Source organism: Rutidosis leptorrhynchoides, chromosome 3 (assembly GCF_046630445.1).
Source record: "Rutidosis leptorrhynchoides isolate AG116_Rl617_1_P2 chromosome 3, CSIRO_AGI_Rlap_v1, whole genome shotgun sequence".
NCBI classification, from domain to species: Eukaryota; Viridiplantae; Streptophyta; class Magnoliopsida; order Asterales; family Asteraceae; genus Rutidosis; species Rutidosis leptorrhynchoides.
In genome coordinates, this window is record NC_092335.1 from 94,840,320 (window position 1) to 94,912,408 (window position 72,089).

The following is a 72,089-nucleotide window of genomic DNA, read 5'->3' on the forward strand; positions in this document are numbered from 1 at the left end:
TGACCTGCTCTACACCCGCCTGCAGCAAACCCAACTCCACCTCTTTGCGCAGTGCAACATCGTATAGGCTGGAGGATCGACGGGCTTGGTCCGCAAACATCCCAAAGAATACCAGCCCGTTCTGGACAAAGGCGTTGAGCGCCTGGTTAAACGGCAGCGCGACCAGTTGCTCGCGGAACTCTGCTGGGAAGATTTGCTGCAAGAATGCAGATTGCTCCGCAGCATTTTCTGCGGAGGACTGGCAAAGTTGGCGGAGGTTGGCAACACGGAAGCTGCCTTGCGGAGGAGGTAATGTAGACTCAGACTCGACGGGGATCGCCTTGTCTTTGGATGTGGCAGTGGCCTGCAGCTCGGGGTTGACCCGCGGTGTTGTTGGCTGCGTCTCCTCCACATGCTCTGCAAAATACTCAGATTAGTACGCAGATTTTTCTACGCGGTATACATGCGAAAAAATAAACGCTCACCATTAATGGGGGGAGGTAGGTCTGCGGACCGCGGCTCGATGGCAACAAAATTGTCGTTGCGCATATCCTCCAGCTGCTTAGGAGTCTTCTTCTTCTTCTTCTGAGCCTCGGACGTCCCAGCCGCCTTGCGTTTATTGCCTGACTCCGCCGGCGATTCATCCACATGTTCGCTAGCAGCTGCCTGCTCTAGCTGTTTGTCCACATCCTGCTTGCGGAAAGATATCCCAGCAATCTCCTCCGCGGTAAGCACCTTCTTCATCTTCATCTCTGCAAACAATAAACGCCTGCGTTAGAAAATATACAAAAATTTATGTAAGTACGCGTTTATGCTATTCCTACCCTTTCCATCGGGGCCAACTATGGCCGGCCGCACATCCTCCCAAGGCCAATACGCGGAGATCTTCCCCAACCGCAGCATAACATTACCATACGAACGGTGCACCAGTTGTGCGTTGACGCACTGCTTCAACAACTTTTTCTCCTCGTCATCCAACGCTGGCATCTTGTTCACATCTTTTTCTACCTTCTCGCACCAAATAAGCGTCTGCGGGAAGCCAGTGCCTACTACGGTCTGGTCGACGAAGAAAAAAGTTTCTTTCCAACTTCCCGCATTCGATTTCGGGGTTTTTGTGAAATTTTGGCGTGCGAAGAAGGTGAACCAAGATTTATGGTGGTTGGCTAAGCGGAATAGGTGGCAAAAAACCTTCACCAATGGTACTGTGTTGAGTGCAACACACCACATCTCGAATAGAACGATTTTGCCTATCGCATACGGGTGCAATTGCCCTAGCCCTACTTTGAAATGATCTAGTACGCCTAAAAAGAAGTCGGTGGGTGGAACCCTAAAATTACCATGCTTAAAAGCATGTTCGTAGATCGCCACCTTATTCTCTGGTGGCTGATGGGCTCGCTGGCTAGGCAGTGGTGGTACCGGATTGTAACCCGCAAGAGGGGGGTATTGCTTAACTAAGTGGTCGATGTTTTTCTGGCCTATGTTGGACTCTACATTCTCTACGAAAGTTTCATTAGCTTTGGTCATTTTTAGATGAATGGAGAACGACTGACCTTTAAATGACGATCGAAATATGACGGAGTTGATCGGAATTGATAGGATTTGAAGGCGAGAGCGTATTTGGGAAGCTTGACAACGGAAAAGTGAAAATGTGTGTGATTTGGGGCTATTTATAGGCAAGATTGGGGGAGCGTGGGTTGGAATGGTGTTATCGTGGCCATACACGTGTAATGCAATCGACGGGTAGAATTTGCTGATCGCGCGTGGTGTCAGTTAAGAATGATTACAAACACGCGCGTGGTTCGCACGCGCCTGCGGCATTGTTACTTTATGTCTTGTCAGCCGAATGGGCTTCTGCGATTGTGACAGGCATCGAGGCGCACGCGAGGACATTAAATGCTCGTCGTCCTTTTGTTTTCTCTTTTTCGCTTAATAGTTTGATATCATATGACTTGCGTCATATAACATCAAACTGGGGGGACTTAATGATACCGCAGACCGCATGCGCATGTAACATACACACGGGCATGCGCTATGGTGCGCATGCGGGGTGCTCTCATGCGTCATGCGGCATGCGGATCCGTATCTGGTCCCTTTACGGCGGTTGAGCAAATATCTTTTCCATAATTATATCCGTGATTCGGGGGAGATGGTTATGGAAACGATTATCACTATCCTATGACGATTCTAGAATTAGGGTTTGCCTATAAATACAAACCCTAATCGTCGTTAGCAACACACCACGTTACGTAGCCATCTTCTACCACACATCCTACGTAACTTACATCCTCTATCATCTTCTAAAGGTTAACAGGTGAGTTCTTTATTAACTGGTACCTACAACCTTGCTTGGGGCCTTCTGATCGACGGACGTCATCGAAGGTGGACTTAATCACTTGGCCACCCCGCCGACATCATCATGTCGGCCAGGGTTATTCACGGTAGCCGGACCGGAGAGCCACGTTCTAAGATCCTTAAACCCCTCCTTTACGTTGAGCAAGCATGTTAAGAACCCTCGGTTAAAATATGCTTGATCAGAGGTTGAAATAAGAGATTATAATGCCGAATAATTAATCAAAAAATTGGAGAGAAAATTGGAGAGAAAAGGTTATAGTAATTGTCAACGAAAGTTTCTGGAGGAGACATATGATATAACCTTACGGCCATATAAAATCAGAACAATCATTGAAAGATGAGAAAAATCTTTATAACAAAGTTGAAATTTCAATTGAAAACATTGAAAATGCCAAAGCAAATGTAGAAAATATTGTGTATGAGTGTATCAAATGTTTAGATAGAGACGTGAAATTAAAACTAGAGCAACAACGCATCATCATTCACATCAGCGCATCATCTCAAAAACAACGTAAGATACACTAATTCACCATTTCTTACTGATTTGATTTTGAGTGTAATGATTCTTACTTTAATAATATAAAGAAATCTATTAATTGATTTTGATTTTGTTAATTCAAATTTTGGATATAAACAAAAAAGCACCACATCATTATCATTGACGTAATTCAACATCAACGAAAAAACTACTATGTAAGATACACTAATTTTTCAATTTTCTCACTGATTTGATTTTGACTTTAATTGAATCTTGATTTAGTTTTAATTAAAATTTAAATAATGTTGATTCTTGATTCTGTATAAACACATCATTTCTGGATATTGTTTATTCTTGATTTACTATTGGCAACTAATAGTATTATGTGTTATAAATTAAACGATCAAATAAACTGTACGATATGATCGATTGAAGTGTAAGATATGTAGCACAATTACGCTAATTTATAATTTTCTCACTGATTTGATTTTGACTTTACTGATATAAAGAAAAAGAAATGTATTATAGATATGTAACTTTTATATAAATTTTAGATTCTTATAATTGATTATGTATTGACTCTAGATTTTTATAAAGTTGATTCTTAAATTGTATTTAATTATTTAAATGTCAATTTTTATATTTTTTGTTGTTGATAGATTCTTGATTTTGTGAAATCATATTGAATGTATGGAATCAGTGATCACATTAAAGAATTGCATTATGTTTATTTAAATGTAAAATTACAAATTATGTTAATGGATTCTTGATTTAGTTTTAATTAAAATTAAAATTTGGATAATGTTGATTCTTGATTCTGTATAATCACATCCTTTTTGTGATATCGTCGATTCTTAGCCACTAAAAAATGAGGAGCTTATTATTGACAACTATTAGTATTATTTATTATAGAATATTAAAGGATTGATTAAACCGTATGATACTGTAGGGGTAATTAGATATTCGATACTTTATATGTAGATTCTCAGTACAAATTTTTGTTGATAGTTTATTGATTTTGTGACATTAACTAAATTGAATGTATATTTTTCAGATAAAATGTCAACCCCATTTAAATTTGACATTGGGGAAATTAATATGTGTACATCGATGGAAACAATAAAAAAAAGAGTCAAAACCCCACAAGCAAAAACAACACTTGAATTAGCTACAAAATGAGCATGATAAACTCGTAACAAAGAAGGTTGAAGTATATACTGAACTCAAAAAAGCTAGCGATGAAATTTCCAGCTCAAATGAACAAATTAAAAAACTATGTCTCAAGGCGTCGAGGCAAGAAAGACTTCGAAAGCTGAAATTAAAAGGTTAGAAATGGAGAATGAATCCCTACAGAAGTTGAATGATGGACTCAGTGTTAGTAACGTGAAGCTAAACAATCAAAACAACGAATTGAGGTCAACAATCAATACAATGAAATTTGAGGCAATGAAACAAAGAAGGGAAGAATTGGTACTCAACGTGCAGTCTGATATTTTCAGTGTGATTGTAAGGGAAACAGAAGATCAATTGAACGAAATGTTAAATGAACAAACTGAAGATTGGAAACAGATAAACTAGTCGCTGCTAGAGTAGCTCAAGAATAATAAGTTGGAAACTGTGGAGCAAAAAAATGAAAAAGAAAAACCGGAAAGAGAGAAAGTGGAATGGGAGAAAGAAAAGAACAAGTTTGAAGAAGAGAAAACAAAGCAACCTGGTCAAATTGAAAAACTAGAGAAAGCTAAGAATGAAGCTTTGCGTGAAGTGAAAGAAAAAAAAAACCTTGATGAGGATGAGCATCGAGCTGGATTGGATGGTATTAGAAATCAACTTCAAACAACTAAATCCGAATTGGATGACCTTTGGACAGAGCTTGAGAAAACTAAATCAAAAAATGATATGCTAAGTACTCAAAAGGAGGGGCTTCAAATAAGAGTAACATCCCTCAGATCCTTATTTCGTCCATTGACAACAAAAATTGAAGAACAAGCATCATTGATAAGATATCATGAAGAGGGGCTAGATTGGTTGAGATGGTACTATGCTAATAATCCATTAGCCAAGCTAGAACGGTTAAGAAACTACTATGCTAATAATCCACCAGGCGAGCTTGAATGGTTAAGATGGTGGTACAATGCTAAAAAAAATCCACATGGACAAGGCGAAGAATAAATAAGAAAAAGTAGAAATCAAAACTTTGAAGACTTATTCAATTCTATTGTTTCATTTGTTTGTAATCAACTATGACAACTTGAATTTTTTATTTTTGGTTAAGATTTCTGAAAATACGAGTAGTCTAATTTGATTGTGTATAATCATATACTTGGTAAATGAAACATTTATAACCAAATGTCCAAGAACAAACATAGGTGGTTAAGATAGACCGGTTATTTATTTATTAATAAAATCAATATTCATATTAATATTAGATCTTCCTTTTAATATGTTCTTATTAAACTTTATGTTAGTTAATAGTTTACCATGATTTGACCGTTACAACAGACCAGAATCACCATATCACCAAACATTTATTACTCCTTCAACTGTTTTATATGTTCACAGTACTATTTTGGAACGTCCAATTTAAATTGTCAACTTTGTATATTAACAAATCAAAAGTGATTATAGTAGAATTCAAACCTGATATCGCATCTTGCCTTTTAATATATCCATGCTATACTTTATAAGTTAGTAGTTTACCATGATTTGGTCGTTACCACATATCACCTATCATTAGGGGTGTTCAAAATATCTGAATCCGAAATCCGAATCCAAAAATATCCGAAAAATCGGATATCCGAAAATTCGAATATCCGAAAATCGGATATCCGATTTTTCGGATTCGGATATCAGATGGAGTTTTGAAATTTTTTTCGGATATTCGGATATCAGAATATCCAAAATTTTCGATACAATATGAAAATTATCCGAAAAATATCCGACATATTCAAAAATATCCGAATATCCGAAAAATATTCGAAATATCCGAAAATTATCTGAAAGATTCGAAAAAATGGAAAATATTCGAAGTTCTTCAAAAATATCGGATATTCGGATAAGCCGATATCCGAATCCGAAAATCGGATGTCCGAAATTTCGAATTCGGATTTCGGATAGGGCATTTCACTATTCGAATTTCGAAAATCCGAAAAAGATCACCCCTACCTATCACCATATCCCCAAGCATTTATTACTCTCTCAACCGTTCCATATGTACAAAATACTATTTTGGAACCTTTTGTTCAAATGTCAATTTTGTATTTTAACCACTTAAAAGTGGTTATAGTGGAATTCAAAGCTGATATCGCATCTTGCTGAATTCATTTTGAAGGTTGTCGTTAAAGTTTATTCTTTAATCAAACTTTTTTATTCTTCATAACACTTAACAATGGTAGGGAAGATATTGATAAGGTGAGAAGAGAGTAAATTGGGATAAGTTTATATGATGTTATACTTGTTTAAAGAAATCTTCTGAAATCATATACACCAAGGTTATGAGTGCAATTTTCACAAATGGGAAGAAGAAGAACTCGTCAGTATTTTTAAAAAATAGAAGCAGAACCAAGTCAAGATATACGAATAAACATTTTTTTCCACCAGAGATATTTCTATTTTCGAAGGAACTCGAATTCCATTTCTTTTCCATTTTCATTCAAGAGTTCTTTTGTGTTTTAACGTTGCTTTGAGCTCGAAAAAATGGACAAATTCTTTTCTTTGGTACACATACAAAATTCGTAAAATACTTCTTAAATCACTAAAAAAAATTTCATTCAACACTAAAATACTTCGTTTACCATTTTACCCTTACTAACCAAAATCATAATTATCTATTTAGACCATCTTTAATCATGGCGGGCAAAAATGACGTGTTGATGGGTAGAGGTGGGGTGTTTGACGAACGTGCTCGTAAACTGGGAAATAATGGGGTGTTGTGTTTAGTGGCGTATTGAGTGATGTGTTAAAATATGATTGGAAGTTGGTTGAAATAGTAGATAAAAAATAAAATAAAAAAGGAATTGAACCAATCAAAGACAAGGAAATATGATGCACGTCGTGTTGGTTCATGTGCTAGTATCCAGCACGCCTAGTCCATGTGCTACCAGGACGCCTCACAAGAGACATGTTGGAGGCGTGTTGAGTCAAAATGGAAGTGAACACGCTGCGTTAAAGATGGTCTTAGTTACCAACAATTAAAACCCATACTCAACAATTTTAGCTCACTTGTTAACTAAAATACTTTTCATATTTTACGAATAAATTATAACTTAATTCAGCTAAAATGTATGATAAATCATTGTTAAAATATTTAACATCAAATAATCACGAGGTTCTCACTTCCGTGGAGTGGGTCAGTGGGAATTAGTGACGTTGCAGTGACATCACAAAGGGAACCAGTAAACCCCTCGGTGACGTAAAAACCCTAGCTCAATTACAGACTGTGAACTCTCGATAAATAATTGGCTGATCAATCAGCCATGGCGGATCCGATTGGAGCGGTCACATCACCTCAACCTCTGGCCACTGGTATTTTTTTTTTTTATCTCTATATGTTGTATCTATCTATTAGAGTGTATATAATGTGGATTACATACGATCATTCATGCTGCTTCTGATCGCTCTTATTAGGATACGAACTGTTATTAATTTGAAATTAAAGAGATATGCATAACGAATTAACTGATGTATATGTAAATATTCATGAGAGTGTTTTATACTTCTGTATCATTATTAATTAAGTGAATTTGTGGTAAGCAAGCACTATACAATTTCTTAAAAGTAGTGAGTAACCAGTGGAATCAAAGAGATAGAACCACATGATTCAAATGTGTGTTTTCGACTTATACAGGTCCAAATAAGTTCATAGGCAAATTAGCAAGTTGATGCTCAAATTAAGTGTGCTTCCTGGATCATTTGTGGTTTCTAATTTTCTGTTAGATATACTGCAATGTTGTTACTTGTTTTAGGTTTGAAACCAAACATATATAAGAGTCTCATGAATCAACATGCTCAAAAAATATGGAAACAACTGCCCGTATATCAAACTCTTAATGAAGGTTCTGAACATTCACCAAAGTTCAGATGTACTGTGTGGGTTGGTGGTATGAGCTATACATCCCCAAGCACGTTTCAGCGTCGTAAGATGGCTGAGATGGATGCTTCTCGGGTGGCATTATTTGGTTCATTGCAAAATTTAAAGAATGAAGCATCGCGTCTTGTATCTGAGGTTTGGTGCATATGTCGTACTTGATTACAACTTTAAAGTTTATAAATCTCCTTTTAAGGTAGTGTTTCTTATTAAATCTTATAATTGTTCAGGATAAATCTATGTGCAAGTCTATTCTGGTTGAATATGCTCATAGGATGAATATACAGAATCCAACCTATCATACCATTCAACTGGATACACGTCCCGTTTTCCGTTCTTCTTTGGTTTTCGATGGTGTTTCTTGTACAGGAGAGAACTGCAAAAGCAAGAAAGAATCTGAAAGATCAGCAGCACTTGATGTTATTCTGAAAGTTTTAGGTACATTGACTATATTCTGGATTTTGAAATCATTTGCCAGTAAGTTGATTCTAACATTCGTCTCAAGTTTTTGTGTATTGAGCTGAAATTTGCTGATTTATGTGCAGATTCTGATTCAGGAATCATAATATCAGAGATAATCAAGCGTAGATACAAACATTATGCCATATTTAAGAAGTTACAAAATGCCCAAAATGTCACCAATGAGGTGGTAGTGCCAACTGGAACTGAAAATGGTGTCACTTTGATTAAGACTAAAGTTGAGGAAGGAACAAAAGTGTCTCATTTAGAGAGTTGCTCAGATGAAGATACTACTATCCATGCAACACACTTGTTTGCGGATTCAACTCAAAGACCGAGTCAAGAAGTAACAACTCAGTCACTCACTCCAGCGGCTACAGTTTTGCAACATACTACATTTGCTGGGATCCACGTTTTACCTTCTTCAAACGTAGTTAAGGTGGAAAACGTAGAGGCGTTTTCTGCAACGATTCAAGAACACACTCCAGCTATTTCAGAGACTGTAGTTTTGCCACAGACTCCATCTGTTGGGACCCACGTTTTACCTTCTTCTTCAAATGTAGATAAGGTTGAAAACTCAGAGGTGTTATCTGTAACAACTGCTATTCCAACTGTAGCACAAGCCACTTTTGTGGTTCCAATTTCTGGCAAGAAACGAAATCGTCGTAAACAGAAGATAAAGGCACAAAAGAAAATGCGCGCTGAAGATCAGTAAGTATCATCATCATCATCATCATCATAATTATCAAGTTGAGTATGAAATACAAATGAGATATATTTAAGATGACATATTAATACAATTTACTTTTTAGTTCTTACTTCATTCTCCTATTTCAGGTTGTCAACGCACGCTGTACCTCCGAGCTAAGTTCTTATACTTGTGACACAATAAGAAGCAAAAAGTCGATGCTCTTAAGGTGAGCAAACTATTTTCAATATGAAGTTTCTAGTCTGTGATTAATCATGTTCCTTTGTCTCAGAAATAGTCAACGTTTGACATGTTGTATTAAACCAATCATAAATCTCAACAATTGCAAAATAAAGAAATGTCAATCAGGTTGGTGCATGTAATAACACTTCAGTTGGCTGAAATTTACAAACTTGAAAGACTTCATTGGCTACTGAAGTGTCATCTATACTGTTCATTGTTGATAAATAAATATGAAGCTGATATGCTATTATGCTTATTGATTGATAGGATCTTTTGGCATGTATAACTAGAGGTTGCAAGATGTTTGGTCGGAAGATTTTGTTAGTCGAGAGGTTCAGGTTGAATTTGACCGGGCTAGCTGGTTGTGACTTGCAAACATTTTGTAACCCAAATTATAGATTTTATGAAAAAGTTAAATGTATTGATTATCTTTGATCAGACTAATAGTATGATACTCAATAATAGACAAATAGTATGATACTCAGTAATAGACAAGTAGTATGATACTCAATATCTTTGAATATATTTAGTTAAGTACAATTTTCACCATAGTTCCCTAAACAGTTGAGAAGAATACAATTATATTTATCACCCCAACTAGTGTTATTTATTTATTTATTTTTGAACAGCAGTTTGGGATCATCCGTGTAACGACCCGACCAAAACCGTTATTGACGGCGTCGTTAACTTAGGTCCCGTTGCGTGGTCGTAGTCCCTATATGAGACTCGTTTGACCAAAATTATGTCGCATTCATTTGAGAGGTACAAGACTTGCAAAGTTCAGTTTACCAAAAGGATCGACAACAAGTTTAAGTTTACAAAAGTCATAAAGTATAAATGAAATAACTTGCGACATAATTAGTTTAAAAACACAGTTGCTATAAATAGCGTAAGTATGTAAACAATATGTTTGAATCCAAAGGTGCTATCACTAGCGTATGTATGTATGTATCTTGACTCCAAGCAAATAATCAGAGTGTATGCATGTATGCTTGACCCCAAGCAAGTATGAGTGAACGCGGAAGCATATATCAAATAGCCAAGTATGAACCTGAGAAACATATAGAAAACTGTCAACGAAAAACGTTGGTGAAATCATAGGTGTTTGTAAACGTTGTTTTTGAACCACAAGATTTAGTATTCCCATAGTTGATTATCAAAATCGTTTGCATTCCAAAAGTATTGTTCGCGAGCACCCAATTATCAAGACTTAACGTTTCCTTCCATAGAACCCCATCACAATAGTGTTAGAACATACACTGTTTCTCGAAAATATATTTCATCCGTAGACGGTAGCGAACCGTCCGTAATGAGGGTTTGTCAAACCCGTATGGCCACACAATATAAGTTCTCGCTTACACCCTGCAAGTGTAACTAATGATAATCGAATTGAGGATTTTTGTTCTAACTCGCTGTGGAATGTTTGTTTCATCGTACTTGTGTTCAAAGTATAAAAGTATGTAGTATAAAACTGTAACAAAGTATATGTTTCTCAGCCCACAATTTAAAAGCATAAAAAGTTGTTGAAAAGGTGGGACTATGATCTCACCTCGAGTGCACGAGTATAAATGTACTTCACAAAGTAAACGTGTGCATGAAAGTTGCTTAGCCTTGACCTAAACAAGTAAGTTATATCAATTGACCGGTTACGACACAAGGTCGGGCGAAATGTGTTCAATTAGTCCTATGGCTCGTTACGACTCGAATAGTATAGCATGTGAATCACGTTGTCAAGTTTCATGCAAGAATCACGTATAAAAGCATGTTAGAACGTTTGCATAAAAGTTTGGTTAAGTTTGACTAAAAGTCAAACTTGGTCAAAGTCAACGAAAAAGTCAACACGTTCGGGTCGGGTCCCGGACTATTTTTCTATGCTAGTTATTCATATACAAGTATATTAGAACAAGTTTCATGTGAATCGAAGGTCGATAGCTAGTCAAACATTTCACGTGAAATGGGTCCAAGAGGTCAGAATCTGGCCAGGTGATTCTGCGCGCCGCGCGGGGATGTGGCGCGCCGCGCCACTACCTGGGCAGAGAATTCTGGTCAGTTTTTCCAAGTGTGCACGAACCAAAACCTTTTCTAACACAACACTTGACCCGCAAACCCTTATAACGCCTATCATACATCGTTGGAAAGGTATTTTGACGAGGAATGCAACTAAGTACATATTATCAATCAAAACATGCATTTAAAATAATCAAATTCTCGTCAAATGTTCAATGAACGTTCATAATCAAAGTTTCAAGTTTGTAAAACGCATTTCATGATTCGGGCAACCAATTTACACATATGATATGCCGTTTTGAAGGTAATGAAGCATACATTACTACTAAACACTAACAATTAACATTTCATGGCATTCAAGCATCAAACGTCCATTTTAAGAGCTATCAAACCCTAGCCAAGAATCACAAAATCAATAATCATGTTAGTGATGTTTTTCCAAATCAACCTACACACCAAATTGAAGCTAGTGATACTAGTAACACAATTAAAACATGAACTTTAACAATTTAACAACATTAACTCATCCAAAATCAAATATTAAGCACACCCATTTCAATTGTTCTTACTAGTTACTCAAAACAACAAATCGAGCAAACAAAACATATATTCATGTTACACACGAGCCATAGACACTAACTAACACAATTTCAAGTCAAAAACACGAATTTAGAGAAATTTAGTGTTTTAGAAATGTTACCCAAACTTGATGAATTTGGTATCAAAATGTAGAGGATGAAGAGAGGATCACGAATATGTAATTTGTTTTGAAGTTTGCTTCCCGATCCGAATTTAGATGATGAATGATTGAATTGGGTGTTTGTGTGTGTGTTCTTGCTAGAGAGAAAGAGAGAGAGATGGAGGTGATTGAATGGTGGTGATTGGGGTGGACTAGTTGACCTAGTCAACTAGTTTGCCCCGTGTCAATTTTAGTCCCTCGAGTTTAGAAGCGGGTGCGGGATTTTACCGAACGGATATTTTGAAAACGCTCGAGTAAATGAGTGATGTCAAAACTAAATAGCGGGAATATAATGAACGTTACTCACGGAAACTATTAATTTAAATACGAAAGATTATGTTTTAAAAAAAAAGACGGTGTTAAAATTAAATTTAACGGAAAAACGCGGGATGTTACATTATCCACACCTCAAAATAAATTTCGTCCCGAAATTTAGTTGGAAGTAGTAGTTGTTGAATCTTACTCGAGATCTTGCGTTGTAAATTCTACGAATAAGTGAAGGTACGTCCTTGAGCATTTCAACGAACTTGAAGGTCGGGGTCGTATGTTGTTTGAAGGTTTTTGTTTCACGATTCATGGTTTCAACCGGTTCTCCTAGGAAGTGAAGTTTTATCGTCGATAGTAAGCTCATCAAAGAAGATAACAAGTTCTTGTTTCGCAAAACACGTCTTTAAGTTGATTCATCGAATGTAGGATAAACGGAGACTCAAAATGAGTCGGAAAATCTAAACGGCTAGCAACGGGTCCAAAACGCCCCAAGATTTCAAAAAGGATCGAAATATAGCGGATTTAGCTTCCTACGTTTCCCGAAACGGATTGCACCTTTCCAAGGTGCGACTCTTAACGTGACGCGGTTTCCCATGGAATTCGAAAGGTTTACGTGTAACATCGGCATAGTTCCTGGTGATTACGAGTCGCGTTGGGTCTTGCTTGAATATGAATAAATCCTCTCGATTGCTCATGAATAAGCTCGGCCCCGGTGAATTGATCATCGTTTACTTGGTTTCGACAAAAAGGAGGATGACGTTTCCGGTCACATGTGGTTTCAAAAGGTGTGACGTTAAAACTCGAATGAAAATCATTGTAGTACGAGGATTAAGCTAAAGGAAAATACTTTTCTCAAGTAAATTTGAAGTTAGTAATACAACTCGTATTATGGATTCTAAGGTTTAAATCGTACATTTGCTTTGTTCGTCGGTTTATGGTTGATGCGTGGTACTCATGTTTAAACGTGGTCCCAAGGCTTTTCGAAAAGCACTCCGAAATCTAGAAGTGAAACGAGGATTTCGATCCGAAATGAGGTACAGTTCTGTAAGGTATATTCGAACAAGTTTGTTAGGACTTGAAAATGTTTGTTAGAACAAGTTTCTGTTTCTCGAGAATTTCACGCCGCGAAAGATTTATAGGTTTCCGAAAATGTTCGTTAGGACTATTCACCCTCGTGGCGAATACTAGTAACGTGAAGAGTCTCTCCCTCCATTGAGAATTTAGATAAAATATTTTCCTTAAACGGAAGTACGAGTGTAATACGAGAGAAATTTCCGCCTCGATGTGGGCATATCAAGCATATTGTAGTTCTTCGATGAAACCGTGCGAAGACGAGAGAGTATACGCGTATAACATATGTTTAAAGTTGAAAGAATTTTCCATTCATTCGGAAGCATAAATATGGTTCGACAATAATCGAAGATGTGTCCCAGGTATGGTTGTTATCAATATTCTCGGAGTTTTCGGATATCCAAACAAGAAAAGTGAAGTCATGTACATGGCACATGGTGGTGTTTAGGTTGATCGAGTCTAACCACCATCACGCGTCACTAGAACTTTGGTATGTCTTACCGTAATATAACCACGTTGATCGAGTGTCGTTATATTACGCTAACTCATACCTCCATCCCCACATCACTCTATAGATTCAAGTTCGTGTAATCGTGAAGTTTAAAATAAACAAAGTGTAACGACGTCTCTAACGTGACTCGTATTGAATCGAAAGAATTAGTGCTACTATAAAGAAGCGTTCCCCGAGGGAAGTGTATAAATGATTGTTCACGTCAATGTGGTTCGAGTCAGACAATAAGGTATTCAGGTATGAAAAGAGTAACGAGTCATGATAACGAGTAGCACGCAACCGTAGTGATAAATGTTGATGACGATACTCACCTAGAGTAGTGATGGTAGTAACACCAAAAAGTAGATAGTAAGAAACACCAGTGGGAAACCGATAGTAAGTTGAAACGGTGGCAAATAACAATCCGGGAGACAGAGTTCCCGAACAAGTGTGACTAATGAAGTCGTCGTCATCCATACGTGTATGAATCATGAATTTACGTGTGTTACCAAAAAGTGGCGGAATACGAGTTCGTAAGATGAAAACTTGGTACCATTAAGAAGTTTGCCTAAGAATGATTCAAGTATAATGCACAAGTAGTCAAGTAAGTGCTATCTATAGCAAATGTATGTCAGAATGCAATGGTTAACTATCCGGTTGTAGTCTAGATTCACTAATGCGTCCTAACGACTCTGTCAGACACACTAATGCATATCCTAGTTCCCTACAACCAACGCTCTGATACCACTTGTAACGACCCGACCAAAACCGTTATTGACGGCGCCGTTAACTTAGGTCCCGTTGCGTGGTCGTAGTCCCTATATGAGACTCGTTTGACCAAAATTATGTCGCATTCATTTGAGAGGTACAAGACTTGCAAAGTTCAGTTTACCAAAAGGATCGACAACAAGTTTAAGTTTACAAAAGTCATAAAGTATAAATGAAATAACTTGCGACATAATTAGTTTAAAAACACAGTTGCTATAAATAGCGTAAGTATGTAAACAATATGTTTGAATCCAAAGGTGCTATCACTAGCGTATGTATGTATGTATCTTGACTCCAAGCAAATAATCAGAGTGTATGCATGTATGCTTGACCCCAAGCAAGTATGAGTGAACGCGGAAGCATATATCAAATAGCCAAGTATGAACCTGAGAAACATATAGAAAACTGTCAACGAAAAACGTTGGTGAAATCATAGGTGTTTGTAAACGTTGTTTTTGAACCACAAGATTTAGTATTCCCATAGTTGATTATCAAAATCGTTTGCATTCCAAAAGTATTGTTCGCGAGCACCCAATTATCAAAACTTAACGTTTCCTTCCATAGAACCCCATCACAATAGTGTTAGAACATACACTGTTTCTCGAAAATATATTTCATCCGTAGACGGTAGCGAACCGTCCGTAATGAGGGTTTGTCAAACCCGTATGGCCACACAATATAAGTTCTCGCTTACACCCTGCAAGTGTAACTAATGATAATCGAATTGAGGATTTTTGTTCTAACTCGCTGTGGAATGTTTGTTTCATCGTACTTGTGTTCAAAGTATAAAAGTATGTAGTATAAAACTGTAACAAAGTATATGTTTCTCAGCCCACAATTTAAAAGCATAAAAAGTTGTTGAAAAGGTGGGACTATGATCTCACCTCGAGTGCACGAGTATAAATGTACTTCACAAAGTAAACGTGTGCATGAAAGTTGCTTAGCCTTGACCTAAACAAGTAAGTTATATCAATTGACCGGTTACGACACAAGGTCGGGCGAAATGTGTTCAATTAGTCCTATGGCTCGTTACGACTCGAATAGTATAGCATGTGAATCACGTTGTCAAGTTTCATGCAAGAATCACGTATAAAAGCATGTTAGAACGTTTGCATAAAAGTTTGGTTAAGTTTGACTAAAAGTCAAACTTGGTCAAAGTCAACGAAAAAGTCAACACGTTCGGGTCGGGTCCCGGACTATTTTTCTATGCTAGTTATTCATATACAAGTATATTAGAACAAGTTTCATGTGAATCGAAGGTCGATAGCTAGTCAAACATTTCACGTGAAATGGGTCCAAGAGGTCAGAATCTGGCCAGGTGATTCTGCGCGCCGCGCGGGGATGTGAAGCGCCGCGCCACTACCTGGGCAGAGAATTCTGGTCAGTTTTTCCAAGTGTGCACGAACCAAAACCTTTTCTAACACAACACTTGACCCGCAAACCCTTATAACGCCTATCATACATCGTTGGAAAGGTATTTTGACGAGGAATGCAACTAAGTACATATTATCAATCAAAACATGCATTTAAAATAATCAAATTCTCGTCAAATGTTCAATGAACGTTCATAATCAAAGTTTCAAGTTTGTAAAACGCATTTCATGATTCGGGCAACCAATTTACACATATGATATGCCGTTTTGAAGGTAATGAAGCATACATTACTACTAAACACTAACAATTAACATTTCATGGCATTCAAGCATCAAAAGTCCATTTTAAGAGCTATCAAACCCTAGCCAAGAATCACAAAATCAATAATCATGTTAGTGATGTTTTTCCAAATCAACCTACACACCAAATTGAAGCTAGTGATACTAGTAACACAATTAAAACATGAACTTTAACAATTTAACAACATTAACTCATCCAAAATCAAATATTAAGCACACCCATTTCAATTGTTCTTACTAGTTACTCAAAACAACAAATCGAGCAAACAAAACATATATTCATGTTACACACGAGCCATAGACACTAACTAACACAATTTCAAGTCAAAAACACGAATTTAGAGAAATTTAGTGTTTTAGAAATGTTACCCAAACTTGATGAATTTGGTATCAAAATGTAGAGGATGAAGAGAGGATCACGAATATGTAATTTGTTTTGAAGTTTGCTTCCCGATCCGAATTTAGATGATGAATGATTGAATTGGGTGTTTGTGTGTGTGTTCTTGCTAGAGAGAAAGAGAGAGAGATGGAGGTGATTGAATGGTGGTGATTGGGGTGGACTAGTTGACCTAGTCAACTAGTTTGCCCCGTGTCAATTTTAGTCCCTCGAGTTTAGAAGCGGGTGCGGGATTTTACCGAACGGATATTTTGAAAACGCTCGAGTAAATGAGTGATGTCAAAATTAAATAGCGGGAATATAATGAACGTTACTCACGGAAACTATTAATTTAAATACGAAAGATTATGTTTTAAAAAAAAAGACGGTGTTAAAATTAAATTTAACGGAAAAACGCGGGATGTTACAATCCGGGGGACTAAACCACCCACGCGTTCATCTCCCGCAGTTGCCATAACCTACCCCCAATTGCTGCCCAGGAGGAAACCCGGCCCAATCCGAGGGCATGGGCGGTAAAACCACCCTCCCCCACTGCCCCCGCAACGCGATGTGTGGAATGCACCCTTGGGTGGAATTCAAGGGTTATGGGGCAACCTTGTGTGCAATGTTGTACCCCACAGGAGTCGAACTCATGACCTCTCGCTAAGAGAGGCAGACCACTACCACATGAGTTACAACACAAGGTTGTCCTAGCTAGTGTTATATGTATGTTTTCTTACTAATACTTTGCTATTGTTCTTGCATTCCCATATCGTTTGGGGGGTAAAGGGGAGGGGGGTTGTACTTGGCTGTGCCCTTGGATCGGTTTCAAGGTTTTCTCCCGGGCAGCGATGGGGGCGGGGTTATTATCGCTGCATCGGCATAGTCGAAACGGGAGATGATCGCAACGGGTGATTTAGTCCCCTTCGGGTGATCCCAATCGCTGTTCAAAAAAAAAAAAAAGAATAATGTTAAGATCCGAATCTGATTCTTTGTGAAATGGGGTTGTCGATTTGTGCAGAATATTACACGAAGTTTAGTCCTGCGGGTGCTTATGATTGACCTCTATAGCTTTTAACTAGGCACTATTAATCTTGTTGACCTTTTTTGTAGGAAGGAGTTGCGGAATCTATTTTTAGCTTTTTGGAATGTAACTATCACTAGGTAAAAATTATTGTGTGTTGCTAATGCCAACATGAATCGTGTTCTTTTGATCCTCTAGTTGTCATCATGTCATGGATGTGGTAATTTGTACTCCGTAATGATTAACATAAAAGATGGTAAAACATTGTCTCGAGTATTTACCTAAAAATTGTAGTATTAAATTGGGCTGTTCTTTACTTGCAGGGTCAAATGGGTTAACTTACTAAACTTAAACTAAAAGAATTAAACGGGTCATAAGTAATTTACTATGAAATATATGTAAACTGTTAAACAAATGTTTAATTGTTTCACTATGAAGTTAGATTATTATAGCATTGTTCTACAGATGTTAACAACTAGGTTGGTATTTCATGTTTTAGTTAACCGTTTAAACATTCTATACATGACACATTTAATGACAAGCCCTTTAACATCCAAGCTAAGAGACATCTAATTTTTCATTTTTGAAAGTTAGTATTACTTTTCAAGTACGTATAGTTTTAAGATTAAAAGATTAAGTTGGATTTATGGATTACATACAGTTTCAAGATCAAAAGTTTAAGTTCGATGCGTTGTACAGTTTTAAGATTAAAAGTTTAAGTTAGATATGTTGGACATTTGACACTACCAATGTGATGATACTCCAAAATATCTAATTGTTTCAACGACATCTAACAAGAAGTCAGGATGGCCGAGTGGTCTAAGGCGCCAGACTCAAGTTCTGGTCTTCGAGAGAGGGCGTGGGTTCAAATCCCACTTCTGACACTTATTTATCTGTTTCTTCTCCATTTTGTTAAAAATATCTGTTTCTTCTCCATTTTGTTAAAAATATCTGTTTGCACTTTGCTTGAGTTTTTAACAATCCACTTCTGACATTGTTCGTATTTTTCTTCTCATTTTGGTAAAAAACAAATGTTTGCTCCTTGACTTTGCTCGAGGGTTTGACACTCACCTCTATTAGGTTCATATTTTTGTTTCATATCCAAATCAAAGACAGATTACAAGATATCAAAGACATTAAAAGGAAACAAGATATCACATTTATTTTACTTTATTAATGATACCAAAATATTCTTTTTTTGAAAAGCAACATGACTACATGAGCATTATTTTGCTCGAGGACTTGAGGTTTTGACACCTCTATTAGGTTCATATTCTTGTTTCATATCCAAATCAAAGACATTATAAATTTGATCTTAGAAGAACTAACAACATAGATGGAACTGTGCAAAGCATCTTACTACTTCTATGAATTCCGTCAACGATAACTATCATGTGCAAGTTTTTATGTCTGATAATGTTAACTAAACTGCTTTCTATTGCTATTTTCGTGTAGGAAACTGTTGTGGATCCAAATTTTCCTGCTACTAAAATATCCCAATTTGATAACCCAAACCTTTACTCTAAAAATCATCATTTATGTCGATTTAAATTCCTGCCCATGTAAAGACAAATTTAAGTAATTTAAGTATGTTATTGAATACAATAGCATGAAACACATAGTCAACAATTATCAAAATTTTAGCTACAACATGAAAATTAACAATAGAAATTAAGAAACTCGTTTATCCCATCAAAATTGCCTTTTAATACCTGATCGATAATACAATCATCAAATGACATGAACTAATATAGCAACAAGACTATTACCGACTTTTCATGACTATTCATCATCTTCAGTTTTCCTTCTCTTCTTCTTTTTGTGCGCCACTAAATCACCATTTTCATCACTTTCAACCTCTGTGTTTTTCCTTTTATTCTTTTTCTTCTTTTCTTCACTCTTTTCTTTAACACTCTCATTACCTTCTTCAACCTTAACCTCGATTTTGTCCTTTCGCTCAATCCCCAAATTACCATCAATTTTCTTCCTTTTCTTCTCTTTTTTTCCTACTTTATCATCTTCGCTCTTTACCACATCTTTTTCCAGAACTTTGCGCTCATATTCTTCATGATTTCTATGACTTATATCAGATTTGACTGAAGCTTCTTCCTTTGGAATGTTGTTCTTATATTTGTGGTGCTTTTTAAAGTAAACAAGCTCATTAAAATCCATTGAAGCACGGCGTAGGTAAGCCCTAACTGCCTGAGAAGCTCCATTATCGGAGTTGACAAATTTTGACAAAATGTTAGCCGCTTTAGAGAGACTAACAGGTTTTGCAGAGACAATCATTCCAGTAACTGTCTTCATCTACATCCAAAGAAAACATTCACACATACGTTAGCGAATCCTAAAATTCAATGCACAACCAGATCATAATGAATAAAACTGACAAAAACCACAAACAAGAAAATCCTCAAATTAGCCCTACGTTTGTCGATACTAGTTAAGCAATTGATATACTAAAGGCCATATACATGACATGTATTTTTGATAAAACACGAAATTAAACGAGATAGAGAATTCGAGCTCCATTTTTCCATTCTCAGTACGAATCAAACACCAACAGTTCACTTGATTTTATTTACAGTTTACGACAATCTTAGCTATAATAATTTCTTTAAACAGCAAAAGGATACAACTTTCTTGAACTTTATTGATTTAATGGCAATATAAACAAGGTATAGCAGTCTTCCACTCTTTTTTCGAGCAAACCAGAAAGAATCTTACCGTATTTCCATTAAGAGTACCAATCAAACATGTACCAATTCACTTTGTTTTATCTATAGTTTACACCATTCTTAACAGTTTTCTTTAAAAAGATAAAGGTTTCATCTTTGAATGATTCAAAAGCAATATACACAAACTATGGCAGAATTTTACACTTTTGTGAGCAAATTTGAATTTAAATTGCCAAAAAAAAAAAAAAAAAAAAAAAAAAAAAAAAAAAAGACGGCCAATAAACCCTAATTTATGAAATTGCTAGCGCCGGAACTAAACAACTACATATGTAAATACAATAAGACAAATAGAAAAACCTGAAGATGAAATCGAATTCAACGAACAAATGAAGATAAATCGATACAGCTGAAAAGCTTCGACGGTTGTTGACTTGGCTCGCCGCTGGCTCAGTTTGTGTTATGGTGCCGGTTTTATGTTTCGACCCGTTAGCCCGGATCTATTTATTATATAAATCAACCCGTTGGGTCGTAAATAACAAATTCCGTACAGATGAACTTGGGCCGAACCATTTGAGTGCCCAAGGCCATAAACCTTTGTTTCTTCATTATGTTTCGTAAATGACATATTTTCACACACTACCAGATTTTTATTTTTTCTTTGGTTCACACACTACCAAATTACTTGTATGAATGAATCCTTTTGTCCTTTTTCAACTCAAATACTGAAAGTCGGGTTGTGTCAAACGATTACAAATTTCGTCCGCTACAAAATGATGTACTTTACTACATTGTTATACTAAGCTAACTCCGATTGTATCAACTAGGATTGCAAATTATAATTATAATAATAATAATATAAAACTGTACTTATAATTAAAAATAAAGTACTTACTATATCACTTTAAGTTTATAAAAATAGTTCAATATATAACTACTAATCATAGTAAACTTATGGAAGTTCTTTATGTAATTTACTTTTACTTATACAATGAATTTTAATTCTATTGCTACATGTTTCAAAGTTGCCACATTTACATTTACAGTACTATCTATTGTTGTATCAGGTGCACGCATGATGCACTGGCTATCGTTTGAGGTATCGCAGCTTCATAATTCGTTTATGCAGGCATCCAACATGTAGTCATTAGCTTGGACGTAAACATCTTTTCTGGATATCTGAAGCTCTAACAGTAATCTGCATCCAGATATATATTTTGGTTAAATTAAGATATTCAAAATCATGATCAAATTAGAAATAGATACTGTGCATACATGAATCTGAAATGTATAATGGGTACACTAGTGTCTGGATCTGCAATATCTGCATTCAGGCACTAGTGTACCATCAGGCCAGGGTCTAGAACCTGTGCCTTTTGTAGAGGCAGGCAGCGAACCACAGCTTCATAAAACCTGCAATTACAGTCCTATCATTTTTCCAGTTGACGATGGACAATTCAGGAGAAAAAACAATAAAACCAAAAGGAAACATGTGTTGGCCTAGTGCCATTGGAAGTGGCAAATTCAACTAAATCAGTTCGGATAGTGTGTTAACTCTAACAAATCAAGCGGATCAAATTGCCAAATATTTAACTACAATCATTATAAGCGCAAAGAAACCTTCTGATGAGAACTCTAGTTCAATATAGAAATACTATACTTTTAGTAATCGACCCATGTACTTGCAAACGGTTCAATTTGAACAATTTATCAAATTGCCTAATAGATAACAAGTCAGATTATTCAAAGGTCACCAAGCATAATGTGAGTGCATAAAACTTCCTGATTACTTATTACAAAATATAAACTTAATACTGAAGTCCTATACTTTCAGATCGAATATGACACAATAATGATGAATACTCGCTAATGTCAGGCATATTTTAAGAAGTACCTGAATTCAGAGTGGTAGAATATTACAGTACTATCCAGATCCATCACACTCACTGTATCACTTGATTATTGATCTTTATATGAAAAATATGTGCAATTTTAGACCAATCCTCACCTACATCTTTCTCACACCTTGCCTTCACTAATTCACAATCCCTAATAATTAGTGATTTGAGTTTTCCAAGATTTTGTACGCCATCCGGTAAGCAACTCAAATTCGGGCAACCCCAGATTTGCAGTTCCTCTAAAGCCGTTAAACCACTAACCACGTCATCAGGAAGACACGTCATCTCTTTGAATCCCCCAATTTCAAAAAAAGTAACAGTCATTAGCTTCCCAAATGACCTAAAAATCTTCTCGTTACTTCCAATTATTCGCAACGACTTCAAATTCGGAATATACGGCAATTCAATTAAATTGGCGCAGTCACCGATAACTAATTTCTCCAAACAAGGAAATAAATCTTCATTACCGCACTCATTGTCATCATCTACGTGTTTAAGAGCATGCATTCCTTTCAATTCGAGAACCTTAAGGAACGGTAGCTTCGCAATAAACGGTAAATTCTCGATTCTTTTGCAACCGTCAAACGCAATACTAACCAGATTAACCAAACTCGCAACCCAATTTGGAGAATGTAACCCTTGATAGTCAGATATCGTTAACGTCTTCAAATTTAAATGAGGTTCAAGAGCTTCTAAAATCTCTTCTGAATTGTTTGCAGGTACGTTATCGTTGCTGTCATTCTTACAACTCCATGATAGATTTAAACAATTTATATTCGGTTTCTTTTTCAAGTTAGCACTAACGGCCTGAGACGAATGTTTAACGTTCGTTAGTCCCTTTATGCTTAACTCTCCTCCTAAAAGATTCAACTCTTGAAGCTCGTTTATTCGGTGCCCCTCCCCTTGACCCACATGAAACGTACTTAATCTTCTTAGGTGTCGTAACTGACCCATTCCAAGTGGCATGTGATCAAGAGAACAACACCCGTGTATATTCAAATGCCGAAGATTTCTCATGTAACGAATACCTTCGGGTAACTCACAAAGGTTTTCACAAAATGTGAGTTTCAAAGTTTGTAGATTTTGGAGTTGAACGATGGACTTAGGTAACACTACTATTTTCGAACGAGAGATGTTAAGATACCTAAGAAATTTCAAATTTCCAACTGATTCTGGTAAATCTGTTAAGGTACCCGAACACGCCCCTAAATGTAATACTCTAAGATACCTCTGTTCAAAGATATAATCAGGGGTGGGAGTTATCGAAACTCCCCCTAACGTAACTAACGACCTTAACGATTTAGCTTTCGCCATTACCTCATTCGACAAAGATAAAATGTTATTAGAAGATAAATGAAGGACTTCTTCTGGAAATTTCAGCATTTCACCAGACATAATACTTGAACATTCGTATTTCATAACGGATTGCGCAAGAGCGTGGATTTCATCGTGCATTTTACAAGTTGTTACACCTTCAAAGATGCATTCTTTAACATCTTGCAAGAACGACCTCCAAACTAACGAATCGAAAATCTCTTCGCCTAAATCATACAAATCAGCCTCTCCTTTTGACGGAACAAAACCATAAGCCACCCAAAGCTCGACTAACAATTGTTTATCCATTTCATGACCTTTTGGAAAAATTGAACACAAAGCAAAACATTGTCTCATATGCGAAGGCAAGTTATCATAGCTTAACTTCAAAGAAGGTAATATAAAACCAAAACTACCCTCGTCGGTTAACTCCCAAACTTCACTTTTAACCACGGTTAACCACTCACTCACACTACTTTTAACACACATTGAACTTCCTAAAACCTTCAATGCTAAAGGCAAACCCTCACATTTCTTCACAATCGCCTTCCCAATAGTCTCGAACTCTACACTATCAAACTCCTTTTCAACAAAAGCATAACGTTTAAATAACAACCACGAATCGTTATCCGATAAGCAACCTAACGGATATACTAATGTAGGATCCGTAGCAATCATATTTGCAACATTCACACTACGAGTATTCACCAAAACCGCACTCCCTCTACACCCGCACCTCAATGATTCCATAAATTCATCCCATTCCCCTTTATTCAAATTTCCAACATCATCCAAAACCATAAGAAATCTTCTCCTTTTTAACCTATCTCGAAGCCTTCGTTGCAACGCTCCCAATTCCATATCCGTTAAATCACACGAATCGTCATCTATACTCTTCAAAACATCTCTAACCAACCTCACAATGCTAAACTCATCCGACACACACAACCATATCTTCAAATCATACAACTTTTCAACTCTCAAATCCTTATAAACCATTCGAGCAAGCGTCGTTTTACCTAATCCCCCCACACCCCAAACCGCATAAACACGAACAAAATCATCACTTACATTATCCAAATACACCAAATCATTACAAATCTTATCAACAATCATTTCCTTAACCTCATCTCTTCCTAAAATCGATTCCACCGATTCAATCTCAGATTCAATCGATCCATTTGCCCTAATTGACCTAATTTCCCCAAATTCAACATCAGCAACAGTTTCAAATTCACTAACACCTTCAATTAATTCAAAATTGATTCGTTCAGCTGCAACAGAATCCAACACTTGTCTAATTTCCTTAACTTTTTGTACCATTTGAATACGAAACTGTAACGGATTACTAGCTGAAAAAAACGTACTTACATTATTTTTGATTCCTCTTTCAACATGAAGTCTTCGAAGTAAAGCTTCAGTGGATACTTCTTCTAGCACATTTTCGACTTGAAACGATGCAGCTCTGAGCTTTCGTAACCAATTTTGTAAGTCTTTGTTTTTACGTTGTTTGATTTCAGCGTCTGCAAGTACGGATTGTATTTGTGTGAAGATGGTGCGAAGTGAACGGAGGTGAGATTTGAGGCCCCACAAAACTGCGAAATCTTGTGTTGCGAGTGATGTGGATCGTTCCATTACTTGATTGATTACTGATGATACTATTGGATCTCCCATAGTTTTGATGAAACTGAATTAAGGATTACAGACTTTGACTGATTGTTGACTGACTTTTATTTTTACTTTTTTGGAGAGAGAGAGATTGAGGAATGAAGGAGTGAAGATGAAAACCAGTATATGCACCTCTCTCAGATGAGAGTGAAATTAACGACTAAAAATAATCACCAAAAGGCAACGTAGTTTTTTATTGCTATTTTCTAATTTTAAATAAAAGAAAAAATTTCATTCCTCGTCCTGAACTTTACATCAATTTTGACTCCTGACTTCCTATTCTTTTTTTTTTTGTGCATTCCTCGTCCCTAAATTATCAAAAAAGTACATCTCTCGTCCCCCGTCTACTTTCTGTTAATTTCAGCCGTTTGTTCAGTCATGTGCAAATCATGTGAGGGTAAAAAGGTCATTTTGTCTTAAATGTATTTAGTTATTAAAGGTTCACCCATTTTGGGTTGTATGGAAAAGGAGGACAAGGAGAATAAATTGTGGGACTCACCTGCCAAACTTCACAAATGTTACACTCCATCCACCCGTAACTGTTGCTGTTTCTTCTTCATAAATACATACATACATATATATGTGTATATATATATGTATGTATATATATATATACATATATATATATATGTATATATGTATATGTATATATTTTTTTTTATGTTTTCTCATGAGTTTTCGAGCGCCAAGAACAGAGGGTGGCCGGAGATGGGTGGCTAGCGGCGGTTGGTGGTGGTGTTAATGGAAAACACCTCAAACTCCATGAATCTTCATGAAAAGTTGCAAATAGCTGCAATATCAATCATTAAACACATCTCCATTCTTAGATTTTGTAGAAACACAACCAAAATTGATGAACAATTCGATTTTAGTTTCAATTTTTTTGAAAATAAAATATGCAGATCTACTCACGAACAAATTACACAATCAAGATCTGAAACTAAATTGAAACAAATAAAAACCCTTTTCTATGTCGATTTGTATCAAAAGTAGAAGCAGGAATTCAGATTCGTCCATTTTCCGGGTTCACAACGTTTTCCCGTAAGCTTTGTTTGTAAAATTCGTGCAACACAGATCTGTTTTCCCTTCAACATCTTCGTGCAATCTCCGTGAAGAGGACACTAGAACCGCCGCCGGTGCAGGTTCTCCGTGAAGAGGACACTAGAACATCTTCATGGGTTGATTTTGAAGTTGGAGATGAAGATGAAGATGAATCAGGGTCTGCTTTCTTCATGAAAAAAATCCATGAAAGCAGATCTGAAATTTGGGTTTATTTTGTAGTATATAATTATAATTATTACAATGATAAAATAAAAAGAGGAAATAGGGGTTTGAATTTGTGTAGATTTGAGGAAAAATCAAAAGAAATATGTAAAATGATGAAACTACCCTCACATGCTTAGCACATGACTTCATTTAACGAAAAAATTGACAAAAAGTATACGGGGGGACGAGGGATGTACTCTTTTGATAGTTTAGGGACGATGAATGCACAAAAAAAAGAAAAAGGACAGGGAGTCAAAATCGATGTAAAGTTCAGGGACGAGGAATGAAATTTTGTCTAGATAGAAATAGAAATAAAAGACTCATTCTCACACACCACTTTTTAATCAATTTACATCTACATCACAATTAGAATAATAATATAATAATCTGGAGGTATAAGCAAGGTTGCAAAATTCGCTATACGGAAATTAATTGGTCGGGACTTTGGAATGATTAATCGGCAATTCGGGGATCAATCGGAGATTAATCGATCCGATTAATCGGATTGTAGTATATACATTTAAAATTAAATTTTAAAAATTATATGTGTAACTATAAAAAAAAACCAAAAATATAAAAATAATTTTTAACATAACTGTCTAAAATTGTTCATTTTGCTTCAAAACTATAAACTTTTAGTTTAAATTCATGTTAAAATGTTGACCATTTTTGACTTTGACTGACTTTGATTACCAAATTTGATTTTGATTCATCAATTGACGTTGACCATTTAATTAAACGAATTTTTAGAAATCGGAACGGATTGCTCCTAAAAATGGTTAATCGGGGATTAATCGCCGAGTAATCGGGTTACAACACTGGGTATAAGTGTGAGTTTATGAAATAAAAGTGTACATTAATCAAAAAGTGTACATGCTCTATAAAATTTTTATTTAAAATTCATGTGATAACTCTATAAAATTTTCAGTGTGTATCACACATAAAAGTTTAGTATCATATATTTAATAAAGAAAAATAATAAGGTGCTCTTTGTTTTCTAAAATGTTTTATTTTAAGATCTACAGACTATATTTGTAAAGAATCTGTGACTTAAAAGTTTGTATGTTGAATACTGAAAATTGTTTATTTTTATGTCTGCAAAATAACTTGTTGATTATGTTTGCCGTATTTAGAAACATTTTTTAAAGTCTGCGAGTTGACAGACAGAATAACACATTATTTAACAGCATGCAATAAAATTGTAATCCAGACGTGCATTCATAAGACATAATAAGATATGTAGACCGAAAAATAGATGACACATAAATCAATATCATATTGAAGATAATAAAATAAAAACAATTTTAATATTTTTACAATTTTGGTGTGTATCACACATAAAAGTTTAGTATCATATATTTAAAACCAAGAATAATAAATCAATCTCATATCTCATATTGAAGATAATAAAATAGTTTTAAGATTTTTACAATAAGATATTAAGATATTACGATATACTAGTAATATAAAGCTTGATACTACGTAGTTAAAAAGATCGGTTTCTGTTGTTACTACCATAGATATAGAATATAGATATTAGATATAGATAATTGAATTTGATGTTTAAATTTAACAAATTGGAATTTTAGTCTAGAAGTAAGTGTTACCAAAGCGATTATCAAAATTTTTTAGCTAGGGAGTAACATATTGAAAACACATGGGTAGCTAAGTTATCTATCAAATCGTATAATCCAAAAACAGACTAATTAGTACTCTGTACCACTTTGATTATTTTTAAAGATATAGAAAAATAAAATCAAGGTAAGGTCTCATTATCTTGATTAGCAATTACATTTACAAACACATGAATTTGCAATTAACATGTAACATAAGTACAACTCATCACACTCACACATGTGATGTATAACTAGTTTTATCATGAGAAAATTGCAAAGGTTCACTAATGAAAATAAAGTATTCTGCTTTGATCTTTTGGACCAATCAAAACAAACCCAAAAACACTAATTCAAATATTATAATTTCAATGCATTATTTGCTTTGATAATGGTCCTTTTGGGCCCGGACCAAATACCGAACCCGCTAATCAGTCTTGAGCTGGTCTTTAAGCAAGTATATTAACAAGTGTAAGGGTGCGTTTGTTTGCCTCTTAATGGAATGATTCAGTGCTGAATGTTGAATCATTCAGCATTCAGTGCGTTTGTTTCTGACATCTGAATGACATATGATGCTGAATGGTTCAGAATTCAGTGTTGAACCATTCAGAGATGAAACACTCTCTTAACCATTAAGAGCCTAAATTTTCTCCTCAAATCCTATCATGAACACTTAACTAACAAGTATATTGAATATTTTATTCATGTTACACTTTGATAAGGTAATTTTATTCAGTTTATATCGTTCATTCTAAATGATTATCAAACAGCTTATTTTCATTCAGAATAAACGTTATTCACCGGCTTTGAATCATTCAGATTCTGAACCATTCAACGCTAAATCATTCAGTTTTATCAAACGCACCCTAAATAAACTAATATCCGGTGTATTTTCACAACTTTACATTTCATACTTTATTACCTTTTTATTTACTGTTGATTGCTTTTTTTTTTAATATATATATAATTTATACAAAGAATATTGAAAGAATTATGTTTATATATAATCATATACACTAGTAAATTTATTATTTATTACTTGAATTAAACATAAAAAAAATACCGATAAATTTAATAAGTAAAAACAGTATAAAAAGTATTTATATTTCAAAAGTAATTAACTCATTTTATAAATTTAATAAATATTTATAGACTTGAAAGGTAATAATTTCCGACACGTGTCCATATCCATGCACCACGTCAACATAACACCACACTCGCATCACGACACGTAGCATGCAGCTGCCACCTTAATCCATTATAGAACTAGTCAAAATCAAAATCAAAATAACCCTATAAAATCCGGTCATTATATCTTCGGCAAACAATAACAAGTCAACAACTACTAGAAAGTCAAACAACTCCCGAATTGATCAGTTGTACGTCAGAGTAGAAACGGATAAAGCGAGCAGGCACTAAAAATGGTAGGTGGATTCCCGATATGCGTGCAGTGTGGAACAAAGAGCAACCCGTGCCGTTGCAAGGTGGTGGGTCCGACAGTCGGGTTCATAGCATTTGCGGCAGCTGCCTTAGTGGAGTGGCCGGTGGGTGCGATGGTTTATTGCTTCCGACACGTGAAAGGCCGACGTATTATGGCGCACCCTGCCACTGTTGTTTACCCTAAAGTCAATAGAGCCATTCCTATATAAAACTCATTTTCACGTATAATCTAATGTAACGTTTAATTAGAAGTTGGGCACAAAGAGAGTTTTGCTCTAAACATCTTTGTTTTGTAAGTTTAATTTTTTGTTGTTGTTTACGTAATGAAAAGGAGTACTTATTTTATGTTACTTGTAAAATTCGCACTTATGATACGGAGTATTAGAGTATTAGATATTACTGTAGATAGTACGTACCTACCCCGGAAAACATGAATTAAAAATAGAAAGTGTTGCAAATGGTTCAACTCACTTCAATAGTACTACGTACATTAACAAGACCCTATGGTCTATTTGACAAAACTCTTGATCTAGACTTACACATACCTAAGCACAAGTATACAACTATTCCCTCCATTCCAATTCTATTGTTGCCATAAAAAAAACCTACAACTCAAATAAAATTTAAAAAAAAAATAAATGTCACATGTATTTTTTTATTTACTTTTTTCAGTCTTAATTCTTACTTTCAACAATTGATTTTCTTAATGTTTTTAAATGATAGTAGTGGTGTACATAATGCTTTTTCTTTGTTACTTTAATTTCCACTCACTCCCCTTTTAATTTCGATTACTATTACTATTATTGTAACATTATGCACCCATAAATTATACGATACTATTGTATTAATGATATGTTTTTGTTTGATAGTTTTTATAATGACCCTATCTAACCCGACCCGGCCCGACATATTCAATTTTTTGTTTAAGTAAGTTGTGGGAAAAGAATTTAGGACCCCATTGAATTACGATATGATATGTTTTTGTTTGATGGTGTTTATAATGACCCTATCTAACCCGACCCGACATATTCAATTTTTCGTTTAAGTAAGTTGTGGGAAAAAAATTTAGGACCCCATTGAATTACGATCCTAGATTCGCCACGGCCCATCATGGCCCATAATAAGAACCATTAACTAGATTCTACCCATTTTCTCTTTTAAATTTTCTTGCTCCTACTTAAATTATTATCAATAATTGAATACTAAGATGGGAATAAACAGTCTTCTCATCAATATTCCGAAGCAATGTTTATGGTAAGTAGATGATTGTAAATATGCCTACGTCGTTGCTTAGGTGAAAATTTAAGCACAGTATTCCGAAAACATCGACATTGAAAAATGAATGTTGCACAATGCAGCATATACTTGAGCTGTAGACAAATTTGTATCAGTCGTTCTAGGCAACTTAATTTAAAAACATTCAAACCGAGTAGAGCTAATTGTTTTCTCTTACAAAACACCAATAATAATCAATAACACATTGACATGTACATGTTGCCATATAGAGTACGTATTTAAAGTTATCCCATTGAAACCGTGCAAATAGATATAGCCCTTTTTATGAAGTTTTTAAAGGACTTTGTTTTAAATGCACTGTTCCTTTTTCTTCCCTTAAATAGTAAGATAAGATAGCGTACAAATTGGTAAATAAGGCTTAGGTCTATTTTCTCTTTGTTTAAAAAAATAATTTTTGTACAAAATAAAAGGGAATCATATCCAGTCCACAATACCATATTAAAAATGATATGCACAGATTCTGTCATTCTGTATGCAATTCTTATTAAACTGATACGAGAATATGAATAGAAATATACAACCACAATGTCCTATTGATGCTTTCTTTCTCAAAACATATAAAGATGAGCATACACATTCTCAGTTACAAACTCACAATCTCTTAAAAAAAAGTGTGTTCTTGAACACCATAATTTCCTATTGATGCTTTCACAAAAGCGAAAACTGACATTCAACAAACAAAAAATGAAAATATATGTTGTCTCGTCACTTATATTCAGGCAACTTTATCATTATTTTCAACACTTATACTATATGTTACCTCATCATTCAAGATATAAAATGAAAATAAAACACAATCATAATCCTACTAGATACATTTCCTAAAAAAAAAAAAAAAAAAAAAAAAAAAAAGGATCTTGCAAGTCTTAAGATCTCACTCCAATTAAATCCGACGAGTTCCATATACAAACTTCCAAATTCAGCTCCCCACACGAATTTAGATACCCAAACGGAACAAGCAGAAAATCCGAAGGAGGAATCCCGTCAACTCTGCCAGGTAAACTTTGTACGCAAGACCTTAATCTTAACGCGTTGCTCCCTCTTTCTGCTACGATATAATACAGAAAACGCTCATTAGATGAACTCGGACCAATACAAGTAACTATAACTGTGTGTCCTATGTTTTCAGTCCCTTTATTAAGTAAAAAAAGTAGCCCATCTTCTTCTGCTTGTAGCACAAGAAACGTTTCGTCCATGCCTAGTGACACGTGTACTGGGCAATTGTACTGAAAACGTCGTCCCGAGTCCCAGTGTTTTGTGGTGAAATGATCGGGTAGATGTTGAAAAAGACCCGTGAAGTTACAACTTGGAATTGGGCATGTGGTATGATTTTGATCATATGTGATGTCATCGTTATGGTCTATAATGTTTGAATAATCCAATGTGTTACCGAAACCATAACCTTCGGTCTTGGTTGATAAGGAACTTTCGTTTTTGTAAGTAATCGCCATGTTGCCCTGCATCAACAATATATTGAAACGTAATAAATATGTGGGTTAATGTGTGTAATAATCACATGAAATAAACACTTAACGCATTAACCCAAATAAACTTGGCTAATCACAAGAAACTTATCTTACACCATTAGCATTATTTGTGACTATGATTATGTAAAGTAAGTGGGTGAGTCAAGTTGGGTAACGGGTTGGGTTGAGTTGAAATACTTTCTTATGAATAATCCGCATACACTTTTATACACAATTAGCGTGTCAACTATGATGATTCACGATAACAAAATTAGAAAGAATAAAATGATTTAGAACATTTTATGCATTTATATGACACTTTGTGAAACTTTTGTTATGTTTCCTTTTAACCTAATCCAGTTGTATTACCAGCTGCCCTGTTATAGATTAAAAAAAAAAAAAAAAACAACCCAGATCAACCAATTAAAAGTCAAATGGGTCAAAAGTACCAGGTTTTCTTCAGGTGGAGCCATAATACTGCGATCAGCTCTTAGAGCCACCTCTCTTAATGGAAGCACATCAACATTAGCCTTCTCAATTAGCAAACTCAACCCGAGACCCCTCTCTTTGCAAATTACCTGCACATTTATTGATTAAATCCTGCAATTTTTTAACTTAAATCATATAAAAAAGTAATGTTTACCTCTCCACATCCATAACCACCGAGTTCTTTCTCTTGTTTTTCTCTCACGGAAATAAGTTCCTCTGTCCACGTGGATATGCATGGAACAACAACAGGGTCAAGCTCACAAGGTCCACCAATAGCAACACTCTCATAATAGAACAGCTGTTAATATTCACAAGCCATAAATGAATTTGGATCATCAAACAAAGTACAACACACTACGGGTGTCAACATGGGCAATTCTTGGCAAGTCACGTAATGGGTCAAAATTGTTGCTTTTCCTTGGTACAGTCTGAAACGCGTGGGTTAACTTAAATTGAATCACTTTTTGTCCATTTTTAGTCTTATTAATAATAATAATCGCTGTGACAAATATTTTTACCAAAAGTAATATATTTTATCAAGTAAATCTAATTTAATGAATGATATGATAAAAATGGAATATAAATAAAAAAAAAAATACACTTTGAGCAACTTTCGACCCGTCTGACCCGTTTTCGTTCTAATTAGCCATGTTAAATTTTCCTGTTTGATCCATTTGAATTAAAATAACCCCAAATCGACCCAAATTCTAATTCCCGTCTGACACGAATATTTAAAGATCTCATTTACCTGAAGAAACAGAAGGCAACCACCCACTGCACGTTGTTTACCTTGGCGAAAACGAGACACCTCCCTAACTAACTTATCAAGTAAGAATTTAGCCCAGTTAAACTCATGAACAGAATCCATATCAGTCAGAAAATGAAGAAACGAAGGGCTAACATCTAGCCTTGCTGTAGGGCACAAAAGTGTACCCAAAACATACAAAAGAAACGCTCTTTTAAAATCGTCTCCTGCTTCTGGTTCACCTAATCTCTCCTCCAAAAACCTCACCGAAATCCCTCGATTTGAAGCATTATACTTTGATCTTAAATCTGCTACCAATTCATCGGGCCCCGAACTTACAACATCTTTTCCACTTGCTGCTAATCCCATTACAAGTTCAACATCACGTGGTGACAAAGGGATACGTTTACCACATATCTCTAAGCTACGCCTAATTGTGTTAAACCTTTCTAATAACCAAAGACATAAACTACGCCTCAAAGTTCTACATTTAAGATCAAGTAGGCTACCGAATCCGATGCTCTTCACGGCTTCTCTTTGATCAGAATTGAATCGTTTAATCACATTTACTAAACGACCCGGAGAACATCTTGTAACTAGATTGGCCTGCATTATGAAAGCTTAATATAAGTAGATTAATAAAACATTAGCTAAAAGATTAAACTGAGATATATTTATTGTGTGACCTGTTTTCGTGGCTTTGGTTCACGAGCAGGAGCGGAACTCAAGTAGTCATCCCACACTTCACGCGCACGTTTAGTGTATTTTTCTTTCTCTTGATCAGTCATCACTTTCCAAGCATCCGAGGCTGCTTTTGTGGCCTAAAAGATAATACAATTACCAATTTTTTAGATGACGTTTCCTGGTGAAAATTAAGCATGCTATAGAGAGATTAAAGCAAAAAATCTTACAGCTTTTAAACCAGATGATTCAGGATGGGAAGCACTGTACTCCTTAATGAACTCGCGACTAGAAAATTATAAACAAATGAGTTTGTCAATATCAATCAATATCCATCAATTCAATATCCATATTAAAAGACAACGCTATGTACTAAACAATAGATTAACATACCTAAAATGCACCCAAGAGCAAGCAGGACGAGGGGTACCACCGTGTTTCTTCTTCTTCTTTTTTCTCCTACTCCCTTCAAGTTCATTACTTGTAACTTCTTTTCTCTTGCTCACCATTGAATCATCATCACTATACATCTAAATCGTATAGAAAACAAAAAGTTCACCAATTAGTGTTGTAAAACGGGTTGCAGAATTGATAATCCCTGATTGATTCTTGAATCGTGAAACGCTTTCCAAATTAAGTATTTCGACCCTTTCCTGCCTCGGGTTGCACGAAATCTTAATTGGAATAAGACGAGAACGCAATTTGATTCTAGGCAAGAAGAAATCAAATTATAGTACTAGTGAGAATGTGAAAGTTTCTGTGTATGTTGTTATGAAAAGCAGAAATCCCAAAACCGAATAGATATTCTGTTTGAGACAGTTAAAAACGAAGGGACACAACCCTTCATTATGGCGGGAATAACTGTTAACAGTTATAACATTTGGCGGCAAAACCAGTTGGAAGCACCTTTTCGGTATAGAACAGTAGTGGCTCTGGCCCTAGGACCCCGCCAGGGGTGCTGCCCCTTGGACCCCGCAAGGGGGCGCCCTTGACCCCAGCCATATTGCGACAGTTTCTAGTAGACCCTTACATGTGTGCACTCCGCACTCTCCCACCCCGTTACTAAGTATAACTAGACAACTCTTGCTTTTCAAGTAAATCCCAATTACCTAAAATGATTGTTAGATGACACTAAAATCACCAACAATTAGTTCACCAATTCAACCAAATTGTTAAATTACTTGGGAAATATACACATACCAAGATAAAAAATATATATATCGAATTGAGCTGTATTTCACATCATGATAGCTAATGAGGAGTAACTTTCAAAAACATTAATAGCAATTCAATAGACATCAAATTCAAAGCCCTAGGGTTTAGTAGCATTTAATAAGAACAAATTCAATTACAATTTCCAGATTAATCAAACAACAGAAACCAAATTTTAAACTAAACTTCACATAAAAATCAATCAAAAATATAAATTGATCCACAATTGTCATAATTCGATTAGAAAAAAATGGAATGTTTAGTACAGAAAGCCGAAAAGAGGAATTGATACCATCGGAGAGATGTCAGTTCGGTCGAAATCAAGAGAGCTATCAGCAACATCCATATCAATTATCTAATTATCTATTATGAGATAATATGGTTAGGATAGTGTAAAAAGGGGGGAAGTTTAATGCGGTGTATGTTATTTAGGGTTAGGGTTTGTGATCGATTTAATTCAGTAGGAAGTGATTTTGCCGATGATGGGTCAGAAAGTCGGGGCATTTAGCTTCGGTTTTCCGATTGGGTGCATTTGCAACGGACTACCGGCCTTGTAACTTTGTGTTACTTTCCCTTTTGCTATTTCTTACCTTTTATTTATATCTTTCTCACTTTTTACCCTGTAACTTTGAATACAAAAACTTTCATAATTTGGTAGGTTCGATTAGGTTAAAAAAATTTATTCGTACCTCATTATGGGGTGGCTTTGTATGTTACCGATTATGAAAACAACATATAAGTAAATCTGAACTTAAATCGGTAATAGAACGACAAAATTTAATGCAACAACATATAAGGCGAAAGCATTTTATTTACATATATTCAATATAATATGTACGTAGTTGTAGAAGGTCCCATACATGCAGGTGTATATGAAACCAAACCCTCGGTCCTATATTCTAGTTACATTGAGATAATATGCAAAGATTTATTAGCCGGAAGGATGAAACAAGGAATAGGTTAAGGAAGTATTTGATGGTTAACCGATTCTGGTTCTGTAAAGTGTATGATCATGGTAAAATCTTGGGTTCGTTAACCATATCTTCCAATCTAATGCTCTTTTTCTTTATTTATGATCCATTCGAAGCTTTTAATATGAATATCGTATAAGACCATTGCGTTACTCAACCCATCCGAAGACCACAACGTTTTTGTTTTCCTAATTTGGTATTAGGTGGTCCATTCAATTAATTTCCACACGTGATAACCTAGCTCCAATGTCAGCCCTCTTCCATTGTTACGAAGAAAATCGTTGATGCTTAGGTTTATTATGCTTCGCATGTTCCACTATTTATAGACACGGTATCATATTTTGAAAACGCGTTTGCAATATGTTAGCTTATACAAGTAATTTTCAGAGATCGTCAATCTTTAACTCATTTGGGTACGAGTAAAACATGATCGGCGTGATTCGATTATTAATTATCCATTGATACCGTTGCGACCATCTTGATGCCCTTTATGCCAAACAAGATGTACATGTTCTATGTTCTATGACTTCTCAAATCGCATTTTAATTGATGTAATCTTTTTATTGCGTGGTGTAGATAAATATATTAAGGATTTAGCCATATTGATTCTCATGTCGATAAAAAGCACTTATGAGAGTGAATTTATTCATATTCATAAATAAATTAAAAATTAAAATGCATTGAACAAACTTGCAGATATCTAAAATCTAAAATAAAATATATAATTAATGTAACTTTTTCTTTTTTTTGACAAAAAAAATAAAAACTTAAATAACCAAGAACTTTAATCAACCAAATTTAAGAGCTTATCAAAACAATAATCAAAACAATCACTTGTTTTATATTTTTGATCATAAGATAAGATCTAATCAAAACACATAAACAATAAAATAAATTTTACAACATTGATAAACTAACACTCCAATTTATATTTAGCAACTTAAAAAAATCAATTGTTACATATTAAGGAGTAATAAAACTTAAAACCTTCCAATTCCTTATTGCTTAGCAAAAAAAGAATAATATAATGCAAAGAATATTTTCTACTATCTATCTACATCTATACGTAACAAATTCATAAATTCATAAACCAATATAATAGCAAACCCTTCGGGCCACAATTATCGACAGCGAATCGGTTCTTCAACAATAGTCTCCAACAACGGTTTCTTCGATCTACAATTCGAAATCATTTGCTTAAATTCCGGCGTCGAAAACTCTTCAATTTCCTCAAAACTCAGTCTCGGCGGTGTAGGTGCATTTTCTGGCAAGATCCGTACACTTCCTATTTTTTTATTACCCGACTTTTTAGCAGCTAGAAAAAGCGTCGCTAAATCGGCAGTAGCAACAACCGAATTGACTCTGTTCATCGGAAACATGACGTACACATTGGCGATTTCAAGATCTTCGTCGGCGTTTAACGCAGCAAATCGAGCTCCAATTTTTAGTGATTTCGAATTAACTAGAAATGTGTTTGGTGATTCTAACATGAGTTCTGCTGCTTTGATTGGTTGTTGAAGTTTACGGATTTCGCCGTTGATTTGAATTACTTTTGTGATCTTTGAGTGTTTGGTTAATGTGCAGGATACGTAGTTGCCCATAACGACGACGTTTGATATGATGGTTTGAAAGTGAAATGGTTTGAGGATGAGGGGGAGGGAATTGAGGGGTGTATATATATACTGTTATGGAGATTGGGAATTTTTGGAATGTTTGACAAATGATTATTATTAATATTAATAATTAGATGAATAAAAAAAATGATTTAATTGAGGTTTGAAGATGAAGATAAAAAAATTGATATAATAATTGAAGGTGACAGTTGGAATGAATGTGTTTGAGAGGAAAACTCCGCGTCTTAAAAAGTGGAAATGGTGATCTGGATAACCTATTTGTGCTGTACAACAGTTTCTACGGAAGGTACAGGTAACACGGGTTTAATACTCCGTATGTACTTTATACATAAAAAAATAACGACACTGTATAGTTTTTCATAATATTAATGAACAATTAAATAAAAAATACGATACTGTATAGTTTTTCATAATATTAATGAACATTTAATTATTATTTTAATTTTATTATCATACGAGGATTATTTATATCAAAAATTAATACTCCGTGTTGTTTAAAAAAAGTCCAAACAACCTCCAAGGCCTGGATTACGTATGGTAATTTGTACTTGTATTTTAAACTAATTTTGATTTGATCACATAGATAAATTAAGGTGATGATGAGTAGATCACCCAAACTATTCATTGAAATTTACCGTTCATATTGATTATAAACGTTTCATATTAATTGATTTCGTTGCGATGTTTTGACCTCTATATGAGACGTTTTTCAAAGACTGCATTCATTTTTAAAAACAAATCATAACCTTTATTTTATCGACAAGGTTAAAAGGATACCACCTAGATTATCAGAAATGATAATCTAAAAATATCACACTTACACACTACCAATACATATTGGTTTACAATATTAATATGTTACAACAAAGTAAATCTCGAATGCAGTTTTAAACAATATTATACAAGCATGCTGACACCAAATCTTGTCCATATATTAGCATGCACCAACGGAAGCTCTTAATAATCACCTGAGAATAAACATGCTTTAAACGTCAACAAAAATGTTGGTGAGTTATAGGTTTAACCTATATATCAAATTGTAATAATATACCACAAGATTTCATCTTTCAATAACATGCAATCTGCATAAAAATCATTCGTATGGTTGAACACCTGGTAACCGACATTAACAAATGCATCTAGAATATCCCCATATATAAATATCGAAGTACTAAAGCAGTTCAAATTCTCTGACTGGGGCTTGTCAATGGCCCATAGATCTATCTTTAGGATTCGCGTCAATTGATGGCAATTATAATAAACACCAATTCTTAGGTTACCAAGTTCAACAAGGGCGATATCCGGTATAACGATTCAACATAGAATGTAGTTTCAATACTTGTGTCTATTTTGTAAATCATTTTTCAAAACTGCATGTATTCTCATCCCAAAATATTAGATTTTAAAAGTGGAACTATAACTCACTTTCACAAATTTTTACTTCGTCGGGAAGTAAGACTTGGCCACTGGTCGATTCACGAACCTATAACAAATATGTACATATATATCAAAGTATGTTCAAAATATATTTACAACATTTTTAATACGTTTTAATGTTTTAATTTTATTAAGTCAGCTTTCCTCGTTAGTAACCTACAACTAGTTGTCCACGGTTAGATGTACAGAAAAATAAAGCAATATATATTATCTCGAATCAATCCACGACCTCGTGTATACAAGCCTCAGGCTATATCACAACTCAAAGTATATATAATATTTTGGAATCAACCTCAACCCTGTATAGCTAACTCCAACATTACTGCATATAGAGTGTCTATGGTTGTTCCGAAATATATATATAGATGGGTCGATATGATATGTCAAAACATTGTATTCGTGTCTATGGTATCTCAAGATTACATAATATATTAGAATACACGTATAATACAAAATGAGTTAGCTAAGATATGATTAATATAGATTTGTTACCAATTTTCACGTAGCTACAATCAAGAAAAATTAACCAATCTTGTTTTACCCATAACTTCTTCGTTTTAAATCCGTTTTGAGTGTTTCAAGTTGCTATGGTTTCATATTGAACTTAAGTTTATGAATCTAAACAGAAAAAGTATAAGTTTATAGTCGAAAATACAGGTTACAAGTCATTTTTGTAAAGGTAGTAATTTCAGTCGAAAGAACGACGTCTAGATGACCATTTTGGAAAACATACTTCCACTTTGAGTTTAACCAAGATTTTTGGATATAGTTTCATGTTCATAAGAAAAATCATTTTCCCAGAAGAACAACTTTTAAATCAAAGTTTATCATAGTTTTTAATTAACTAACCCAAAACAGCCCGCGGTGTTACTACGACGGCGTATATCCGGTTTTACGGTGTTTTTCGTGTTTTCCGGTTTTAAATCATTAAGTTAGCATATCATATAGATATAGAACATTAGTTTAGTTGATTTTAAAAGTCAAGTTAGAAGGATTAACTTTTGTTTGCGAACAAGTTTAGAATTAACTAAACTATGTTCTAGTGATTACGAGTTTAAACCTTCGAATAAGGTAGTTTTATATATATGAATCGAATGATGTTATGAACATCATTACTACCTCAAGTTTTGTCACACCCCCAAATAGGGTCAGGGGTATTTGTGACCATTCATATCATAACAGTTGTATAACGAGAACGACTCTATATGAGATGTTTTGAAATAAACCTTTATTAATAAAACAGCGGAACCATTAAGAGTGTTTACATCAAATCCAAACTGAAATAGTAATAGTTTTAAAATGCAAAGTAAATGTAATGAAATGAAGACTCCATGCAGCAGCATTCAATTCATCAAGTAGCAGTCATAGCAATCATCTTATTCGTCACCTGAGACAAAACATGCTTAAAGTGTCAACCAAAAAGGTTGAGTAAAATTCATAGGTTTATATAATATGCATTAGACCACAAGATTTAGTTTAAGGTTGATTGATACCAAATATATCAATCTAAAAGTGTTGCTGCAGTTTGTAATATCGCGACTAAACAAAAGTTACCCCTTGACACCTTGTACTGTCAGTGTCGTTGAATCATTATTATGTAACCAAAGACCAGAGGTCAAATGGTTAGAGACGTTACTCTCAATAGGCCTACTCATAATAATTAAGTTTGCGTTATACCAAGCAATTAACGATATTACGGTGAGGATTTGCATGACAAAGCAAGACAGCATAATAACATTTGAGTACTTGTATCTAAACGTAAAATAGTTATAAAGCAAGCATGCGTCTCATCCCAAAAGTTATAAACAATTAAGTAAACAGTAAAAGTGGGGCTATGAAAATCACCTTAAATAGCTGTTGAAGTATTCCACGCAAGAAAGGAAAGTAAAGCAAGTAAGTGGCCGGGATATCAACCTAGAGGTATAACGTTCGCTCAGTAAATGTCTAATAGACGAAGTGTATGTTTATTAATATAATGAATTATATTAATAGAGACAGTCCAAAATAGAAAGATTTCAACTTATGGAAAGTTTATAAGTTCAGGTTATATTCATTAATAAGACGTTGTACAACTTTACTCAAACTTCGTTGCTATCAAATAAGTCAGGAATGACCAGATGTAACCGGGGGCCCAGGACACTTGACCAGAATCTAAGTCATGGCATTCGAGATCCACAAGCTTACCCATAAATGGCAACCTAGACATCATTCACTTACGACTATAAGTAGCGATGAAGTTTGTATATAGTGCACGTTATCTTTAGAGTATAACCTTCACGTTATGTGCGTATAGAATTACGACACATTGATATAATTTACTTATATAGTAAATATATATTATATTAAGTTTGAATATATTTAATATTATTAATGTATTATCATTATTAATTTATTTTAAAATTAATCTTATAACAAAGTATTATAAGTTTAATTATGTAGATAGGTTAAATATATAATAATTATGTCTTACATATTTATTACAGATCTTAAATTTATATACTATTATTTGATTAATATAAATCTTATATTTATTATATATATCGAAATTTATATACATAAATTATCTAAATTCAAATTTATATATCAATAAATTATCTAATAATTCTAATTAGTATTGTATTGACTTCAAATCAGTAGATAATTTGTACAAAATTTTATAAAATAATCTATACAATATTACTAGTTTTTATGTTTAATACTTAAAATACAAAAAAATAGGTAAACGAGTTTAAAATTATATTTATATTTTTCTCAGTATCTACTAATCTTAATAAACATACAAAAATTTTATAAAATATTTTTATCACGTTTTAGTATTTATTTCTAATATTGTTCTCAGTTTGCATTAAATCAAAATTAATTATGTAATAAATACCAAATCGACTTAAGTAAATTAGTTTATAATTTTCTCAGGCTTCTATATGTTTAATAAACTCAAAAAATTATTTATGTATTTTTATTGCTGATAAACATACTTATTACGAATTTTATATATCTTTTAATATATAATCGAAATTAATTATAAATAATAATTCAAAAATTCTAAAAATCGTTTTTATAACTTTCTTAACAGTTCCTAATTATTTTCTATTCATTCTTACAGTTCTAAATAGTTTACACCAATTAATTCTATTTTTATATACGTATATAATAGTTACCGATAAAAATTAGAGAATAAATATATAAAATAGTAAATAAATTACAATTTCGATTCCATAATTACTTTTATGTTATGTATGACCTGAGAAAATTATCTTTAAACATTTTAAGTATATAAAATATTTTCTATTGATTTATTTTGTTATATATATATAATCCGTATATGATATATATATTCTTAAATTCGTTTTTAAATAAAAAAATATTAAATCTGTACATATTTTATATCTAAAATAATAGTTAATACTAATTATCAAGTGTTTACTTGATTTTGTTATAATTGTTTCATATTTTCTATAATTAATATCGGCTAGTACAATAAAATAAATAAATAAAAAAACGTATAAATAAAAAAAATAAAAAAAAATAAATGTAGAGAACTTACAATATTTCTCCAGAGGATTTTGAAGGTTCTCCAATTTTTTTGTGGCAAAATTTGTGAAGATTGAGTGTAGTATTTATAGTTGGAAAAATGGATAAAGAAATAATAAAAAATAAAAAGAATTCCTAGTTAATTTGCAAATGGGTTTTAAAAAAATAAAAAGTATACATGTCTAGTCATTTTTGGCATGTTACTAATTAAAATAAGGAAAAGTAATTTTTATCTTTTTTTATTTATTAAAAGTAGATCTAAAAGTTAAAATAAGAAAAAGTAGTTTATATTTTTATTAAAAGTAAATCTTAAAAATTAAAATAAGGAAAAGTAGTTTGTATCTTTATTAAAAGTAAATCTTAAAAGTTAAAATAAGAAAAAGTAGTTTGTATCTTTGTATTTATTTATTAAAAGTAGATCTAGTTTTGATTTTTTTTTAATTCTAAAAATTGTTTAATACATTTCTAAGAACATTTAATATTTTATTTCTATTTTTGTTTAATTATTAAATACGAATTTTATATAAAAAATTATTATTATATTCGGTTTTTATAATTAAAATTAAAATTTATGATTATTACTTTATAGTTTTTATTAGTTTTATAAGTGTTATAATATTATTTATTATTTAGTTAATTATATATTCTATTAACTAAATAACAAAAGTAATATAAATATTATATATATTCATTGATGTAATTATGTTATATTATATAACATAACCTTATTTATAATATTTATAATTATATTATTTATTTTATGCGTACGTTTATTCGATCAACGTTAAATTTATTCGTATATAATAACTCTAGGTATTTTATTAAAATCGGAAGACGAAAAGTGAGGGTTGTTATAGTACCTCCCCGTTATTAAAAACTTCGTCCCGAAGTTTTAGGTAGACTTCTCGGATGCATTAGCGGTTGAGAAGAGATGAGGATATTTTAGTTTCATCTGGTCTTCACGTTCCCAGGTATACTCGGGGCCACGTCGTGAATTCCAACGGATTTTAACAATAGGTATGGTGCTTTGTTTTAAGCGTTTAGCAGATCGGTCCATGACCTCTACGGGTTCCTCTATGAAGTGCATTTTATCATCAATGCGAATGTCATCCAAAGGAATAACGAGAGCGTCATCAGCGAGACACTTTTTAAGATTCGAGACATGAAATACGTCGTGTACGCTGGTAAGTTCAGCAGGTAATTCTAATCGATAAGCCACGGGTCCGATCCTTTCAGTAATCTTTAAGGGTCCAATAAAACGCGGACTTAATTTGCTTCGTTTACCAAAACGAACGACGCCTTTCCAAGGGGATACTTTCAACATGACTTTGTCACCAACTTGGAATTCCAAATTTTTTTCGACCTTTATTAGCATAGTTCTTCTGTCGACTGCCGGCAGTTTCTATTCGTTTCTTAATCTGAACTATCTTTTCAGTTGTCTCGTGTATGATTTCAGGATCGGTTAACTGTCTGTCCTCTAATTCATCCCAGCACAGTGGGGATCTACATTTTCGTCCGTATAAGGCCTCAAAAGGTGCAACCTTAATGCTTGAGTGATAACTATTATTGTAAGAGAATTCAACCAAAGGCAAATGTTTATCCCATCCTTTGCCGAAGTCAATAACACAAGCGCGAAGCATATCTTCCAACGTTTGAATGGTTCGTTCACTTTGACCATCGGTTTGCGGATGATAAGCAGTACTCATGTCGAGTTGAGTTCCAAGAGCAGTTTGTAGTGATTTCCAAAACCTAGAAGTGAATCGGCTATCACGATCAGAAATGATAGAAATGGGAACTCCATGACGTGAGACAATCTCCTTAATATAAAGTTGCGACAATTTCTCCATTTTGTCAGTTTCTTTGATCGGTAAGAAATGAGCAGATTTAGTAAGACGATCTACTATGACCCATATAGTATCATTGCCACTAGAAGTCTTGGGCAATTTAGTAATAAAGTCCATAGCGATACATTCCCACTTCCACTGCGGAATATCCGGTTGTTGCAGTAAACCAAACGGCTTTTGATGCTCGGCCTTAACTTTTAAACAAGTTAGGCACTTGCTCAAATATTCAGCAATATCAGATTTCAGATTAGGCCACCAATAAAATTCTTTCACATCGTGATACATCTTACTGGAGCCTGGGTGAATAGAATGTGATGACCCGGGAATTTCCGACCAAATTTAAACTTAATCTTTATATGATTTCAATACGATAAGCAAAGTATTTTAGGTTGAGTCTTAATAATTTGGAACTGTTTCATATATTCAATTGACCTTCGACTGTTCCCGAGGATTCACGAACAATTGTTTGTAAATATATATGTATGTATAAATGTAAGGGTATATATAATATTTAGAATTAATAAAATATAATTTAATCATTTAAATTAAAATGTAAAATAATAAATAAAATAATTAAGTTACTATCATTTGAATATATATAAATACATATATATGATTTTGTTATAAATCTATATATATATATATATATATAATTTTATATTGTAAAATATAATACTAAACATTCAATATAGATATATACATATATGTGTTATATAATCATTAAATATTACGTGATTAGTAAATTGTAACATTAATATTGAATTACAAGTTAAAACATAAATGTTATATTAATATTATTATATTTACTTTCATTATTAATATTAGCATATTATCATTTAAAATATTAAATAGAACTGATACATCTAATTTATTATATCATTACAATTAGTAGTAAAATTATAAATTTAAGTTATTATGATTATTTATTATTATTAACTTTATTAATGTTATTAATATCATAGTATTATTATAGTGGTATTATAAAAAATAAAAAATAATATATATATATATATATATATATATATATATATATATATATATATATACACACAATCTATTATTATTATCAATAATAATATAACCATTTTGTGATTATTAGTAACATTATTATTAATTATTATTAATAAAATTATTATTATAATTATTATTAATATATTTATTAATTATTAATATTAGTCTAATTATATAAATTAATAAATCCAGAGCTTGTACGATTTGTGTGAGGTCAGTACCCAGCTTTTCCTTGTTGTCTTTTATATTACTAAAGTTGATTCCAAACACAAAATTCCAATTCTGTTAGATATCTAAATCAAGCATACAGATTGTTGAAGAAAATAGCAGAACTTTAAACTTATTTATTTATTTATTTGTACCCGATTAGAATATCCTGTCGATCAATTTTAACTAAAATCCAATTCAATCAATTCTGATTGCTGTATCAGGTACTCCACATCATGATACAAATTGTCAATCCTTGTTAATTGTAAAAGAAAACAGAAAGGTTAGAAAACCCAGTCGTCCCTGCTCTTCAATAATTTTCGCCAAATTTTCAATTCAAGCTTTACTTCAAAATCTATTAATTCCAAAGTGTTAATAATCCTCTACTCAACCAATCTGTAAAATATCAAATCCAACCTCTTTCTATCGAATTCGAATTTCGAAGTCAAACTTTTTTTTTTAAAGTCAAACTTTTATTAATCGCGAAATTCGAACTCAATACGATGTTTCAGGTTCAATTAATGTTTGAAGAAGTTTTTATGAGTGAATTGAAACAGATTTTATGTTATAACATTTAGCTAAAACATTCTCTAAATCAAAGTTAATTTTTTTTTCTTGTTGATAACAGCGACGAAGCTGTAGGCTTTTTATTTTTTATTCAAACTAATCATTTATAATTGTTTATCTGATGGTTAGTAAATCCTAAAAATGTTATTTGATTTGATAATTAAGATTAAATGAAATTTTGGTTATTGGATTTTGATGAAGAAGATGGATGTTTTCAGAAAAATAATCGATACATATATATATGGGTTGCAAATATATTCAGAAAATGGGCAACAGCCCAATGGTCCTGAGTGTTAGCGGGTGTACGTGAGGTCGGGGGTTCGAATCTTGTTCGTGGCAGTTTCTTTTTAAGACCTCTTTTGAGGTAGTTTCTATATCAAATTTGTATTCTTATTATTATTATTATTATTATTATTATTATTATTATTATTATTATTATTATTATTATTATTATTATTATTATTATTATTATTATTACATTTACTATTATTATTATTATTATTATTATTATTATTATTATTATTAGTATTATTATTATTATTGTGGTGGTTGTTGTTATTGTTATTACTGTTATTATTATTATTGGAATTACTACTATTATCATTGTGATTATTATTAACAAGTATTATTATTATTATTATCATTATAATTATAATTACCAATATAAGCATTTATATTATTATTATTGTTAATATTATTGAAATTACAAGAGTTATTAATTAATATCATTATGATTATTAACATGTAACATTCTTATTCATTTTTAATTGTATTATCATTATTATTAGTATTATCATTTCTCAAAGTTATTATTTTTAATGAAGGTATTTTATTAAAATTATCGTTTTCATTACTATTATAAGTATTATTATCATCAAAATTATTATTATTATTATCATCAATATTTCTATTAATATTATTATCATTTTATAAGTGTTAAAGATATTATCATTAACATAAGTACTATTAGTAAAGATTATCAATATTAGAATTATTAACATTAAAAATAGTTATAACTATAATCAATACAATTTTTATTCACTATTATTAGTACTATATATTATCATGTATATAAAATATACTTAAAAGTAACATTACATATAAGTATGAATTAATGATATTAACAATCTTTATATAGATGTCCATATATAACAATTTATGTATTTTTAACTATATAAACAATAACCATTTTTAAATATATATACAAATCAAATATCTAGTATATGTAAATGTTATAATATATGAAATTGTTCGATTACGAATATATGTATTAATGAATATACAAATGATATAGGTTCGTGAATCCGAGGCAATCTCTGCTTTGTTCAGTTGTTCAATGTCGTCATATGTATTTTTACTACAAAATACAGTGCTGTGAGTTTCATTAATCCCCTTTTAAATGCTTTTGCAATATATATATTTTTGGGACTGAGAATACATGCGCTGTTTTTATAACTGTTTTACGAAATAGACACAAGTACGTGAAACTACATTCTATGGTTGAATTATCGAAATCGAATATGCCCCTTTTTATTAAGTCTGGTAATCTAAGAATTAGGGAACAGACACCCTAATTGACGCGAACTCTAAAGATAGATCTATCGGGCCCAACAAGCCCCATCCAAAGTACCGGATGCTTTAGTACTTCGAAATTTATATCATGTCCGAAGGAGGATCCCGGAATGATTGGGATATTCTTATATGCATATTGTGAATGTCGGTTACCAGGTGTTCAATCCATATGAATGACATTTTGTCTCTATCATGGGACGTACATTTATGAGAACTGAAAACTGAAAATCTTGTGGTCTATTAAAATGATGGAAATGATTATTTATGTTAAACTAATGAACTCACCAACCTTTTGGTTGACACTTTAAAGCATGTTTATTCTCAGGTACGAAAGAAATCTTCCGCTGTGCAATTGCTCATTTTAAAGATATTATTTGGAGTCATTCATGACATATTTCAAAAGACGTTGCATTTGAGTCGTTGAATCCATCAAGATTATTATTAAGTCAATTATAGTTAGATATATTATGAAATGGTATGCATGCCGTCAACTTTCGATGTAATGAAAGATTGACTTTTCAAAAACGAATGCAATATTTGTAAAATGTATCATATAGAGGTCAAGTATCTCGCGATGTAATCAACTGTTGTGAATCGTTTATAATCGATATGGACTTCGTCCGGATGGATTAGGATGGGTCCTTTCAGTTGGTATCAGAGCGATGGTCTTAGCAAACCAGGTCTTGCATTAGTGTGTCTAACTAGTAGTCGTTAGGATGCATTAGTGAGTCTGGACTTCGCCCGTGTCTGCATGTCAAAAGTTTTGCTTATCATTTAGTGTCAAAAATTATTTGCTTATCATCCTTAAAGTCTAGACACGTCTTACTGCCTCTATTGCATAGACATTGTATAGATAAATTCATATCTTAGCCTATATGCTATTGTTACCTTTGCCTGACAGCTCCCGTATATTCCTTCGAAACTTATGGGATTTTAGTATTATATATGCATATGTAACTTATGTATTGCAGGGTACTAATCTACATCCTATAATCTATTTCTTATCGAAAAGTCCTTCATCTGATCGTACTAGATGAATCCCTCAACCAGTTCGAATTCCTCGGATTCCGACAGCTATTCCGATATGGAGTTTCACCTATCAGCGTCACCAGAATGACTCAACCAATCAGTCATCCCCAATTCATCTGATGAGTTCGTAGTCGACTTAATCAATAGAGACGCGAAGAAGGCGATCCCTTCCACCAACCGAATTTACCTCTTGGCGATGAACCTGAAGCACTTACCGGCGAAACTGTTCGTAATACTATTTTCTCTCTCATTTCTTGAATATCTCGCCATGATTATATTCTATATCTAAAATTCTAAACCTCATTCATCCGCTCGTCCGAATCGACAATCATCCCGGCGTAATAGAAGAAGTCAATGAGTTTTGCGCTCGAGTAATGGCTCTGTAGAATATGGTACAAAATGTACCAGCTTCAACAACATCACCGGCACCAACAGTACCACCAGTAACAGCACCAGTACCATCAACAATCCATGCCTCAACATCTCATCCTATATCTCGAGCATAATCATCATTTTACATGACGTTCTATATCATTTATTTTCGTTCTATATGACGATTATGTAATCTCTAATGTTTTAGAGATTATATATTCTTGTTCTAACGGTAAATCAAATGAGTTTAATATCATATTGACTCATTAAATCCATGATTACATCTGAAGAAAATATATATGTATATATATTTTCATAAAGATTGTAATTACAAATTCTTTTATACAAACGGATAATGGTGAAAATATTTTAACGGGTAGGTAATACCCGAGGAATATTTAGATTTCACCATAATAAGTTACACTGTACATTCTTCGAAGCTGATTCAACAGTCATTTACTATCCTACTTACAACCACCGATATATGTATCCATTCACCGCAGAATAACCCTTTTCATCCAATTTCATATTTAGATTTTGACATATCAGAATCCAACAAGTGGCATAATGAAGAAAACATTTGACAAAATAAAATTTGTTAGAAACAAACAAATTAACTATGAGAAATTTTGTTAAGAATCCACGCTAACTGTTCCTAGCTAACTGTTAATACTGTATTACAATTTAATTATCGCAATTTATTTATCACAATTTAATTATCGCAATTTATATTCTCGCAATTTTATTTATCGTCATTTAATTTCTATTATTTATTTTTACGCACTTTAAATATCGGGACATGTATACAAGGTTTTGACATGTCATATCGACACATATATATATATATATATATATATATATATATATATATATATATATATATATATATATATATATATATATATATATATATATATATATATATTATTTGGAATAACCAAAGACACTCTATATGCAATAATGATCGAGTTCTCTATACAGGGTTGAGGTTGATTCTCAAATAATATATATACTTTGAGTTGTGATCGAGTCTGAGACATGTACACGGGTCACGATATGAATTAATTAATTCGAATATTATATATTAAACTATGTATGAATTATTGGACTGTTAACTGTGAACTATCGACTGTGGATTGCCAACATTGGACAATTAAAATGAATTAAAATACTGATTATAACATATGAAACTAAACAATTCTTCAAGTTTGCCACTTGATTTCATCTTAAACCTCATTTGTATCTTGACGATTCCAATCTGCGTTCAAACCTTTCATGATTCTTAAAAACACCTCAATTGAAAGGATGAACCAACCGCACTTCATTTACGAGAGAAAAGATTGATGCATATAGTTATGCACCTGAAAACACTCGGAACCTGAGTAAACGTTTAACACGTAGCTTTGCTAATTCCTTTAGCGTTATTATTACCAAAAATAACTTTACATCTGCTGTTCAAGATAGCCAGTTTTGTCACAGCCCCAGCAAGACAACTTTGACTTTTCGTACGAAACAACCTTATTATAACGTTGATATATACGCGTGCTCTTTTAGTGTTACCAGGGAACCTTTCATATTCCACCATATTACCATCAACGTTTAATCATCTAAAAACACAATTTTCCTGAAACCACCTCGGGTTAATAACCGATGATTCAGATATCATAGCATTAAATGCAGAGGAAACAGAAAAATGGTAGATGGTCTAAACGACCAAAAGTTTGATGATAAAGAAAGGAGTGTTAGGAACGCACGATAGAAGATTGGGTATTGAAAAACAGATTGAGCTACCCATGAAGGAGACCAAGGACAAATACAAGGACCAAACCCTATATTCAAAGGATTCAGGTAATTCTGGATCCGTTGAAATCTTTAGAGAATATCTTGCTCCGGAGTCATGTTAAAATCTTGCGGAAAATCTTTCTCCAGCAACCATCGAACTTAGAAATTCCAAAATATCATCATCAATATCTTCGATATTTCTGAGGATATTTTCATAAATATTCTCGTCCGAAATTATATACCTCCTCGTGCTTCCTGTGTATCATTATATTGGAAACATTCAATAGAAAATTTAGTACCGAAAAACAGATTATGCGAAACTAGGAAGAAAGCCGTGGACAAATCACATAGAATAAGTTTGACTTCAAAGAATCTAAATGATTCAATGTCTGCTAAAGTCTTTAGTGAATATCTTGCTCCTTACTCTAAACCCTTGCAGACAATAGTTTCTATCATCCACTGATCTTAGATATTCCGAGATATTATCGTATCTTTCATTATAAATATCCTCCATATTTCTGGAGATATTTTTATAATTATTCTTATCTGAAACCATTAATCTCTTCGTGCTATCAGTATTACATCATATAGAAACTGTTAGTTTCTATATTCTGTAAACTTTCGAGCTTAAAATATGAATGTTATTGAAGTAATGTTGGAAACTGATGCTTGAGTTAGGATAATATAATGACACTTGATCAACGTGATTATATTACAGTAAGTCATGCTGAGTTTCTAATGGAATGTGATGATTCACGGTACCATCATTATGTGCCATTTACACGATTCTTTCATTCTACTTAACCTCTAAACATGTTCCGTCTTTTTTCGTAACTTCTGGTAATTTGACAAAACAAATCGTGCTACTACCTTTCCTTTCTATCTTGTATATTATGATAATTCGAAACTCCATACCTATGAATTCTGGACCGTTACTTGCGAAAAGTAAACAAAAGCATGAAGCTCTGAAATAGGAAGGGGGTATAAATTGCAGCAAATAAGAGAGTGCATTAACTGTGGATGACAATAATTATAAGAGACAGAAGCAGGGACATTGAAATGTAAGGGAAGATATAAAGTCCAATAACAACACGGAGGTTACAAACCGTGGATATTAATACAAATAGCAATATAAAGATACGGTAGAATTAAGAATTGTATCATCCCAAAGTAATAATAGAAGGAAACAGATTTTTCTGATGGAAGATTGAAAAGAAGGATGATATAAATGATAATTAGGAAAATATCAAGGATTAGAACTAGATTAAGCATTTTCACAATCTTTTGGATGCATGAACTAAGAAAGAAAGTATAGGAATGGTGAAAGTAATGGAACGTAAGAAGTTCATTTATAGTGAAAATACCAGACAAAGAAATCAAGGTAGATTTCCGCATTAATTATAGAGATCTTAATTTCCTTACTCGCCGAAGAATCAAATCTTTTAGATTTCGAAGATTTTCTTCAAATTCCTTGAATTCCGAAATTCAAGCAAAACAACGTCAAAAGCTAAGACGCTTCTTAATTTTCTAAATTCAGCCCATACGTCAAAAATTAAGATGAATCTTTACTTTCATATTTCACTCTTTGGTGATAGCTTCACTCGTACGCTTCGAATAATCGAATTATTTTTTATTCAAGTTACACCCTGTGATAAAATTCTATTTATCAACTCATATTTGCCATGAAAACATTTTTATTATTAAGCCATGACCACCTCACTCAAATTTCGGGACGAAATTTCTTTAACGGGTAGGTACTGTGATGACCCGGGAATTTCTGACCAAATTTAAACTTAATCTTTATATGATTTCAATACGATAAGCAAAGTATTTTAGGTTGAGTCTCAATAATTTAGAACTGTTTCATATATTCAATTGACCTTCGACTGTTCCCGAGGATTCACGAACAATTGTTTGTAAATATATATGTATGTATAAATGTAAGGGTATATATAATATTTAGAATTAATAAAATATAATTTAATCATTTGAATTAAAATGTAAAATAATAAATAAAATAATTAAGTTACTATCATTTGAATATATATAAATACATATATATGATTTTGTTATAAATCTATATATATATAATTTTATATTGTAAAATATATACTAAACATTCAATATAGATATATACATATATGTGTTATATAATCATTAAATATTACGTGATTAGTAAATTGTAACATTAATATTGAATTACAAGTTAAAACATAAATGTTATATTAATATTATTATATTTACTTTCATTATTAATATTAGCATATTATCATTTAAAATATTAAATAGAACTGATACATCTAATTTATTATATCATTACAATTAGTAGTAAAATTATAAATTTAAGTTATTATGATTATTTATTATTATTAACTTTATTAATGTTATTAATATCATAGTATTATTATAGTGGTATTATAAAAAATAAAAAATAATATATATATATATATATATATATATATATATATATATATATATATATATATATATATATATATATATATATATATATATATATATATATATATATATATATACACACACAATCTATTATTATTATCAATAATAATATAACCATTTTGTGATTATTAGTAACATTATTATTAATTATTATTAATAAAATTATTATTATAATTATTATTAATATATTTATTAATTATTAATATTAGTCTAATTATATAAATTAATAAATCCAGAGCTTGTACGATTTGTGTGAGGTCAGTACCCAGCTTTTCCTTGTTGTCTTTTATATTACTAAAGTTGATTCCAAACACAAAATTCCAATTCTGTTAGATATCTAAATCAAGCATACAGATTGTTGAAGAAAATAGCAGAACTTTAAACTTATTTATTTATTTATTTGTACCCGATTAGAATATCCTGTCGATCAATTTTAACTAAAATCCAATTCAATCAATTCTGATTGCTGTATCAGGTACTCCACATCATGATACAAATTGTCAATCCTTGTTAATTGTAAAAGAAAACAGAAAGGTTAGAAAACCCAGTCGTCCCTGCTCTTCAATAATTTTCACCAAATTTTTAATTCAAGCTTTAATTCAAAATCTATTAATGCCAAAGTGTTAATAATCCTCTACTCAACCCATCTGTAAAATATCAAATCCAACCTCTTTCTATCGAATTCGAATTTTGAAGTCAAACTTTTTTTTAAAGTCAAACTTTTATTAATCGCGAAATTCGAACTCAATACGATGTTTCAGGTTCAATTAACGTTTGAAGAAGTTTTTATGAGTGAATTGAAACAGATTTTATGTTATAACCTTTAGCTAAAACATTCTCTAAATCAAAGTTAATTTTTTTTTTCTTGTTGATAACAGCGACGAAGCTGTAGGCTTTTTTTTTCTTTGCCAATCAAACTAATCATTTATAATTGTTTATCTGATGGTTAGTAAATCCTAAAAATGTTATTTGATTTGATAATTAAGATTAAGTGAAATTTTGGTTATTGGATTTTGATGAAGAAGATGGATGTTTTCAGAAAAATAATCGATACATATATATATGGGTTGCAAATATATTCAGAAAATGGGAAACAGCCCAATGGTCTTGAGTGTTAGCGGGTGTACGTGAGGTCAGGGGTTCGAATCTTGTTCGTGGCAGTTTTTTTTTAAGACCTCTTTTGAGGTAGTTTCTATATCAAATTTGTATTCTTATTATTATTATTATTATTATTATTATTATTATTATTATTATTATTATTATTGTTATTATTATTATTATTATTATTATTATTATTATTATTATTATTATTATTATTATTATTATTATTATTATTATTATTATTATTATTATTATTATTATTGTGGTTGTTGTTGTTGTTAATGTTATTACTATTATTATTATTATTGGAATTACTACTATTATCATTGTGATTATTATTAACAAGTATTATTATTATTATTATCATTATAATTATAATTACTAATATAAGCATTTATATTATTATTATTGTTAATATTATTGAAATTACAAGAGTTATTAATATCATTATGATTATTAACATGTAACATTCTTATTCATTTTTAATTGTATTATCATTATTATTAGTATTATCATTTCTCAAAGTTATTATTTTTAATGAAGGTATTTTATTAAAATTATCGTTTTCATTACTATTATAAGTATTATTATCATCAAAATTATTATTATTATTATTATCATCAATATTTCTATTAATATTATTATCATTTTATAAGTGTTAAAGATATTATCATTAACATAAGTACTATTAGTAAAGATTATCAATATTAGAATTATTAACATTAAAAATAGTTATAACTATGATCAAATACAATTTTTATTCACTATTATTAGTACTATATGTTATCATGTATATAAAATATACTTAAAAGTAACATTACATATAAGTATGAATTAATTATATTAACAATCTTTATATAGATATCCATATATAACAATTTATGTATTTTTAACTATATAAACAATAACCATTTTTAAATATATATACAAATCAAATATCTAGTATATGTAAATGTTATAATATATGAAATTGTTCGATTACGAATATATGTATTAATGAATATACAAATGATATAGGTTCGTGAATCCGAGGCAATCCCTGCTTTGTTCAATTGTTCAATGTCGTCATATGTATTTTTACTACAAAATACAGTGCTGTGAGTTTCATTAATCCCTTTTTAAATGCTTTTGCAATATATATATTTTTGGGACTGAGAATACATGCGCTGTTTTTATAACTGTTTTACGAAATAGACACAAGTACGTGAAACTACATTCTATGGTTGAATTATCGAAATCGAATATGCCCCTTTTTATTAAGTCTGGTAATCTAAGAATTAGGGAACATACACCCTAATTAATGCGAACTCTAAAGATAGATCTATCGGGCCCAACAAGCCCCATCCAAAGTACCGGATGCTTTAGTACTTCAAAATTTATATCATGTCCGAAGGAGGATCCCGGAATGATGGGGATATTCTTATATGCATATTGTGAATGTCGGTTACCAGGTGTTCAATCCATATGAATGACATTTTGTCTCTATGCATGGGACGTACATTTATGAGAACTGAAAACTGAAAATCTTGTGGTCTATTAAAATGATGGAAATGATTATTTATGTTAAACTAATGAACTCACCAACCTTTTGGTTGACACTTTAAAGCATGTTTATTCTCAGGTATGAAAGAAATCTTCCGCTGTGCAATTGCTCATTTTAAAGATGTTATTTGGAGTCATTCATGACATATTTCAAAAGACGTTGCATTCAAGTCGTTGAATCCATCAAGATTATTGTTAAGTCAATTATAGTTAGATATATTATGAAATGGTATGCATGCCGTCAACTTTTGATGTAATGAAAGATTGACTTTTCAAAAACGAATGCAATGTTTGTAAAATGTATCATATAGAGGTCAAGTATCTCGCGATGTAATCAACTGTTGTGAATCATTTATAATCGATATGGACTTCGTCCGGATGGATTAGGATGGGTCCTTTCATAGAATATCTAGTCTTATGTGCTTCATCCAAGACTAGCTTTCGCAGGTTTCTGAATTGAGGAACCCAGATACGGTTGTTGTAATACCGTGTTCCGTTCTCCTTGATTTGTAATTGGTTTTCAAAACCTGAAGGTCCTTCTTGTTTGATATTTTCTTGCTTTATAGTTTCTAGTTGTGCTTCCCGAATTTTAGCTGTCAGATTTGTTTGAATGATCATATTCAAAGCTCGCACTCGGATAGGCTTGACTTGATCCTTTCGACTGAGTGCATTAGCAACAACATTTGCCTTACCAGGATGGTACTTGAGTTCACAGTTGTAGTTATTTAGTAATTCGACCCAACGTCTTTGTCTCATGTTCAGTTGCTTTTGATCAAAGATGTGCTGGAGACTCTTATGATCGGTGAATATGGTGAATTTGATTCCATAAAGATAGTGTTGCCACATCTTTAATGCGAATACTACAGCTCCTAGTTCCAAGTCGTGGGTAGTATAGTTCTTCTCATACTTCTTTAATTATCTGGATGCATATGCAATGACTTTCTGGCGTTGCATTAACATACACCCAAAACCTTGGTTTGAAGCATCACAATAGACTACGAAGTCTTCAGTTCCGTCGGGTAGTGATAAGATTGGTGCGGTAGTCAACTTTTCTTTTGGGGTCTGAAAAGCAGATTCCTGTTCACTAGACCACTCAAACTTCTTATCCTTATGAGTCAACTTGGTGAGTGGTTTGGCAAGAATGGAGAAATCTTTGATAAATCTCCGATAGTAACCGGCAAGTCCTAAGAACTGACGAATGTGTTTTGCGTTCTTAGGTGTCTCCCAGTTCTGAATCGCCAAGATCTTCGCGGGGTCGACATGTATTCCATTACTGTCAACTACATGCCCCAAAAACTGAACAGTCTTCAACCAAAACTCACACTTGGAGAACTTAGCATACAACTGTTCCTTCTTTAATAACTCCAGAATTTGTCGGAGGTGTTGTTCTTGTTCTTTCTCACTCTTAGAGTAGATGAGAATATCGTCGATGAAAACAATCACAAACTTATCGAGATAAGGCTTGCATACACGGTTCATGAGATCCATGAATACAGCAGGAGCGTTAGTTAACCCAAAGGGCATTACCAAAAATTCGTAATGTCCATAACGAGTCCGGAAGACAGTCTTGGAAATATCGGATTCCTTAACTTTAAGTTGATGATATCCATATCTCAGGTCAATCTTGGAATAGATGCTTGATCCTTGTAACTGATCAAACAAGTCATCGATTCTAGGGAGAGGATAACGATTCTTGACGGTCAACTTGTTTAGTTCGCGGTAGTCGATACACATCCTCATTGAACCATCTTTCTTTTTGACGAACAATATAGGTGCTCCCACGGTGATGAGCTAGGACGAATGAATCCTTTCTCCAGAAGCTCTTGTAGTTGCATAAATAGCTCTTTCATTTCTGATAGAGCTAGCCGGTATGGTGCCTTTGCAATAGGTGCAGCACCGGGGATCAAATCGATTTAAAACTCAACTTGTCTTTGTGGTGGAAGACCAGGGAGTTCATCAGGAAAAACTTCAGGAAAGTCTTTAACAACATGAACGTCTTCAATACGCCGTTCATCTGGCTTGACTTCCTTTATGTGAGCCAAAATGGTTTGACATCCTTTCATAAGGTACTTTCGGGTTTTGATGCATGAGATACGATTAAGTTTGGAACCACTCTTATCTCCTTGGATAACAAGAATTTCACCAGTTTCGAGAGGAATATTAATTGTCTTATCAAAACACTGGATACCCACTTTCATCGGGGATAACCAATCCATCCCTAAGATTACATCAAAGCTTCCTAGTTCAACAGGCATTAAGTCAACCTTGAAGGTTTTATTGGCTAGAGTCAGATTACATTCCTTGTAGATCCGGTCAACTTTTACAAATTTACCGTTGGCCATTTCTACAAGATACTTAGTGTCTAAGGTTTGGGGTTTCTCGTCAAATAAGGCACAAAATTCAGTAGACACATAACTTCTATCAGCACCAGTATCGAATAAAACAGAAGCATAGCAGTTGTTGACAAAAAACATACCAGTGATGACGTCCTCATCGTCCCTAGCTTCTTCAGCAGTCATGACGAATGCTCTTCCCTTAGCATTACCAGCTGTTGCATTATTGTTCTTAGGACAGTTGTTTTTGTAATGCCCTTTTTCCCCACAACCGAAACAAGTAGGCACGTTTGGAGTTGTATTTGTAGCAGGCAGAGCAACTTTACAATTCTTGGTCGAGTGACCAATCTTCTTACACTTTCCGAACTCAGCAGTGCATAACCCATGATGATGCCTATCACAACGCTTACATAACGGCTTTGTTCCAATATAACCACTTTTTGTAGCATCACCAACCTTCTTGTTTGAATTTTGACTTGAACCTTGAGTAGGCTCAAACTTCTTTTTGTTATCAGTAGCCTTCACTTCGGTTTGTTTTTCCTTGGCATTTCTTCTCGCAGCCATAACCAGATTTTGGGTCATCAACATCGCAGCCTCAATGGTTTCTTTACCAGCAGCTATAACATTCCCCTGAATCTGAGGAGGAAGACCGATGATATACTTTTCAATCTTCTTGCTTTCAGGAGTAACCATACTAGGGCATAGAGCAGCTAGCTCTAGAAATGGGTTGTTGTATTCTTCAACTTCAAGATTTTTCATTCTTAACTCCCAGAATTTGACTTCAAATTTCTAGACTTGATTCCTGGGATAATACTTGCCAGCCAGCATGATTTTTAATGTTTCCCAGGGTATGGCTAGGGCAGCAGTCCATCCAACTGTACCAGCATAAGCAGTCCACCAAGTTAGAGCTCCACCAGATAGATTTCCAGTAGCATACTTGACCTTGTCAGCTTCACCGCAATTACTCAGACGAAACACAGATTCCATCTTTTCGAACCAACGGTTTAGTTCAATTGGTCCTTCATTCCCTTCAGAGCTTGGTGGCTTACAATTCATAAATTCTTTATGTGAGCATGAGTTCGAAGGGTTTCGATTTTTGTTACTGTTGTTTTGATTATTGTTGTTGCCTTGAGTGGCAACAAGGAGTTGTCGAAATTGTTCATTTGTGAGAGTAACGTTAGGAGAGTTAGTGTCGTTACTTGGTTGTTGTTCCCCAGCCATTGTTCTTCAATACATAATTACAGTATTAGTTGAAGAGTTATGGTGCAATATAATTTGTAATTATAATCAATAATCATCACAAAATCACACACATGTGGCTAAGGCAGGATAAGTCAAAATATAAAAAAACAACCACGTAACTTCTTATTAATAACGAATGGATAAATCATCCTTATTATACAAAGGAGATGAGAAGTACAGTAGGCAATGCCTTTATAGAAATAACAGATGAAACGAAAATCCTAAGAATTATCAGTCTTTCTTTGAAGTGGAGATTTTGTGTTGATCCTTGAAGTAGCTCACAAAATACATTATAGAATTATCGACCTCCACAATCCTCTTGTCTTACTTAGTAACCATTTGGGAGAACATATCATAAACTCTCTTTACATCACTGTTAAGATAGTCTTGACGTTTTTCCATCTTTACCCATTGTTCGTGAGATGACTTCTTCATGTTGTCAACATGCATTTGTAGGTTCATAATATCGCACCGGATAGTAGTGCTGTCATATTCGGTGTTAGTGAACTCGGACGTTTTAGGCTGTTTGGAAAAAGTAGCAATATTTGCGGCAGGTGTCTTAGGTTCCTTCCTTTTTGGTGATGGATTTTTGGTAATAATGGGAGATTCGGGTTCAACTTCAGAGGGTTCCTCTTCCTCCTCCTTCTCCTTGATAATCTCTTCTACCTCTCCCTCATATTCCGAGTCCGAAGCGTCATTCTCGATGTCACTATCATAAGCTTCATTTTCCGGAGAAGACTCGTCCTTAGGTAGGGTAGCTGGAGTATAAGTTGGAGAAACAGGTGGTGTAGCAGGAGTATAAGTAGGTGATGTCGGTGGTGAAATAGGAGGGTAACTACACGTGTGGACAGATCTCTCAAAATCAGATTCCTCGGTGTCGGTAATGATGATAGGGTTTATGCTAGTCATTCTAAAAAATGAAAGAAGGAAGGTTACAAGCGTTCTAAGGAAGACGTAAGGCAAGAGGTAAAAGTATAGGTAACAGATATCAAGATAATAAGAGATAAGCATTTACAACTAAGGCAGGAAAGGCTATAGTCCTAAAGATTGCTAAAGCACCCTAGCTAACACATAAGGCACACATAAAATGCAATCCTGGTTCTCTATAGCAAAACTGCTCTGATACCACTCTATCACACCCCCAAATAGGGCCAGGGGTATTTGTGACCATTCATATCATAACAGTTGTATAACGAGAACGACTCTATATGAGACGTTTTGTAATAAACCTTTATTAATAAAACAGCGGAAGCATTAAGAGTGTTTACATCAAATCCAAACTGAAATAGTAATAGTTTTAAAATGCAAAGTAAACGTATTGAAATGAAGACTCCATGCAGCAGCATTCGATTCATCAAGTAGCAGTCATAGCAATTATCTTATTCGTCACCTGAGACAAAACATGCTTAAAGTGTCAACCAAAAAGGTTGAGTGAAATTCATAGGTTTATATAATATGCATTAGACCACAAGATTTAGTTTAAGGTTGATTGATACCAAATATATCAATCTAAAAGTGTTGCTGCAGTTTGTAATATCGCGACTAAACAAAAGTTACCCCTTGACACCTTGTACTGTCAGTGGCGTTGAATCATTATTATGTAACCAAAGACCAGAGGTCAAATGGTTAGAGACGTTACTCTCAATAGGCCTACTCATAATAATTAAGTTTGCGTTATACCAAGCAATTAACGATATTACGGTGAGGATTTGCATGACAAAGCAAGACAGCATAATAACATTTGAGTACTTGTATCTAAACGTAAAATAGTTATAAAGCAAGCATGTGTCTCACCCCAAAAGTTATAAACAGTTAATTAAACAGTAAAAGTGGGGCTATGAAAATCACCTTAAATAGCTGTTGAAGTATTCCACGCAAGAAAGGAAAGTAAAGCAAGTAAGTGGCCGGGATATCAACCTAGAGGTATAACATTCGATCAGTAAATGTCTAATAGACCAAGTGTATGTTTATTAATATAATGAATTATATTAATAGAGACAGTCCAAAATAGGAAGATTTCAACTTATGGAAAGTTTATAAGTTCAGGTTATATTCATTAATAAGACGTTGTACAACTTTACTCAAACTTCGTTGCTATCAAATAAGTCAGGAATGACCAGATGTAACCGGGAGCCCAGGACTCTTGACCAGAATCTAAGTCATGGCATTCGAGATCCACAAGCTTACCCATAAATGGCAACCTAGACATCATTCACTTACGACTATAAGTAGCGATGAAGTTTGTATATAGTGCACGTTATCTTTAGAGTATAACCTTCAAGTTATGTGTGTATTGAATTACGACACATTGATATAATTTACTTATATAGTAAATATATATGATAATGCTCCAAATGAATATATATTTAGGCACAATATCCTTCCAATATGTAAAGCTTTTAGTTGTAATTGTTCTATTTTTATGTAATATTCGTTTAAAATAAATAAGTGCGAAGACAAAAGAAGAAAACGACGACTTGAAGACGCAAATGACCAAAAAGCTCAAATGTACAAGATACAATCCAAGTGGTTCAATTTAATGATGAGAAACGTCTAAAAATTACAAGAGTGCAAGTTGCGGAACGCAAAGTACAAGATATTAAATTATACGAAAGGACGTTCGAAAAACCGGAATCGGGACCTGAGCCAACTATCAACGCGCGACGCAACGGAGCTAAAATTACAAGTCAACTATGCACAAGAATATAATATAATATTTAAATAATTATATAAATTATTTATATATTATATATTATATTAAATAACGTCGACAAAGTAGCAAACAAAAAATATGTGAGCTGGATCTGACGGCCATGCGATCGCATGGGAAATAGGCATAAAACTCATGTGAGTGCATGAGTCCATGCGAGTGCATGAGATTTTCACTAAAATCTCATGCGACCGCATGAGTTACTGTAGCAGGCCACATCCTATAAATTTGCCAGTTTTCTGCGAGTTTTAATGTACCTTTTTCTAATCTTTTTCTCTTCCTTTCTCTGTAAGATATATATATTTATAATTATAATTATAATTTAATAATAATTGGGTTATTGTAAGAAATGTTTTACGGGTTTTAAGTCGGAACTCTGTCCGGGTAACGCTACGCAATAAATAATCACTGTAAGCTATGTTCTTCCCTTTTAAATTAATGTCTCGTAACTAAGTTATTATTATGCTTATTTGAGCCGAAATAATCGTGATGTTGGGCTAAATATTAAGAAGGGGTTATTAGATTTTGTACCATAATTAAGGTTTGGACAAAAGACCGACACTTGTGGACATTGGACTATTGACTATTAATAGATAGGGGGTATTGTCTAATCGAATGGCAACTCATTAGAATCTGTCGAACCTATCTTCAAATTAGTTAATCTAATAATTATTAAAATGATTATGTATGTTCTATTTAGTGACGTTTATACGACATCTTTTACGACCATTTAATTAATTATTCGGGTTGGGTAATTGATTATTCATTCTGATCAAGTGGGTAAATTAATATTCATATCTCATTAAAACAGGGGTGGATTACATACAAGGATAATTGGTGTAATTGTTAACAAAGTATTAAAACCTTGGATTACACGCAGTCGATAACCTTGTGTAATTATTAAACAAAGTATTAAAACCTTGTTACAGTTCGAATCCCTAATTAGTTGGAATATTTGACTTCGGGAATAAGGTTAATTTGACGAGCATTTTATAATTATGACCGATGGACTATTATGGACAAAAACCAAATAGGTATCAAATAATCCAGGACAAAGGACAATTCACCCGGGTAATAAATTAAAATCAACACGTCGAACATCATGATTACGGAAGTTTAAATAAGCATAATACTTTTATTTCATATTTTATCGTACCTTTATTTACTGTCATTTTAATTACTGCAATTTACTTTATCGCAATTTAAATTCTGTCATTTATATTATCGTCATTTATCTTTACGCTTTATTTAAAATCGACAAACCGGTCATTAAACGGTAAAACCCCCCTTTTATAATAATAATAATATTACTTATATATATAGTTATACAAATATAGTGTAAAATAAATATAGCGTTAAACTCAGCTAGCTCCCTATGGAACGAACCGAACTTACTAAAAACTACACTACTGTACGATTAGGTACTGAAAGGACCCGTCCTAATCCACCTGGACGAAGTCATCAACATTAGGTCCCATTGCGATGATCGGCTCCAAGTAATGTCCTTATATTGAGCAAATGCACAGCGGAAGACTTAATTCGTACCTGAGAATAAACATGCTTTAAAGTGTCAACCAAAAGGTTGGTGAGTTCATAGGTTTATCATAACAATCATTTCAATATGTTAATAGACCACAAGATTTCTTAATCATAAACATAATACACTCGCAAGTGTATGTAAAGCATTCTAAGTGGTTGAGCACTTGGTAACCATACTTAACATTTAATCAACGTCGCATATTCCCTTTATTATGAAATCTCACTACACCGTACCAAGTGTAGTCACCAAAACGAAGTACTGTGCAACCGTTGAATACTGGTCGTCCAGTCCGGTTGGGGTTGTCAGGCCCGATAGATCTATCAACAGGATTCGCGTTTACAATACCCATGTAAATAGTAGTTACCAAGCTACAGGGAAATATGCCAGTGGTACAACTCAACGTAGAATATATTTTTAAGTACTTGTGTCTATTTTGTAAACATGTATAAAAGCAGCGCATGTATTCTCAGCCCAAAAATATATATTGCAAAAGCAATTAAAAAGGGAGCAAATGAAACTCACTTTTGCCTTGAAGGTATTTAATTCGACTTGGTCTCCGATAGATATCACAAACCTAACCATATATAATATATCAACATTATTTTCTTTTTAAGTAATCGTTACATATATATATATACTTTTAATACTTTTAATATTTTCTTAGTTCGTAGTTAGCAGTCCGATGTTAGTAGTCCACAATTAGTTGCTTAAATAAAATAAATAAAGACCCCATCATATTCGTATTGATCATAATTAATCTCGACCCATGGTACCATGTTGTCAAATGATGTGTTGCGTACATAAAGTACCGTGTTGTCAAATGACGTGTTGCGTACAATCATGTGGTCTTATGATTAATCTTCTCGTGTTGTTTACGGGTGGTCCTGAAATATATAAAATCAAATCATAAGTAATTATATATAAAATATCATATTAATTAGAAAAGATATGATTAATTTACTTTTTCTCCAAATATTTTCGTAGCTAAACTAGCTTCGGATACCCAATCTTGTTTTAGTCGTAGTTTCTTCATTACAACTCCGTTTTTGTTGGTTCAACTTGCCACTTCCTTGGATCGAGTCAAATTTTAAGAATATGAACTGAAAATACCTTAGTTTGTATTCGAAATCATAGGTTATAGGTCAAACTTTGGTGAAACTTATGAATGTGATCATTTTCCATCATAAAAACAACATTTAATGATCATTTTTCTAAAAATACTTACACTTTGAGTTAAACCATGAAATTTTTATGTGTTAACATATTCATAAGAAATATCATTTTTATAGAACATGAACTTCCAATTCAAAGTTCAAGATGGTTTTTAATTCTCCAACCCAAAACAGCCCCCGGTTGCACTCCGACGACGTAGATTCAGTTTTTAAGATGTTCTTTGTAAAACCAAGTTATATCTTGTTAGGTTAGCATATCATTATGATATATTACAGGTCTTGAAGTATTTTAAAAGTCAAGTTAGAAGGATCTATTTAATTTGCGAACAAGTTTGAAATCATTCAAACTATGTTCTTGTTGTTAAAATTTTATACCACAAAATAAGATAGCTATATGAATATGAATTGAATAAGATTATGAACAAGGTTACTACCTCAAGTTACTTGGACAAAGTTACTACAAAAGATAAGAAATAATCTTGGAATCAAAGAGTGGTGGAGTTAGATCAAAAGGTTGGAAGTAAACTTCTTCAAATGGGTGGTTATTTTGATATGTTCTTGAAAGAGTTTTCTTATGGTGTTTAAGGCTTGTAATTGAAGCTAAATGATGGGGAAAATGCTTGGAGATGATCAAGTATGAAGTTAGGAGTATTTTGAGAGAGAAATGAGGGTGTAGGTATGAGAAAATGGAGTGAAGAAATGGTGTTCATTTATAAAAACGTTTTTAGTTTATAAAGAAAGAAAAGGATTCCTAATTTTGTTTTCTTACTAATAATTCATACTACTTGACAAATTCTAGTTACCTCATATATAGGGCAGTAATAATGTTGATTAGGATGTTGATTTGATGTGTATATACCAATAGTAAATACGTATAGAAGCTGGGTATGATACAGGTACATATACCCTAGATATACGTATAGAAATCTTGAGGAAACGGAACGAGAATTCAAATATAGCTATCTTTTGTGAGTATACTTATATTGTTTTATGTATTTAAATCCTTAAAAAGTGATTAAATACATTATATATACGATACATATATAAGCATTATAGATTATAAGTATATATATCAAAGAATGTTACGTATAGTTATCGTTTTGAAAACTTAAGTTAGTAGTTTCAAAATATACTTATAACTCATTGTCATTAGTACACAATGAGATGTTAAACCATCCTTAGATCATGTTAAATATATATAAATACATATATATACACAAACGTATAATTATCATATGTTATATAGTTCGTGATATCATCGGTCATATTGGACGGTCAAACGTTGTGTAAAACTCTTTTCAAAAACACAAGTCTCAACAATTTGGATTGCTTATCATGTTGGTATGGTTTAATTTATGTAAATATTAATCTCATAAGTATAATTTGGTCGGAAAATTCTGGGTCATTACAGTACCAACCCGTTAAAGAAATTTCGTCCCCGAAATTTGATAGAGGTTGTTATGGATAACAATAAGAAGGTTTTCATGACAAAAATAAGGTGATAATGGAGTTTTATCATTATTGAGTAATGTAGATAAAACGATTCGATTATGCGAAGAATATAAGTGAGACTATTGTAAAAGAGTGAGATGAGTAAAATATATTCGTCTTAACCGATGACGTAGTTATGATTCATTTCTGGGATTTAAGGGATTTAAAGAGAATCTTACGTAATAAGATTTGGTTCTTTGGTGATTAAGGAAATCAGGATCTTCTTTGATTATATGCAATAATCTGTTTCGATTGCTCTGTCGGATATTTCACTATAAATTCACCCCTTCATTTCCTTATTTTCCACGACTCACACCTTCTATTCTTTCTCCCTTGATTCTTACTTTAAAGCATTCATCAATATGCTCCATCCAGTCCTGATTCTTGATATACTCCTAACTTTTATATCTGTCATTCTTCTTTTTCATCTACCACCAGAAGAATCTATTTACTTCTAATATACTCTTGTGTTTATAGTGTTTCTAATTCTCCCGTGTCTCTATATGGCTATCTGCATCGATATACACGGTTTGTAATTTCGGGGTTATTATCGAAGTTTATATTCTTCATTATTTTTCGGAGCTTCATGCTTTCGTTTTCTCTTCCCGACTTCGAGTCAAGCGAGTAATGGTCCGAAATTCGTAGATATGAAATTCAGAATGTTCATAGCTAATGCTCTAAGAAGAAAATGGTAATAGAACGATTTTGATTTGTTAAATTACCAGAATACCCTGGAGAAGACCGAGTCATCCAGAAAAATATTCTCGTGATATGTTTAGAGATTAGATAGAATGTAAGAGTCGTGTAAATGGCACATGATGACGGTACTGTGAATCATCATGCTTCATTAGAAACTCAGCATGACTTACTGTAATATAATGACGTTGATCAAGTGTCATTATATTATACTAATCCATGCTTCAGTTCCCAACACTACTTCAAAACATTCATATTTTAAACTCGAAGGTTACAGAATTTAGAAACTAACACAGTTTCTTTTATGTTGCAGATATTACGGAGAGATAAATGATCTCAGATAAGAATAGTTGTGAAAATATCGCTAGAAATATGGAGGATATTTATAATAGAACATACGAGAATATCTTAGAATTTCTAATATCAATGGATGACGAAGAAGATTTGTCTGTGAAGGTTTAGAATGAGAAATAAGATGTTTGCTAACGATTTCAGCAGGCACAGAATCATTTGGATTCTTTGAAGGAAAACTTATTCTTTGTGATTTGTCCACGTCTTTCTTCATAGTTTCACATAATCCGCTTTTCGGTACTAAATTTTCTATCGAGCGTTCCTAACACTCCTTTCTTTATCATCAAACTTTTGGCCATTAAGATCATCTACAACATGCTGCTTCGTCAGCATTTTCAAAGTTAACTGATCTGGGTCATCGGTTATCAAACCGAGGTAGTTTCAGGAGAATTGTGTTTTTAGAATGATTAATCGCTGATGGTAATATTGTGGAATATAAAAGGTTCCCCAGTAACAATAAAGAGTACGCATATATATCGCGGTTATAATAAAGTTGTTTCGGATGAAAAGTCGGAGTTGACTTGCTGGAGCTGTGACAAAATAAGCTACTTTGGAAAGGGATTGCAAAACGATCTTCGGTAATAACAATGTCAAAGGAACTAGAACAGATACGTGTCAAACGTTTACTCAGTTTCTGAGGGTTTTTCGGGTGCATAACTATATGCATCAATCTTTTCTTCCGTAGATGAAGTGTGGTTGGTTTATCCTCTCGATTGAGGTGTTTTTAAGAATCATGATAGATTTGAACGCTGATTGTAATCGTCGAGATACAATGAGGTTTAAGATGAAATCAAGTGGCAATCTTGAAGAAATGTTTAGTTTCATATGTTATAATCAATATTTTAATTCATTTTAATTGTCCAATGTCATTAGTCCACAGTCGATAGTCCACAGTAACAGTCCAATAATTCATATATAGTTTAATATATAATATACGAATTAATTAATACGTGTCGTGACCCGTATACCTCTCAGACTCGATCACAACTCAAACTATATATATTATTGTAGAATCAACCTCAACCCTGTATAGAGAACTCGATCATTACTGCATATAGAGTGTCTATAGTGATTCCAAATAATATATATAGATGCGTCGATATGATATGTTAAAACATTGTATACGTGTCCCGATATTTAAAGTGCGTAAAATAAGTACAGAAATTAAATGACGATAAATAAAAGTGCGATAATTAAATTGCGATAAATAAACTGCGATAAATAAAATGTAATCAGTTAGCTAGGAACAGTTAGCTGGAACAGTTAGCGTGGATTCTTAACAAAATTTTTCGTAGTTAATTTGTTTGTTTCTAACAGATTTTATTTTGTCATATGTTTTCTTCATATGCCACTTGTTGGATTCTGGGAAGTCAAAATCCAAATATGAAATTGAATGAAAATGGTTATTCTGCGGTGAACAGATACGTATATCGGTGGTTGTAAGTAGGATAGTAAATGACTATTGAATCAGCTTCGACGAATGTACAATGTAACTTATTAAGATGAAATCTAATTATTCCTCGGGTATTACCTACCCGTTAAAAAAAAATTTCACCATTAATATTTTGTACAAAAGAACTTTTAATTACAATCTTTATGAAAACATATATACATATATATTTTCTTCAGATGAAATCATGAATTTAATGAGTTAATATGATATTAATCTCATTTGCTTTTCGGTTTGAGCTAGAATAAGAAATCTCTAAAACTTTTTGAAACCACATATTCTTCGCAGAATATCAATGAAGTTATGGATCAATACTTCATCATTCATTATTATTGGTACTCCTTGGTATCTTTGGTGCGTATGATGTTGATGTTTGTGGGACAGATTATGATGTCAAGACGTGTGATGCGGATGTTGTTTGTTAGTGGTGATGATGGTATTGTTGATGTTATTGATGGTGGTGCTGATTATGCTGCTGGTGCTGCTGCTGGTGTTTGCAACCTTCGCACCATGTTCTCCAAAGCCGTCACGCGAGCGCGAAGTTCGTTAACTTCTGTTAGTACACCGGGATGATTGGTGGTTGGAGCGAGCGAATGAACAAGATTTGTAATATGGGATAGTATATAATCGTGACGAGATACTCTAGAAATGAGAGAGAAAATGGTGTTTCGAATAGATTTGCCGGTAAGTGCTTCAGGTTCATTGCCAAGAGGGCAATTTGGTGGATGGAATGGATCACCTTCTTCTTGTCTCCAGTGATTTAGTATATTACGAACCCATCCCCAATTCATCCAGAATAGATGATGAGAAATTGGTTGATCCATTCCGGTGACGCTGCTTTCAGAGCCCGAATGGAAATCTATATTGGCATAACTGTCGGAATCTGAAGAATTCGAACTAGATGCGGAATCCATCTTGTATAATGGGGAAAATGAATTTTTGGTATGGAATAGATTATAGGAGTTAGATTTGGTACTCTTCAATACATAATTTACATATGTACATATAATACCAAAATCTCGTAAATTACAGAGAATCTTTGAAAAGATATCAGTCAAAGTTCGCAATAACAGATATGCTAAGATAAGAATTCGTCTATACACTATCAATGCAGTAAATGCAGTAAAATGTGTCTAGACTTATGAATGATAAGCAGGTAATTTCCTAAGGATGATAAGCAGATGATTTTCGACTAGAAATGATAAGCAAAACTTTTGACATGTAGACACGGTCGAAGTCCAGACTCATTAATGCATCCTAACAACTACTAGTTAGACACACTAATGCAAGACCTGGTTCGCTACGACCACCGCTCTGATACCAACTGAAAGGACCCGTCCTAATCCACCTAGACGAAGTCATCAACATTTGGTTCCATTGCGATGATCGGCTCCAAGTAATGTCCTTATATTGAGCAAATGCATAGCGGAAGACTTAATTCGTACCTGAGAATAAACATGCTTTAAAGTGTCAACCAAAAGGTTGGTGAGTTCATAGGTTTATCATAACAATCATTTCAATATGTTAATAGACCACAAGATTTCTTAATCATAAACATAATACACTCGCAAGTGTATGTAAAGCATTCTAAGTGGTTGAGCACTTGGTAACCATACTTAACATTTAATCAACGTCGCATATTCCCTTTATTATGAAATCTCACTACACCGTACCAAGTGTAGTCACCAAAATGAAGTACTGTGCAACCGTTGAATACTGGTCGTCCAGTCCGGTTGGGGTTGTCAGGCCCGATAGATCTATCAACAGGATTCGCGTTTACAATACCCATGTAAATAGTAGTTACCAAGCTACAGGGAAATATGCCAGTGGTACAACTCAATGTAGAATATATTTTTAAGTACTTGTGTCTATTTTGTAAACATGTATAAAAGCAGCGCATGTATTCTCAGCCCAAAAATATATATTGCAAAAGCAATTAAAAAGGGAGCAAATGAAACTCACTTTTGCCTTGAAGGTATTTAATTCGACTTGGTCTCCGATAGATATCACGAACCTAACCATATATATAATATATCAACATATTTTCTTTTTAATTAATCGTTACATATATATATATATATATATATATATATATATATATATATATATATATATATATATATATATATACTTTTAATACTTTTAATATTTTCTTAGTCCGTAGTTAGCAGTCCGATGTTAGTGGTCCACAATTAGTTGCTTAAATAAAATAAATAAAGACCCCATCATATTCGTATTGATCAGAATTAATCTCGACCCATGGTACCATGTTGTCAAATGACGTTTTGCGTACATAAAGTACCGTGTTGTCAAATGACGTGTTGCGTACAATCATAAGGTCTTATGATTAATCTTCTCGTGTTGTTTACGGGTGGTCCTGAAATATATAAAATCAAATCATAAGTAATTATATATAAAATATCATATTAATTAGAAAAGATATGATTAATTTACTTTTTCTCCAAATATTTTCGTAGCTAAACTAGCTTCGGATACCCAATCTTGTTTTAGTCGTAGTTTCTTCATTACAACTCCGTTTTTGTTGGTTCAACTTGCCACTTCCTTGGATCGAGTCAAATTTTAA

The 72,089-nt window shown here is 33.1% G+C and overlaps 6 protein-coding genes and 1 non-coding gene across 9 annotated transcripts; 3 read left to right on the forward strand and 4 right to left on the reverse strand.

Annotated features, from left to right (window-relative positions):
* Positions 1–7,146: 7,146 nt before the first annotated feature.
* On the forward strand, positions 7,147–9,219 carry LOC139900205 (uncharacterized). Its single transcript, XM_071882997.1, has 5 exons — positions 7,147–7,330; positions 7,653–8,030; positions 8,123–8,330; positions 8,438–9,062; positions 9,189–9,219. The coding sequence occupies exons 2-5, from the start codon at positions 7,752–7,754 to the stop codon at positions 9,217–9,219; spliced, it is 1,143 nt and encodes a 380-aa protein (XP_071739098.1). The 5' UTR covers positions 7,147–7,330; positions 7,653–7,751.
* Positions 9,220–18,497: 9,278 nt separating this feature from the next.
* Positions 18,498–18,581, forward strand: TRNAL-CAA (transfer RNA leucine (anticodon CAA)). Its single transcript has one exon. It is a non-coding gene; the product is annotated as a tRNA-Leu (tRNA).
* An 898-nt stretch (positions 18,582–19,479) lies between these two features.
* Positions 19,480–20,952, reverse strand: LOC139900206 (uncharacterized). The gene is made up of 2 exons (XM_071882998.1): positions 20,733–20,952; positions 19,480–20,004 (listed from the first exon to the last, which is right to left on the reverse strand). The coding sequence occupies exon 2, from the start codon at positions 20,002–20,004 to the stop codon at positions 19,480–19,482; it is 525 nt and encodes a 174-aa protein (XP_071739099.1). The 5' UTR covers positions 20,733–20,952.
* A 348-nt stretch (positions 20,953–21,300) lies between these two features.
* On the reverse strand, positions 21,301–25,390 carry LOC139896502 (disease resistance protein RGA2-like). Of its 3 annotated transcripts, none has more exons than XR_011776262.1 (3): positions 22,267–25,390; positions 21,740–21,785; positions 21,301–21,570 (listed from the first exon to the last, which is right to left on the reverse strand). XR_011776262.1 is itself a non-coding variant. In XM_071879139.1 (2 exons), the coding sequence occupies exon 1, from the start codon at positions 25,256–25,258 to the stop codon at positions 22,316–22,318; it is 2,943 nt and encodes a 980-aa protein (XP_071735240.1). In that variant the 5' UTR covers positions 25,259–25,390; the 3' UTR covers positions 21,301–21,570; positions 22,267–22,315. The 3 variants fall into 3 exon arrangements, 1 of the variants encoding a protein (XP_071735240.1); XR_011776261.1 differs by having other exon boundaries at positions 21,302–21,570; positions 21,648–21,785; XM_071879139.1 differs by lacking the exon at positions 21,740–21,785.
* Positions 25,391–29,552: 4,162 nt separating this feature from the next.
* LOC139899566 (uncharacterized) lies at positions 29,553–29,780 on the forward strand. The gene has a single exon (XM_071882387.1). It carries the CDS (start codon positions 29,553–29,555, stop codon positions 29,778–29,780), a length of 228 nt encoding a protein of 75 aa, XP_071738488.1.
* Positions 29,781–31,536: 1,756 nt separating this feature from the next.
* Positions 31,537–35,999, reverse strand: LOC139896504 (uncharacterized). The gene is made up of 8 exons (XM_071879140.1): positions 35,753–35,999; positions 34,642–34,778; positions 34,479–34,536; positions 34,254–34,388; positions 33,571–34,173; positions 32,977–33,120; positions 32,783–32,911; positions 31,537–32,324 (listed from the first exon to the last, which is right to left on the reverse strand). Exons 1-8 carry the CDS (start codon positions 35,804–35,806, stop codon positions 31,734–31,736), a joined length of 1,851 nt encoding a protein of 616 aa, XP_071735241.1. The 5' UTR covers positions 35,807–35,999; the 3' UTR covers positions 31,537–31,733.
* Positions 36,000–37,552: 1,553 nt separating this feature from the next.
* On the reverse strand, positions 37,553–38,032 carry LOC139900207 (uncharacterized). The gene has a single exon (XM_071882999.1). The coding sequence runs from the start codon at positions 38,030–38,032 to the stop codon at positions 37,553–37,555; it is 480 nt and encodes a 159-aa protein (XP_071739100.1).
* Between the last annotated feature and the right edge of the window lie 34,057 nt (positions 38,033–72,089).

Excerpts from the sequence above, each read along its gene's own strand:
- LOC139900205 (XM_071882997.1), top strand. The coding sequence starts at position 7,752 with ATGTTGTTACTTGTTTTAGGTTTGAAACCAAACATATATAAGAGTCTC. Across the intron at positions 8,031-8,122 it reads CATCGCGTCTTGTATCTGAG|GATAAATCTATGTGCAAGTC; the intron begins GTTTGGTGCATA and ends ATAATTGTTCAG. Across the intron at positions 8,331-8,437 it reads TGTTATTCTGAAAGTTTTAG|ATTCTGATTCAGGAATCATA; the intron begins GTACATTGACTA and ends ATTTATGTGCAG.
- LOC139900206 (XM_071882998.1), bottom strand. The coding sequence starts at position 20,004 with ATGAAGACAGTTACTGGAATGATTGTCTCTGCAAAACCTGTTAGTCTC.
- LOC139896502 (XM_071879139.1), bottom strand. The coding sequence starts at position 25,258 with ATGGGAGATCCAATAGTATCATCAGTAATCAATCAAGTAATGGAACGA.
- LOC139899566 (XM_071882387.1), top strand. The coding sequence starts at position 29,553 with ATGGTAGGTGGATTCCCGATATGCGTGCAGTGTGGAACAAAGAGCAAC.
- LOC139896504 (XM_071879140.1), bottom strand. The coding sequence starts at position 35,806 with ATGGATGTTGCTGATAGCTCTCTTGATTTCGACCGAACTGACATCTCT. Across the intron at positions 34,389-34,478 it reads AATCATCTGGTTTAAAAGCT|GCCACAAAAGCAGCCTCGGA; the intron begins GTAAGATTTTTT and ends ATTATCTTTTAG. Across the intron at positions 33,121-33,570 it reads GTTGCCTTCTGTTTCTTCAG|CTGTTCTATTATGAGAGTGT; the intron begins GTAAATGAGATC and ends GAATATTAACAG.
- LOC139900207 (XM_071882999.1), bottom strand. The coding sequence starts at position 38,032 with ATGGGCAACTACGTATCCTGCACATTAACCAAACACTCAAAGATCACA.